At 43.1% G+C, this 72,089-nt stretch overlaps 2 protein-coding genes across 2 annotated transcripts; both read right to left on the reverse strand.

The window, feature by feature from the left end:
* Positions 1 to 4,997: 4,997 nt before the first annotated feature.
* On the reverse strand, positions 4,998 to 46,926 carry svild (supervillin d). The gene is made up of 29 exons (XM_061094496.1): positions 46,805 to 46,926; positions 32,935 to 33,411; positions 28,301 to 28,335; positions 26,057 to 26,118; positions 23,252 to 23,346; positions 22,403 to 22,514; positions 20,250 to 20,818; positions 19,323 to 19,455; positions 13,439 to 13,586; positions 13,070 to 13,141; positions 12,850 to 12,936; positions 12,502 to 12,682; positions 12,247 to 12,419; positions 11,334 to 11,495; positions 11,043 to 11,179; positions 10,655 to 10,802; positions 10,153 to 10,298; positions 9,793 to 9,968; positions 9,525 to 9,660; positions 9,080 to 9,380; positions 8,841 to 8,995; positions 8,626 to 8,728; positions 8,133 to 8,340; positions 7,910 to 8,043; positions 7,668 to 7,823; positions 6,996 to 7,139; positions 6,746 to 6,858; positions 6,501 to 6,656; positions 4,998 to 6,283 (listed from the first exon to the last, which is right to left on the reverse strand). Exons 2-29 carry the CDS (start codon positions 33,303 to 33,305, stop codon positions 6,197 to 6,199), a joined length of 4,500 nt encoding a protein of 1,499 aa, XP_060950479.1. The 5' UTR covers positions 33,306 to 33,411; positions 46,805 to 46,926; the 3' UTR covers positions 4,998 to 6,196.
* A 2,176-nt stretch (positions 46,927 to 49,102) lies between these two features.
* LOC133027487 (glycylpeptide N-tetradecanoyltransferase 1-like) lies at positions 49,103 to 53,828 on the reverse strand. The gene is made up of 12 exons (XM_061094497.1): positions 53,809 to 53,828; positions 53,581 to 53,689; positions 53,287 to 53,431; positions 52,894 to 53,012; positions 52,616 to 52,707; positions 51,986 to 52,102; positions 51,611 to 51,781; positions 50,961 to 51,069; positions 50,642 to 50,812; positions 50,392 to 50,559; positions 49,752 to 49,889; positions 49,103 to 49,292 (listed from the first exon to the last, which is right to left on the reverse strand). Exons 1-12 carry the CDS (start codon positions 53,826 to 53,828, stop codon positions 49,269 to 49,271), a joined length of 1,383 nt encoding a protein of 460 aa, XP_060950480.1. The 3' UTR covers positions 49,103 to 49,268.
* Between the last annotated feature and the right edge of the window lie 18,261 nt (positions 53,829 to 72,089).

Consider the following 72,089-nt stretch of genomic DNA (forward strand, 5'->3'; position numbering starts at 1 on the left):
ACACACACACACACACACACACACACACACACACACACACACACACACACACACACAGGAACACACAGGGTAATAAGGTTTTGTTCAGTATAATATCGACTCCTGCACTCAGAGTGAACAATGATCAGTTCAAGGTCTTAAGTTTCTCGCGTAAAAACAAGAGATTTGCTGGTTCTTTTCTTTTCAGGGCAACCGGGCTCTATTGCTTAGTGAGTTCTGAGAATATGAAGGACTCAAAATGTCTCCTCAACCTCTAAACTCATCTCTGCTGCATATTATCTCTTTGTGAGAGCTCCACTGAACATGATCATGTTTGTCGATGTTTTCTACTCAGCAATTACAACCTCATAACTAACACCTTGAGTCAGTGTTTGAATTGTGCGGTTTGAAAACAGCACAAAGAGAGAGGTCTGAATCACTGCTGCAGGTTGGCAAGGACGGTTTTGATAAAGCTGAAGAAATAGTCGGTTGAAATGCAAGAAACAGTCTAATGTTGTCAGTCAATCACATCCATCCATTAGGTTTAACAGGCTATCTACTGTAATCTGGAGCCAAACATTCCCAGAGGATTTAGTAATTTATATTTTTAAAGATTCACTATCTAACTCTTTTTGGGCAAAAGCATCTTATACAGACACATGTGGTTATTACATCTTCCTTCACCAGAAGATCGGTCGCTGTAGCAAATCCACCAAACTCTGTTTAGAATTCTTCATACGTTTCCCGGCAGAATATTGGAGAAAAATGCAGATTATTAATGAGTTCTAAGTCTGAGTCTAACTAATCTACAGTTCAGCTTTGCTCTTCAACTCCCTGGACCTGATTCTGACACTTGAAGCTGTGACTTGCCCCCCCCCCACTCACCAAATGGAGCAAGATCAGACACGTTCAGGTTGTAATGAGTCAGTTTTGCTTTGATGATCAAAGGAGAAGATTAATACAATCAATATGGTGAATGTGACGCTACAGCAAGCATGTGATTGAATAAAAAAGACAATGAAGTGCATTTAATTTGTTTAATAAAATGATTTAAAACGACAAGTTGTGGTTTTATTGTCGGGTTTGTGGATAACCGTTTCCTGCCTCGGAGCAGCGACTTTATGAGCGTCTCCAGGAAGTTACTGCCCCCGGCCTGAAGATTTTAGGTCACATAAACTCCACAAAACTGCAGCGTTTCATTTCTGCAAACTTGTGAATCTTTTTTTACCTCCAGTCAAGGCCACACATGCTTTACCTGTGTCGTAGTGAGATACTTTATTGATCCCGAGGAAACGTAGGAATCTAATATCTTAACATATACAAACAGGGTATAAGAAAAGCACATAAGAATTACAGAGAGAGAGTAAAATGTGCAAATAGTCAACAAATTATCAGTTATGTAGAAGTAAATAATAAACTTAAGTGAGGAAAACGTAACCTGAAAACAAAACCAAACATGTTGGTGCATAAGTGAAAGTGTGTTTCTGTGGAGGCTGTGCAAATAGTCATGTTGAAGCCACGGAGCTGCTGCATATTTAATGTGAATTAAATCGATCTGCTCGTCTAACAAACTGCAACTTTCCCAAAATGTCCCCCAATGATCCCTTTTCACTTTGGTACATCTTGACAAAACCTGGACAACAGCGTACTGTGTGTTTTATTTGGAAAATCCTTCATTAACTAGTATTTCAGGGATACACAAGCAGGATGCCATGAAATGTTTCTTGTGTAGGAACTCTTCAACTCGTCACCCGGCCTGTTCTTACCCGGGGTGATCTGCCGGGTGTGAGTAGCCTCACAGGTGATTAATGCTCCCAGAACGGAGCCGGTGATAAATAAACAAACCAGACGCCCGGCTACTGTTGGAGGAGGCAACAGTAACTGGGCCCCCCCCCCCCCCCTGCCCCCCCGCCATATGCTGTTGGAAAGAACTGTTACTGTTTTCTGGCAGCAGCTTGATATGTGGCTCCTGCAGAGGTGCAGAGCTGTGATAACACACACACACCTCTATGTGCGTGTGTGTGTGTGTGTGTGTGGGTGTGTGGGTGTGTGGGCAGTGTTGGGAAGGATACTTTCAAAACATATTCCGTTACAGAATACAGAATACATGCCCAAAAATGTAATCTGTAACGTATTCCATTACATTAACTAATCTGAGTAACGTATTCTGAATACTTGGAATACTTCCGGTTTGTATTGCATATTTTAAGTGTATGATTGCGGCGTTGTTATAGTCAGTGGAGCAGCAGCAGTTTAAACTCTCTCTCGGCTGATGCGGCGGGCAAGCTGGATGTCCGGCTCCCATCCTCTCCCATCTCTGTGCGGGTCCTACCGGAGGCTGAAGCCCCCCCCTGCGCCAAGGCTGCCTCGCGTCGTGCAGCGATCGTTTCGGCGTCGAGCCTATTTTTTGCGCTTGACGCGAGCGTATCGCTCCGTGAAACACACTGAAAAATGATTTTAAACGATATTGATGACATATTTTATATGATATAAATGATAAAGCATGCATCCCATAGTTTGTATTCCCCTTCTGTTGTCCTGGAGTTTTAATTTTACCAATTTGACCGATCACATTATTAAATGCCCCCCTCTGCCCATCCACTACAGACACACAAGCAGTCATAAAGATAAAAAGAGAGGGGGGGGGGGGGGCGGGGGTTCCGTTGTGAACCAGGCGTGCCTCGCTGGCCTCCTGCAGAGCCATGACAGCGGAGCTCTGGAAGCGCAGGTCGGTCTTCTCTCACCAGGCGCTGGAAGGGCAGCTTGCGGTTCAGCAGCTCCGTAGATTTCTGGTAGTGACGGAACTCTCTCAGAGCCAAGGTCCCGGGGCCTGTAACGGTCCCGAGCCGGTCGCGGTGAGGCTCCTTCACGCCGCCGGGGGCCCGGGCGCTCTTACGGCAGCCCTGGTCTCCAGCTGCTTCCTGGGGGCTTTGCCGCCGGTGGATTTACGAGAGAGTGAATAAACTCATGAAACAGAGAAGTACCGTCATGTAATCCACTGATTTCAACAATGTAACTGTATTCTGAATACCATCTATTTAATTTGTAACTGTAACGGAATACAGTTACTCATAATTTGTATTCTAAATACGTAACGCCGTTACATGTATTCCGTTACTCCCCAACACTGTGTGTGGGTGTGTTGGACATATTGTCTGAGTGACCCCTGGTGCCAGCCAAGCAGGTGTTGTTTGAAACACCTCAGCCGATGCATGAGTCAGAACATAGTTGATATTCATGTTTCTGACTCAATGTTCGAGATACTTTCAAGAGAAAAGAAGAAAAATTTAATCATTCTGCTTCGTGAGTTGTTTGTCTCAAATGTTTCATTCTCTTTTCATCACTTTCTGAGTATAAAGGAACATTTGGCAATGGTCAACGTTGGACTGACAACACCCCCTGGTGGTTAAATAGGAACATGACTGTAAATGTTGTCTTTCTCTGACTGTAATGCAGAAGTTTGCAAAGGTCCAAATATGAACAGGCTTCAGAAGGTCAGGTATATTCACTTTAGTGGGGATTTGTTGGCGGGTTGCAGCAAACTGTGCAGGAGGAGCAACTCTGATGAAAAGCAACACTCTCCTTAGCAAACAGTGCCCTTAAGTTCCAGCTGCACCACATTTAACACACTCACAGATATCACTCCTCTAAATATGGAAAAGATGCAAAAAGGTTGAAGAACATCTTGTCTCGCAATATTTGAGAAAGTGAAAAAAATCCAATGCATCTAAGAACCAAAATGAAATGGCTTCTTCCCTGAATCATATCTCATCCTTCCACCTAGTTTGAAAAACACACTTTTGAAAAGGAATAATTGTGTCTATTTACGACTTTAATAAGGAAAAAGGACTTGGTTCTACAACCTTTATTTTCAGAAATGCTGGCCTCCACCAGCCTGTGTTTAAAAAATGTACAATGAAGAATGAGATACCGAATACCTGGATGTTATCTCGCTCCTCTATTCAACACAGCAGAACCAAACAAAGCAAAGCTCGTGTCCTCATCTGACTCCTCGAGCTTTGTTTTAATGAAACTTATATTTGAGGTCTGACGGCTCCATCGATTTTAAAGCCTCTGATCAAACAAAGCCAGCGAGACCTTTCTCTCCCACTGTGGACATTCGGCTTCGTCAAACACAGGTGTTATTAGAATAAAAGCTGTGTTCAGTTTGCACGGAGCGAGTCCGGCTCTGGTGTGGCCGCCTGCTGCTTCACTGGCAGAGAGAGAGAGTGAAATTGAGTCATTGGAAATGGGATGTTTCCAAACGGCTGCCGGGAAAAAAGGCAAATGAAATGTTTTGGAAAAATGGTCTGTAATTTGTTTGCAGCTGTTATAGACGTTAAAGCAGCTTGAGTAAAGAACGAAGCCAATTTTTTGGGCACAGAGCAAAGAATTTAACTTTCTGCTAAAACCGACCGATTCATCTGTTGGCTGATAAAAATAAGCTGATGTGACCTTCTCACAGACATCGATATCCACGTTTATATTAACCTATATGAAAAATGAATGTTAAGTTTGATATACATTGGTTGTATGGTGTTTTCTTTTTATTTATCGAAACATTTCTATGTCATAAGGGTTTGATAACGACATCCTGGGAATTATTGCCAATTTTAATTTAAATATAAAATATATGTGTTTAAAAAATTATTCATTCAGGTTCGGCTCCCAAAACTCCATCATCAGTCCAGCTCTACCTTTTAAAACCACAGCAAAAACACTCAGCAGTGGAATAAATGAGTGTGATGAGCTTTTTCAAAACAAGCACAGTGTCGTGTTGTGTTTGTTCTGCAGCAACTGTGGAAATATTGATCCCAGCAGCTCTTTTCACAACAGACACTTTGTAGGTAAAAGCACAAATAACATTTACGACGCCTCTGTACTACTGAAGTGTCGCCTCAGTAAACCACCGATCTTTTTTATCACCTCTCCTCCTGTGACGCAATAAAAATGTCTAATGGGAAAATAAATAAAAGACCAGGGCAACGTCCACACTCCCAAAAAAAATCAGGACCAAACACTTTTTTAATACTTTATTTTAAAAGGGAATTTGAGCGTTCTCGTCTCTTTTTCCCCCGACCACCAATGTTTCAGAAATAAAAGCTGACCTGGTCGCTGTCTCCACATATAATGCAGATCCTATATATCACAGAAAAAAATGCACATTGTAACAAATGAATGTGAGATTGTTTAGAAAAACATGTTTTCTTCTTTGCACATCACGGGGCAGACACGTATTGACAGTATGTTGTGTATATAAACATATAGAAGGAGCACAGATAACACACTCACAGTCTCTCTTACATACACACACTTAATACTTTTAGTTATACATTTACACACACATAGATTTCATGCACACACATACACACACACACACTTTCAAAAACCCTTTATAACAAGACAAAAGATTCTATTTGGTCCCAAGCAACCGGTTTATAGGCAGTTATTTACGAGAAGCAGGAAATATCTCGTACCAAACTTGGTAAAAAAAAGTGTCAGTTTTTATGTCAAAGTCAAAATTGAAACTTTAATCATTTTAGTTTCAACCAATTTTTGCTGAAACTGATATAAAACAATCTTTGGGACTTACTTAACTTTACTGTTATGACAGACAAAGATAAAAACTAATAATTTCTTCTGTTTAGACTGGAACACAGGCTGAGTTTCACACGCCCACTTTTCTTTCAGACGACCTCAAATTACAGGGATTGTTCTGAGCTGTGATTTGTTTTGACTTATTGACGTTTCTTTGTCAACGGTTTACTCCCACCACACAGAGCCGACTTCTGTTTCCCATGAAATGCAAAAATCGATGAATAATTCCCCCAGTTTCACACCACAGGAATTTTTTTTATACAAATTGTCACCAGAAAATCAACACGTCTGGAGTTAACATAAAAACACATTCATTTATAGTATTTTACATATTTATAATATGAGGCTAACTATTTCTTTTTTTTTTAAACCAGAAAAGGAAAACATTTCATTATAAGATTAACAATTGCACATAATTGTTGGGTAAAATAGGACACAAGGAAACAATAAAAAAGGAACTGCTATTAAAAATAGATCAACATTTGAACAAAATTGTACATTCGCTTTTCTTTATCCTCGACAAAATTAGGACAATGTCTTTTTTTCTTGGAATAAAAACAAAAAATGTAAGAAAAGCTGCAGAGAACATGAAGAGGCAAGTTTGTGTAGATAAACGGTTTTAAAACAGACCCTTGCTTTTCTTCAGATTCTTTTGCTTCCAGTTCGGCAGCGCGTTGAACTCCACCCGACTCATCTCCAGAAGCGTCTGAAACACGCGTACAGGAAACAGCCACAGTTTACAAATCACAAACATTAGACTTTCTGGTCTTGAGCTGCATTATCACCATCTATGGAATACTTAGCACATTATCAGTTGTAAAATTATTCTGTTAATCTGCTCTGACACATAAGAGCTTCTTTTTCATACAAACGCTTTATCACTTTTCTAAATGTATCTGGTCGTCTAACAGTAGGTGTCCCACCTTGAAGTCCTCGTCGGACAGGTACACCTCCAGGCGCAGGGGGTCCACTCCCTCCGGCAGAGGTTTGCCGGTCAGCTCCTCGATGGAGTACTGCTCCTTGCTGAGCCGAGACAGCGCCTCCTTCACCAACACCACCTTGTTCTTAGAGTTCTCCACCTGCTTACACACGTAAAGTACAATCAGTAAACAGATATAAAAGTAGCTGGAATTTCACACATCGCAGTAGAAATAGAAAAGTCTCCCACCTCCGGAGTGAAGCTGGAATCTTTCTGCCAGTACGGGAAGATGTTAGTGAAGGTGAGGGGTTCACAGCCTGCGTAGACCAGATAAGCCAGAGGGGGGCGCCGTTGGTTCTTTTCTGTAAATGACAGAAATGTAAAAAGGTGGTGATGCTTTTGAATTCAGACATTTGCTGGATGGAAAAGTGTAAATAATGTGAACAGCTCAGCCCTAGTACACTTCTAGCAAAGCTTCCTCCCGTGTGCGACCTCTGACCTTTGCAGTACTGCAGCACCGTCTCCATGGCGCACTTCCTCTCGCTGTCCCAGCGCATCTTTGCAGAGCCGGTGCGCTGCGTGTCCTCCGGCTGCCAGCCCTGCCACAGGTACACCTCCATACGGTTGTCCAGCAGGAACAGAGCTGGAGAAGGAGTGACACCAGGATTACACACGATGTCTGACTCAGAGGTAAGAGAGTTTTCTGTTGTTGCTGTGACGGTTTGAAGGTTGCACATTAAGCCCCGACAATAAAACAAATCCATCAACAGGGAAGTGAAACGAAAGTGTCTTTTAAACAAAAGCATCGACAAGTTTTCATCAGTCCAAGGTTCCAACAGGCAACTAAGTGGAACTGAATGTTTGTGTCATTTCAATGAGAAACCTGCTTTTCAGACATGCACTGAACTACGGACATGTGGAAAGACGATGAGAGTTTTTGACGAGGGGGCAGATACTAGTGTTGATCGGCTGAAAACAAACACGTGGGATTTCCTGCGTCCTCTTTCCAGGTGCCGCCCTTCGCCTGAATGTTCCAGACATTTCCCTTCTGTTGTGTACACGTCAAACACGGAAATTAATTCCGTTTTGTATGTTTCTTTTTCAGGGGACATAGATTTGTGCTCCTGAACGAAATGGGGATGTTTAGACGAGTGAAAAGCATCAGCAGTACCTGGCTGCTCTGCGTCGTAGAGGTTCTCCTGCAGGAACGGCATCGCCATGACTCCCTCCGGCACCCGAGCAGGATACAGCCGCTCCTCCCCTTCGAACACCCCAGAGCTGGCACTCAGCTTGAACAGCCGAGCCGTGTAGTTGTACTTCCCAGGATCTGGAGGCAACGTGCACGTCTCGTTAATGAGATGGATCAGGATTTTGCAGAGTGGTTTGAAGTATCGTGTCAGTGTGAGGACGAACCTTGCAGCATACAGTCGTACGCCTTCTTGTCCTTCAAGCCCAGAGCCTTCAGGAACTCCGAGGGCTCGGCACCTTCCTCCACCTCCTCGACTGTCACAGTGCTGCTGCTGCTCAGACCCAACTCGGAGGGACATCTGAACCCAACACACAGAAAAAACTGTAAATTCAACCACAGCAGGGAAAACAAGCGCATCTATTACACACACATGTACATGTCTCTTACCTCTGGGTTAGTTTGTCCGCAGCTCTCTTTGCGACCTGCCTGGCCCGGGCTTGTGATTTACAGCCGTGCCACAGGTACAGCTGAGCTTTCTGGGAGTTCAGAAGCACCAGACTGGCACGTGAGCGCAGATTGGCGCTCTGGCAGTTCACCTCCACCAGCGAGGCCTCCACCTCCGCCTCGCCACGGACACAGAACAGCCTCCAGCCACCTGGACACACACACACAGCAAGAAATGTCAGAGTCTATCCTCAAAATCAACTAACTCAGGGTGATAGCACAAGTCATTGAGATCAAACTAAGTTGAACCCCAATGGAGAAGACATGAAACAAGAGGCCTTAACCTTCTATAGACCATCTATTGAAACTGATTGAATTAAAATCCAGTGGAGACATGGACTAAACGTCTGTTTTTACACACGTCTATGGTCCAGACTAGTATGATAGAACATTTTTCAGAGCATCACTGAAAACAACAAACATTTTCTTCCATTACCTGTGTTGTTGGCAGCATCTTCTCTGCTGCCCTGGTGGATGATCAAACCTCCCAGGAAGAGCTGGAGGAAGCAGGGCGGCTCTTTCCCCTGACTCACCAACACCTGGAGCCACACAATGAGGAACGTCACACTTTCAACATAACTTAATAAAAAGATAAGTGAAGCCTGGGATACAGACACCATTCTATCGATGGTGTGATGAGCTGAGACCCACTTGTGACCCCCGGTGGCTGCCCAGCTCCACTGTCATCAGAGCCGAGGTTCCCTTCTCGCTGATGCTGGACTGTCGGCCCTGCCAGAAGAAACACGCCGTCCTCTCTCGACCCGGAGCTCCGGCGCTCAGCTCCCCGGGTTTCTGCCGCTTCCCCACTGAGGGAACAGAAGCACAGTGATCTTCAGAAAACTTTAAACCTCCTCAGTGATACGATGCCTCTTATCTATGACCTGACTGACCCAGTGTGGTGACGGAGTATTTCCAGCGGATGATGTAGGCGTCGCCCTCGTGCAGCTGGCCCAGACTCTCTTTGGGCAGCTCCTCCTCGATGTGCTCTTTAATGTGCCAGCTGTCTACAGCGATGGTGGCCAGCTCCGCCTGCCTCCCGTCCTCTGTCCTCACCAGGCCGTGGCCCCGATGGACATTCACTCCCTCCAGGACGGTCTTCACCGGCTCCGGCTCGTTGTCCAGCAGCGCTCTGGCATCGCACGGCTGCAGCTCCAAGTCGAATGAGGAGCGGCCGGTGGAATGGACCGGACTCTGAGCAGACACAACGATTTTACTTGGTTTTGAATTTGTCATTTAACCAAGAATATATATAACTGGATGAATATATCAGTTATTCCATTGCCTGGTGTTTTTCTGTGCTTTAATTGTACTAATTTAACATCTGATCTCCTCTACCATGATTTCCTCGGCTTGAGCTGCTTCCTCTTTCTTCTTCTCAGCCCAGTCCAGGAACTTCTCTCTGAACAGTGCCGTCTCATTGTGCTCCGACAGCCGACCAAACAGAGTCCAGCTCGGACGGCCCTCCCCCTGCCTGGATATCAAACACACACACACACAGACACACACTATCGTTAAAAGTGTTCTGTATGTGTACTGGCCAAATAAAACCACTAGGGGCTACAACAACACAACCAATAACCTTAATAACTTGCGGCACACTCACTGTGGCACATCCTCATTCGTGCAGGAGGCATCCAGGGGGTTGACTCTGCAGCTGCTGTAGTCGTAGCTGCCGCTGAAGAGCTGTTTGCCCAGTTTCACGGCCACTTTCCTGTCGCCCAAGGACACGTCTTTCCCGTGCCACACGTACACTTCACCGCCAAAGTCAAACACGAGCACCTGGTGTCAGGTGTCGGCAGCAGCATGGAGACAGAACAGAGAGCCGTTATCTCACCGTGCAAGGCAACAAGAGGCATAAAGACGGGAATTGAAGTGTCCTTCGGGACTCTGTTTATCCCTTTTCAGACTTTGTTTGCAGGTCCCGAACTTTGCCGGGGCCCATTACCCTCTTTGTGGTTTTTACCTCACTGGAGTTGAGCATGGAGACACTCGGGATGGAGGCCCATGCATCATCATGAGGCACCAGCTTGTCTCCCTGGAGTCTGTACACCCCATTAGAGTCGAGAATCCCTGCCTCGTACAGTTCATCTTCCTCCGGCTCCCCTACACCTATAACACACACACACACATTTCAGAAAAAAGAAGGTAGCATATGTGCAGGACAGCATGGGAGGCAGCACGGTTAGACGGACGATCCTTCAGATGTTAAACCATGCTTCAAGCCCAAGTCAGGAAACATCAACACGGCTCAAGTGTTCTTAAGAAAAACAACAGATACCTACAAGTTATATTGGACAATATAACATTATAAATCAAACTGTATAAAAGTGCTGTTCATGTTAACTTTCACTAAAATACCCAAATAGAATGTAACAGTTATAGACAAAGATTGTAATCTGTGCTGAGACGACCTTTTTAGCTGCTGTTCCTCTTTCAGTAAACATAATAAACGTGTTTGCATGCACCTCTGTATTTGGTCTTTCCTCCCAACAGGCTCCAGAACTCTTTGGCCCATCTGGTCTCGGTGTTGATTCCTTCCTCCAGCACCGTGACCTGCGGCGCCTTACAGCCCAGGTCCCTCTTGGCCTGGATGAAGGATGCCATCTCCGACGCCTGCTCACACGGAGCATAATGTACAACGTGTTACAACTGATCAGGGGCTGAAGATTTGTCTCTTTATTTAATCAGTGCATCCCAACAGAGCTTGAAATACCTGGGGCAAGTAATTTTAAATGTGTTCCTGCTGCAGCATTTTTTAGTTTCAGCTTCATGAAGCTGTAGCAGCACCTGCCTGAACATGATGCTGCTTCTGAAACATTCTTAGTATAATTAAGTTTGTGTGAGGTTCGCTACCTTGGCTTTCTCAATGACGTTGGCGAACTCTCCGCTCCACATGTAGCAGTGCTTGGGCGTGATGAGCAGGAAGCAGTCGCCGCTGTTCAGAGAGCGGGCTGTGGGCTCCACCAGGCGAACCTGGACGTGCCTCCGACCTGCACACACATACATAATGCTTTTATCTCACAATTAAACTTCATATTCCTAAGAAACACACCTGAGAGGAGCTTTAAGTGTTATTTAGTTTCCTCTTCATAAGAACACAATCGTAGAAAAAAAACACTCAGCACATTTCTTTGCGTCTCTGACCTTTGATGCGAATAAGCATGAGCTTGTTGAAAGGCAGCGCACTGTTGTTGGTCACGACGTCTGTGGACTTGACGCTGCGCAGGTTGACCTTGCGGAAGTTCTCCTTGCTGGCGAGACCCGCCAAGGCCACGTCGGCCAGGTTGTGTTTGGAGTGTTTCGCCACTGAGGGAGGGGGGGAGAGCAGACAAGACAAGTTATCAACTCGTACAAGTTCCAGGTTGAACAGTGTTTTGAATCATTACTGTATAGTGATGTAATCTGCCATCCAACAATAAAAAAAAGTTGTTGTACAGTAAATATGAGAGAAAATAAGTACTTTCTTATTTCTTCCTGCACTAGACGTCACATTCTACATATAGCCGTCTCATTTCCTCTTTAACTGTGAAAAGGTTACTAAGTTCAGCCAAGTCTGTGCAGAGTTTAAATAGAGAGGAACTGAATATAGCGAGCACAACAGCCGCAGACAAACAGGTTAGGTGGAAACCTATTAGAGCTGCTCATAGCTTCAGATTATCCTCAACTTCTCCTTGTATGCGGTGTGTTTACAGTGCGTACGCTTAAATAACCGGGCAGCCGTTGGCTTTCTGCAGTAATCTGGTTTCTCAAAATACCAAGTAAACGAGAAAGCCCGTGACTGTAATGAGGTGGGTGGTGAGAAATCAAATTTTCCCACATAAATGTCTGCAGCAGAAAGCTGATTCGTTTGGCCACATAAACATCAGGATGAAATTACGCATCTGTTTATTCACGATAATTCAATTTGAGTCCAACAGAAACTAAAAATGACTCCGATAAAAGCAACGTCCAAATTCCTGCATGAGATGATGGAAAAGAGACTATTATGAGATTTTATCAAACTAAACTAATGGTACTATATTAAGTGTTTTCTTGTCGAGCCATCTAAGAGTCTTACTCCTCTCCACTTGGATCCTCTTGGTTTCCACTGAGGCCACATTGAGCCGCTGCTCGGTGTAAACCTGCCGGAGGTCGTTGCGAGCAGCCAGCGCTCGCAGGGGGTTCCTGGAGCCCTGGTTCCTCCGGGCGGGTCGCATCGCACGCTTGTGTTCTGTCACGGTCGAGATGAGTCTAAAAACACAGTAAATACATGTGTTTTAGGATATGATTGATGGATATGATTGATTGAAAAGCCACTGATGAATTCACTGACTTTGGTGTATCGGCCTGAATCAGGCTGAAGTCCTCCTCGGTGACGACCACCGAGTCGTGGAGCGAGGAGGGCGAGACGGATTTGTAGAAGTTGCCGAAGGTCTCGTCGTCATCCAGGGTCATCACTTCCTTCTCCGTCTCTGCCGTCACCTCAATGGTGGACGTCTTGTTTTTGCTCACGCCTGACCCGCCCGCCGCAGCACGAGGAAACAGGAAGGAAGGAAACAGGAAGCGTTGCACAGGCCATCAGATAATTGTGCTTTTTGGTGAAAGGTGTGAGGACAAGATGTGTAAAGACTGAAATACACTATGACTATGTACAATAAGTCCTTAATAACACAATTTAGACCTTTGTTGTGGAGCTTGTCGAGGAAGGACTCAAGTTTGTCGAGTCGTTTGTCTCCCTCCACCTTGACATCAGTTCTACTGGAGATTTCTATCCATTAGAAACAAACAGGTCTGTTAAATTGGGGTTTTGTTGAAGTCACGTTTATTTAGGGGCACGTGAAACATATGGTCACAAGTGCCTGGTTCATTTATCAATATAGTGATTCACTCAAAGATCGTACCTTCATGTGGCTTCACAGGTGTGCTGTTCGATTTCTTAATGGAGATAAGAGGCATCTCCTCTGAGACAACACCTGATGGAACACAGAACACAGAATTAGAGCTCCAAGTAATAATCAATATTTGTTACACATTCATCTGACATATATCTTAATGAATTACTTCAAATCAATTAAATTCAATTACTACTTTTATCAGAAGATAAGCAAAAATAAAGATCAATATTAACAGAATAAAAACGTTACATGTTATAGTTTCTTGTTTTGTCCGACCAACAGAGCAGAGTATAAATATATCAGATAAAATAAAGAATTAATGGCATTTACAGTCAAAAAATGTAATAACGGCTTCGCAAAAGTAAATCCACTCACCCCTCTTGGCCATGCGTCCGGCCACAGTGAACTGGACGGAGTCATTGGCTGCTCCTTTGCCTTTGTTCTTCCACTGCTCCTCCTTCTCCTTGAGGATCTTCATCCTGTCCATCAGCGACATCTTGGGCTCCACCTCTGGGCCGGACTTCTGTCGGGAATAAAGTCCAGTTTCAGATATCGCTTCTTCGTATGTAGTTTAATATGTATTACTCTACTGTCCTTTAGTGTTTTCTAAGAGGCAGTTGTGAGGACACACTCACAGAACCATGAGTCAGCAAGAAAGGTTGGACGAGGACAGGAGAGGGAGATTACTGATGATGGTGAAAGACGATAATGTAGTGAAGCAAACACACGGGCAAAAATGATTGTGTCTATGCCAGCTATGAAAAACCCCATTTCATTTATTAATTATTTCTGGAGGAGAAAGCAAATACTTCCACAGACGTTCTCACCGTGTTCGTCAAACTTTATTTTTACAACACAAAGGCATGAAGGATGTCGAGGCCTGATAATAAAACACAGAATCCCTGTTCGTGCGGCGAGGCCGTCCATCACCCGGTGCACAGCCGAGCTTTTATACATGATTTACTCCTGCTGTCATTTCTGCACCTGAACCACCATTAAAAATGAATTAGCAGAGGTTTACTGCCCCCTGGTCCCCGCGGACCCCCGGAGATGTGGAACAGTAATTAATGATATTCCACTCCCGAATATTTGAAGCATTTCATTGCGCTGTCTGGGCTATTTTTTTTATTTTACAAGCTGCCACCCTTTACTCTTTCGCTGATAATGAGTTTTTTAGTGGGTGTAACGTAGCATGAGCGGCAACTTCCTTTCTGCAGTGGGTTACATTCGAAGAAAATCTATTTCTGCACAGGAGAGCAGACGAGGAACATGATGTTGAGGACAACTGTTAAGCGACTGATAATTTAAACAGGCAGAAGAAGACAAAAACAAGAGAAAATCTAACAAAAACTCTACACACTTGGTTTTTTTTGCATGTTTTCACTGTAAATTACTGAAACATACAACATTTATTCACATGAGGGCAACAGGGCGGTTTGTGCTGCATGAAATTAAAGTAAATGACAAACAAATGGTTAGGATTCACCAAAACCAAATAGCTAGTTACACATGGAGGAATTTTCCTAGCGGATGAAAGATGGTCTGTGTGATCTGCTGACTGTCAAGTCTGCAACTTAAAACATCAGCTCTACTGTTGGTTCTGCAGAATCAACTTAAACAGCCGCAGATGTCAAAAGCTTTAAGAAGAAAAAGATGTTGAACCGCGGCCAGGCCGATGTCAGTGAGGCATTAGAGAAGGAAAAAGTCCATGAGCAGTATTAATAGTCTACTCCCTAAATGTAAGTCAATGTAAGACATTGATGGGATGGAGGCTGAATGATTTGAGAGATTTGCAATAGAAATTTTCCAGTTACAATTTCTCAGAGACGAAAGTGACGCTTTAAACTGTTTGTTTTATTTAGCTGAGATATTTAAGTTGGTCATGTTTTTATCATGTTTGATGAAGAAAAGCTCAGACCCCAGGTATGACAATCCGGGTATTTTAATACTTTTCTTGCTTTTCATTTTAAGGTAAAAGAGTCTTTAAACAGTCAATCTGTCTAATTCTGAGCACACTTAAGTTTCTTTCAAACAATCTTCCACTCAACCCCCACCTCTCTCTCACCGCACACAATGGCAAAGGTACAAGTGGTAACAGATTTTTTTTGACTCTCCTTTAATGTCAAACACGTTGCACCTTGTGGTCAAATATTAGCGTGACACGAGACAAAGTTCAAAGACACATTGAATCACACTGACGTGCAGGGAGACAACACACCGCGGCTGAACATCAAAGTGGACGCTCACTGATTTCATAACATCGGAGAATATGACACAAAAGCACACACAAACACAAAAGCCCACACAGATGTTTCTGCACATACAGGTCCTGAATGCATTATAAGTGGGGATGTGAGTTTTAAGTTGATTTGGACTGAACACACACTTTTTTGTATTAAAGGACTGAGAAAACCCTGCTCCTTGTACCTTTTAATTATTAAAGGCTCATTTATGCCCAAAATTTGACACGTATGAGTAAATGGACAAAGCCATGTGTACATCAATTCTGTATTTCTTCACGTCTTCAGAAAGCTTACGGATAGGAACGCAACAAATGTAAGAAAGTAGTACCACATTAAATCGTGGGGGGGCAGTGAAGCCAATAGTTTAAGCAAGACGACCATAAGGACGACCATAAGACACGAGGAAAACATTTCAACAATGGATTCATCTTCCTTATGTCGAGGCGTAGCTGTTCTTGATTCTTTCTTAAGAGGTGCGTTATCACAACCTTCTCCGTCGCTGCCAGAAACTGTCGACTCTGCACTGCCCTCTAATGGATGTGTTGCTCACCAACCATGCCAATGCAAAAGATGCATGGAGGTATGTAACCTATGTGTCACTTTTTGTGTGTAAAAGCAGCATAAAAACTCAAAAACAACACTTTAAATGCCTTGTAAACCACAGTTTCTCCGTGCAGTGAAACTTGTGCAGTCATGCTCCAGTGTGTGTCACAGCCCTGCAGCGTTCTCCCACACTGACACGGCCCCTCCAGCCGGCAGCCCATCTCTGGAGTCAATCAGAGGAGGGAAATACCTTGGACTGACAGGACCCCAGAGACAGGGGGAGGAAAGGAAAGGGCTCGGGGGCCTCAGAGCCTCACAGGAAACCATTTCTCTCAGCCCTGCCTGACTGTACGGAGCAGGCCGCACCTCGGCCAAACCACTGACACAGATATCAACCAACCGAGGGCCGGCAAACCGCATTCATGTAGCAGCAGCGAGCGTGTCGACAGCTCTGATTCCTCGGAGCGTGTGAGAGATTGTCCAGGAAACAGGGAGAGAAATGCAGGGTTGCCTCATAGTGTGCACTCACCTGGAGGGACAGGGAAAGGCGGACAGGCAGGTGTCAAAAAAAGGGTCCACAGTTGGGGGACAGAGGAAACTGGAAAAAAGGGTGGAAAGAGGGGGGAAGTTGGAGGAAGAGAAGAGGAAAGGAAATCGATCAGAGGAGAAGGGAGGAGGAAGAGAAAGGCAGGGCGACGTCCGACTGCCGCAGCCGTGGTGAGCTGGTTTCAGCGAAGAAGAGCAAAGAACAGACACAGGTCATTAGAAACCTGCTGTAACGTTTGGGAGAGTGGGAGAGAAAAGGAAAAGGGAAACAGAGTGTTTATAACAACGCATGAGAAGAGAGCAAAACACCATAAACTGAGAGCGATGCACGTGTGAATCATCCTGACTTACAACAGCAGGAATCTGGCTCCGTGATTTAGTGGGAAATCAAGACGCTCGTCATAAATTGGGATTAATAAACTCATCTTTAACCGATTACCTCGGCTCCTATTTTTTCTGGGAATCACCGCGGCCCAGAGACAATATTTCCCTCTGAGTGTTAACGGGGTGACACGACTGTGGGGGAGCTGCGGTGTCAGCGTTTGGATTTGTGGAGAGACTCGTCTGCAGTGAGTCATCGCTGGGAAACTAAAACTAGACACTTAGCAAATCCTGCAGGATTTAAAACAAAACCTTTCAGATATTATTCTAACGTCTGCATGGATTTCTGTAAAAGACAGTAAAATGTGTAACTCATTCCACAAGCTGAATTGATATTGACAGAGCAGCAGTTCATATGTTTTTGAGGACAGCATTAATCATGAACTGGTGAAAGGCTGCAAACAGTCAAAGTAACGTATTATTAACGATCATTATCCAAAACACGACAGAGCTTTAAATTTAATTTACAACGGAGGCCTCACTTTACAACACGACCGTGGGGCACCGAGCAGCGCAGCCGGCTTTACAGGAAACATCTGGAGCTGGTTGGAGATGACCACGGTGTGTACCATGCATGTTACATTCCCTGGTCTCCCACATATCAAACAAAGAGCAACAACATCTGTTCGGGCTTGGCAGGCTGCGAGACGGACTGACAAGCCTGAACATGGAAACCAGAAGGGCCCTTTTCTGCGAGGTAGAAATGCAACAAGAGCGGTCACATACGATGGATGCCACACAGATGTGGAGAAAGTCTGCATGGGCCCGTGTGGGAACACAGCGGGAGATTATCACCGCAAGCGAATTGGTGACGTTTCCAACACTTGATGGACACGAAGCTGAAAAACGCTAAGTGAATATCAATATCTCGGTGTGACGAAGAGGAGCCGTAGAAGTAGAAGGGACATTTGAGAGCTTTTGGAGATGAAGGCCGGCCACGGTGTTGATTTGCTCTAAACAAAAACACATGATCTCTGCGGCGGAGTTTTCAGTAACGTGACGTCCTGGGTTCTGCGTGTTCCGCCCTGAAGCCAGGCCTCACCTGAACGCTCCAGAGAATTTACTGTTGTTGTGAAACGCGTCAGACTAAAGAATCTCCTGCTGGGTTCTGGCAAACTCCTGATAACGTTTGCACTACTGCACAAATTGAACATTCATCTGTAAAGATATATATTTAGATGTATATATTTTATTTTCTATTTTAAATTTTTATATCCCATTTCATTGTTATTTTATTTTATTCTTTTTTATTCTATTTTATACTATTTCTATTTTTATTTTATTTTTTTTTGGGGTTGAAATTACTGAGCATTGCTTAAAGAGAGTGTGTGACCCAAGCATTTCATTGACAGTGACTACTTCATGTTATCTCTGTTCATTTGACAATAAAAATCTTGAATCTTGAATCTTAATGCACCCTTATGGTCTGGAGGTTCTGTCTGAAAGCACCTTTAGTTTCCCAGAGCTCTCCAGTAGCAGACCAAGCTCCAGAGCACTTCGTACTGATTCAAAGGAGGAAGCCTACAGACTTTTTTGGGGGTTGCGGTTGCAGCCTTTGTGCCGTTAATGGAATTACACTAAATTATATGGACTCTGATGATTTATCATAATAAAGTCAGACCACACAGACGTAACATGACATTAGTATTTAGCTGAGTGAAGATATTCGGCTGCCCACACGTTCATAAAGTGGATTTATTCTAAGTTTAGCTCCTCTTTGGATGAAGGATGAACCCGAACTATGAAAATCCCCGAGAGGTTCCCCGACCTTCACAGACATGGAACCCAGGGAAGCTTCATACGTTTAAACATGTCGTCACTTCAGTCTTTTTGTTTTTTCCTCCACTGAATCATCATCAGCTATTTACAAAGTGGCCTCGTGGTGGTTATTATAGAGTCTTTTGGATTTCTTCCACTTGTGAGGAGACGGGGTAGCTTCCAGGGACTTTCAACACTCCTTCAAAAATGTGTCCAATAAACACTGAACCATCTGCATGTTTATATACGTTTTTCAAAGTGCATGAAGAACACAAACGCTTGCTTGTGGAAGATTGTTTTTCTAACTTTGAGGAGAGGAGAAGTGAGACGCTGTAAAACCAAAGGAAGCAGGCATTAGCGCGGAAGGTTCGCAGGTGTTTGGTCGCGGTGTAGGGTTTTATTTTTACAAGGGAGGGGGGGGAAGAGGGTGTGTCTCTCTTCCTCTTTGTGAGGCTAACTAAGCCCTGGATCACTGGCTTTGGCAACACCACTTCCAAATCTGCTGCAACCCCGAGCCCTTCGAACCTCACGCCCTCTTGGCAGCGGCTCCGGGGAGAAACGAGCTGATTCAGCAGAGGAAGAAATGTGAGCACGGCCAAATTCTGTCTTTCCCTGTGAACGATGCTGAGGGGAAACCTCAACATGTGGCAGGATCTGCTCATTAAAACAAATACCACCGTAAAAGAATTGGCTTTAATTTTTAATAACTCTCGCAGACCTGTTATTCCTCCCACATGAGAAACAGCTTCAACCCACCACACTGAAGGAGAGGTTATGTAATAACTCACCTTTTTCTTCCAGGCGTTTTCGGCACCTTGGAGCTTATTGAAGCGATCGGCCAGTGACGTCTGGATCAGCTCGGCTGGTTTGGACTTCTTCAGTCTGTCCTTCTTCTCATCTTTACTGCTGAACTCTGACATTCTGAAAAAGGATAAAGACAAATAAGTTATTTTCCATTACTCTTTTACGGCAGCATTAAAATACAAATCTAGTTTACCTGAGCTACGCAAGTCTGAGAATTATAGATAAAGAAATGCTTTACTCCCTGGCGAATATTTAGTTACTGGGTGCTTCAGTAATATGGCTTAACCACAGACAGGTTTCCAGAAATAAATCCAAAACATTCCAGACACAAATGCCACCATCTTGCGCATTCAGAGCCAGATTCTGTGATGCAGGCATTATGGTATGTCGCCGTGTTAGCGAGCTCTCGCTGATACATGTGCGTCAGTCTCAGCTGTCAATCAGGACATTTTACTGCGTTTTAAAAGCATCAAATAACGAATGAACTCATTGGAAACACGTAATTTACAATTGACTTGACGTATGCTATTTAGTTTGGTCCATGTCCCAGCCATTAACATAGAGGAGGCATGGTTTATGACTTGCAAAACACTTTGATATCACTTTTGGGAGCTGTCATGTCGTCCATCTATATATTGAGTATTTAGGCTCAAATGAAAATGATTCCAACCCCATTTGAACATTATATGTAAAGTAATATTGAGAAATCCTAATGTTTACATATAGATCATAAGCTAGAATCCATACAAATGCTACTAATTGATTAATTTGTTATTAAACAAATCATTCACTGACTTTAATACTTCTGCATTATTTGTATTTTGATGTTGTTTTGGTTCTTTACAGTTAAATTTAACCAATTTGGTTTACTATACTGAAACATGATGCTGTGTTGGTGTTCATCCAATGACCTCTGTTTGAGGGAGGAGCCACCACTTCCATCCAAGCTGCTCTCCAGCTCCTCAGCGTCCTCCGACACCGTGGACATCTTCTCCAGACTCTCGTCAGCCGACGAACTTTGCATCTCCTCAAAACTTCCTCTGCTGCTGCCGCTGCTTCCCGCGCTGAGCTGTCTGTTGATGCTGAAGCCGTCTGGGACATCGTCCGTCGGTGACTCATCCTCGCCCTCGTTTTCCTCGTAGTCCTCATCCTCCATTTCTTCCTCTTCCTCCTCTACCTCTTCCTCTACCTCTTCCTCTTCATCCTCCTCTTTCTCCTTCTCCTCCTCTTCATCAGTCTTCTGCTTCTCTTCCTCACTCTCATGGTGGCTGAGGGTGACGCTGCTTTGCCGAGCTGGCTGGCCCTCCGGCGCCGAGCCCTCGCTGTGGTCCGACTCCACGCTGGTGGAGCGACATTTCTTTAGGATTCCCTTGATGCCGCGAGGCCCCGAGTCCTGGCGTTGTAGAGAGGGAGGCTGGCAGGGGGGGGAGGGAGGGGGAGAGGCGTCTCTGTGCTTGCTGTCAGAAAGGAGACTGGACGCCTGGTGTAGACAGGGAGAGAGACAGAGTTTTATTTTACTACTATATATTTAAAATTTCTGGAAAAGACTATTAAATGGCAGGAGCAGTATATTCTACTGCAGCTTGATTATAGCACATAACTGTCCCTGATGACATTTTCCAGTAGCGACTCCTCTGCAGTTTCCACATAAACGCTAAAAACCTTCTTCTATTACCCAAAAGTCTCAAAGACTGAAATACGCCTCATGTACAGAAACATGTAGTTTCAGCTTTCAGTGACCTACTGTTGTTAAGAGGAGGATGAGGACTTTTGAATCAGATGAACAGGATGAAGTTTGAGATATACGTAAAATTCCATCAGAGCCTTGTTCAATCCGTCTACTTACAAATATTTTATATTAACCACTGCAATTATTCAACTGCCAAAAAAAAGCAGCAGTTGCCTGTCTACAGTAGCAAGAGAACACATCACTGAACGATGCTGGCTCCCCATCCGCTACAGAATACAACTCAAGATTCTATTTGTAACTTTTAAATCACTACAAGTCAGACTACAGGTCTGACTCTGCTTTATATTCCCCAACTGTTAACCCCTTTCTCTGCTCCGGGACCCTCGAGATCACAGAATCAAATGTTTAAAAAAGGCTTAAAACAAAGGGCAATCATGCTTTTACTCTTTTAGCTTCAACCCTTTGAAAGACCCCCCCCCCCCCCCAAGAAACAGGAATAAGTGATTATCAAAGAGTGAAACCGTGTGGAGAGAAAGACTAAAGGATTTGCCAAACAAATCTCAAAGACTTGTTTCGGGACAAAACATGTGCTTGTTCTGCTTTCCAGGAATGAAAAAAAAAAAACGCAGAAATGAAACACGCATGTGAGGTAAAACAGCAAACTCTCTTGTAATCCAAGTTAAAGGGATAGTTTGAGTCCACAAAACACTTCTGGAGTTCAAGGGGTAAACAGTGTTGCAGCCGAATCCAATACAATTCAACACTTTACCCAACCCTCCATCGGCAAAGTGCTAAAGAGAATTTTTTAAAATTTGGTGAACCATCCCTTCAAAATACATTAACTTTGCCAATACATGTTTCAACACACAGGGAACAGCCACTACGAAACAAACAAATCAATTTGTGTTTGTTCAATCCATCACTGAGATGACACAAGAGCAAACAAACTGCTGACCGGGCAAAGGTGCTGAGGGAGTGCTGATTAAGGGGGAGTACAATGCTAACCAGGTGGTGAGCCGCTTCAATGGAAAACACAATGTGCATAACACGTGGGGGCGCCTGTGTGTGTGCACGTAATCAGTTTAAGATGTGGTGACGTGTGTCAGTGTTAAAAACGACTTAGAATCTACACGTCCACTGCAAAAACATAAAAAAAAACTAATGTAAATATGACCTGGGAAGAAACGGAGCCAAGCTGGAGGTGAGTAAGAGCTCTGGAATTGGCTCGCATGCGGTGGTGAGATTTTTCAGACGTGAGCGCGTGAGTGTTGGGTCAAAAATATTATCTTTCCAAACACAATCCACAGAGATGACTTCGTCGGAGTTATGAAAACCATGTGATAGTTTGAAGATACCTCTAGGAGAAGAACTCACCTCTCTTTCCTCGGCGGCGGCGGCGGCACCATCTTCCTGCTGCTCGTTCCATGAAGGTTCATCCGAGGCCTCCTTCTCCCCCATTGTCTGGCCTGTGTCAGATTTATGAAGCCTGATATATCAGGGAGAAAAGGACAGAGATGTTGGAGACAAAAGGTTAAATCAAAAACTGAAACTCAGTGAAAGAGAATCCACCCTGTGAAGTACGAATAAAAGTTCAAAACCGCAGATGGCTTTGCACTGAAGGGAGGGAAAACATTTTTCTTGTATTTTCACGAACACAAATAAATACATAATTTTTTTGCGATGTGGACTTTTTGATGTAAAAATATTTTCTCCTTTATTAGAAACAGTGGAGCTTTGCTGAAAAAGTTCGAATGCACTGAAGCGAAAGGAAAACTGAGCACAGTTCAAACTCCATGTGGGCAAAGAAAGGACTGAACTGTCTGGCTCTCACTGCTGCAGTCATTAACTTCAGCCTGGTTTGCATCACCATGGCTACGACACTAAGTGTTTGTGTGTGTGTGTGTGCATGCGTGTGCAAGAGAGAGAGAGAGAGAGAGAGAGAGAGAGAGAGAGAGAGTGGTATTAAAGGCGAGGTCTGCAGGTCTATCTGGTTTATCTCTGCAGCTATTAACATCGATGCACAACCTTTCATTGCTCTGTAATTACCTCTGCACTCGGCCTGTGTGCGAGCGTCACTCGTTTTAAAGTTCCTCTCTCGATCCGCTCCTGTTGTTTTACATGTATTTCATCACCGTCCATAAAACTTTTACTCGAGCGCTGACGAAGACGACTTTAATGTTTAAACGTGGTTCCTCCGATAGAAACACATGTGAACCCGCTCACCTGGTGAAGGCCTCGTCTTCCTCGCTGCTCATTAGACGTTTCACTCCGTCACCGGCCTGTCGACGGCTGCTTCCATCGTCTGTCCCCTCCGGGTCCTACGGGCGGAGAGAAGGGCTGAGGATTAGGAGCTGGGTTTTTAGAAAAATCCTGCCGGAGGACGACGTCGCCTGTAAACAAACCTTGATGAAGGAAGTGAGTGAATGAGTAAAGCTCCTCCCCTCCACTTGAGCACAGCAGTTAAACATGCAAATGCCACCAGCTGAGTTGCTTAAAGGTCAAGGCTGTGGTGTGGGTGTGTGATTTTGCATCTGAGTTTTACCGGTTGGGAAAAAAATACCTAAGCTTTGAGTGCATAGAGTGCAAACAAACAAAATGAAGACCAGAGGAATATCGCCAGTGCTGCATTTTCCACAATAAACTATCCCTAAGGGAGCCATTTCGTTTTGTATCGACTATTTTTGATGTTCTCTGGAGGTTAAATATTGCTTCAATGTGTCCACTGTGTGAATCAATGCCCATGTAGAGCCCATACGGTCTCAGATTTCCTTTTTTTGAGATCCATGAAAGTACAAGTTTGATGAAAGTCTGGTACCAGCTTAATTATTTAGTTCTATGAAGCCATTTTCACATGAACTCTGGAAAAAGTCTGAACGATTGTGTCCGGACTTTCTCAGGAGTTTGCCTTTCACGTATGAAGAACGCAGCAGGTCCAGGGGATACACGTTCACATCAGCAGGAAAATGTCCAAGTGTTCAGGTGACTTCTGCTGCAGAAATCTCAGTGTTTTTGTTTCAAGCACATCGACATTTGGTCTTTCAAGGTAGACATCTTCTGTGTCTTCTACGTGCACGTCATCTCTTGAGAATCTCAGTGATAATATCCTGCTGCATTCTCAAATGGGCTATAACTAGGGGAGAGGGGGGGGTCTGGCAGGAAAAACAACTGGAAAATGTCCGGAGCATCTAGCTCGGACATTTGCTCTCTCACAAACAGCCTCTGATATATATCCATATTTCAGCGATGGTCTGAAAGCAGCGATAGTCACAAGACTTATTAAGAACCTGCATAAAGTGTGACCCAGGCAGCTGTGAGAGCGTTGTCAGTAAACACTTCACCGGTGCCCCGGGGTGACATGGTGCAGATAAGTGGATTTCCAGCTGTGAGGAAAGCAACCAAAATCCAATACTGTTTTTTTCCCTTCTTAACAAAATTACACACCAAAGCGCGACAGAATTAGAGGCCTCTCGCATCCAAGCTGCGATACAGATTATAAAGAACGAACTCTGTGAATATGTCGCCTTCTGCAAAACAAGTTATTTTTATACACACAGGAAATTCAAAATATAAATGAGCTGTGTCTTTCTCCAGAAGACTTAACGCTTTGGTCCGTGTTGGAAGGCGGACGCACTATAACCTCACTCCTCCTGCTGCTGGAGACACTGACTCACTGGCTTTCACCAGGGACTGTGGAGGAGAAAGGAGTGATAAGGGAAAAGTGACGACAGTGAGGGAGCATCTGTCGGTGCTGATGACTTTCAGGCGAGGGAGACATTGAAAAGGAGGAACAGAGGGAGAGAAAAAAAAAAATATCTAAGTGTGATTGTGAGATGTAGCGTCTTTGTAGGAGCCGGTTTTTCCCAGCAGGGTTTTCAGCAGAGCAACTCGCTGCCATCTGGGTTCACTTGGCCAACCTTGGCACTGCTCCTGCTCTGCGAAGGCCAAGTAAGAACAACTATTTACATCCAATATCAGGAAACCTAACCACGTCCGAAACCCAAGCAGCCTGGGAAAACCCCGATACTTTTAAGCACACATGTGTATATCTCCCCATAGGATTGGGGACATTATCTAGTTTTTTGTTTTCCAAAGTCCATCCTCTAGTTCCCCAGACTTGTCTTTTCCCACCGCTGCTTCTAAGACCTGTGAACTGTTTGTGCTGAAGTCACGGCTTTGGCCAAGTGTGCATCCAGGTGCAGGACAGCTCACTTCCACAGAGGAGGGCTGAAGCAAACACCATCTGCTCTGGAAAAGTAAATCAGTAAGAAATATGAAAAGGATGGAATCTGGATTGGATATGAAATATAGATATAGCATCTGTGACATCATTCATACATTTTTATGTTTTTGGCCCTCGATTAACTGTGTGTGTTTTGGTAGAAAGGAAGTTTAAACTAAAAATAGAGAGGGTTATAAAAAAGCAGGTGGTTGAGACACGTGAATTAGGAGCTGCTTTCAGACATACACTGAACTATGGAAAATCTGCTATTATTATCCAGAGGGGCTTTATATGAGAACGCAAATGTCCAAGGCAGTTGCTGCGGACATTCTCCCGAGTTTCATCGGCTGATCCCCTGGTAACAACTCTGGATAATGTCCAAATGAGAAGGATCCAGAGGACTCACAACAAGCAAGTGGGAGCATTGATGAGGTTTGTGATCCCGGCAACACAATTTATACCTTACGTCCTGCCTCCCTCCGTCACCCCTCGCTTGAATACCCCAGAGATTTATGCGAAGTCTCAAATGCGTCTGAACGGAGAATCTCCTGCTGCATTGTTCATATGTGAAAGACAAACTCTGGAGAAAGTCTGGAGAGTGTGTTCAGAGCAGACATTATCTGGAGTTCATGTGTGAAAATGGCAAAATGACAATTTGAGGATATTCCAGAGTAAAGAAAAGTAAGTTAATGATGGTTCAACTTTATTTGAAACCATGGAAACCAGAATAAAGAGCAAACATACGAGCAATATGTGATTTGTGTAACACAGACATGAAGGAGATAGAAAGAAAAACTTTGATACTGGACCTTGAACAGATACTTTTTAGTTGTAGCAGACTTCTTGGAGGAGTTAACAGGTGTACCATCGACTAGAGGAGACAAACACAAACACAAGGTTGGTTAAATAAACAACAGTGAGACTGTTAGAACGATTTATAATGAACGAATGAGTGTGTTTTTAAATCCACAAATTGAAGTTGTGATATTAGCTTTTTGTAAACAGATCACAATACAAGGATTGAGCACAGACACAGATGTAATCGTTAATTTGATCCATGTACTCAAAAGGTGCAAGGCGCTGCACACAGACACACACACGCACAAACACACACACACACGCACATCACAGTCTTTTAAGGTCAAGCGGACGTTTCCTCACCGGGGAAAACAGCTTGAAAAGTGCAGAGAGGAAACTGACAGGATATAATCTCACCGGCTTCACTCATCAGGAGGAAAAAGTCGGAGATACGTGCACTGGCCTCAGGTCCGAGTCTTTGAGGTCATCAATGAGTGTGACAGTGAGATGATTTCTCCCTTTGTAGGAAGACATTGACGTGTGTTTGCACTTATATGTGAGTGAGAAAGCAAATAAATCCTCATGTGGGTTTATCTAATCAGAACTAGCCCCGGGAGTAGAACAAACTTCTAATCAGAACAAAAGGAAACGATTAAATTTAATGGTATTCCAACCACAACACAAAATCCTTAAATCAGCTCTCTTAATCCCAGGCTCCCATTTCTTTAGGAGTGTTTTTTATTGTCCTAACAATGTGACTTTCCAAGCCAAAGAAAACAAAAGGAAGAAGCAGATCCAAAAGAATGGCAAGTTTGTGAAAAACTCCCCGTATCCACTGAAAGAAAAAGTTCAGTTGAGGTTTATTAATACTCAGGCTATGATTTATGTTCAACGCTCCCCTGCTGTCCAGAACGGAGCATGATTTAGATCCGATGATGAAACTTTAAGTATCGTCGACTGTTGATTCCCCTCAGACTCGGTCTAGTTCTGACTGTGGGCCAAACTTTCTTACATCATCAATCCAAGACTGAGAGAGAGAGCGAGAGAGATGGAAAAACCTCCACTTAACTTTACTGATTCTTCCATAAGTGCCTTCATCCATCACACGTGGCAGCTTTTGACCTTATTGTGGCCAGCGGAGTCGGCACATGAGTGAAAACATGATGAAACAGCATTGACCCTGATCAGACCTTTGTGTCCTGTGTGATCTGATCATCACGTGGACTTGTGGTCTGAGTGATCAGATCTCATGACGTGTTGAGGTGGGTTCACATATTCTACGGTCTGGGACGCATGTGGCCACATTCCCTTTGCACTGGAAATGAAATATGTCTGGGCCACATATGAAGCTCCGCCTACTCCGCTAACGTCCTTTGTCCTACTACATTTAGACAATTTTGTCTAAATTAACGATTTGGATTAACAGGTTAAATTATACTCAAATGATTCCTAAATGTTTGTCAACACACAGGATGAAAACACTCAACTCAATGAGGTATAGAAATTGTCAGTTTGATTTAAATACTCAACTGAGAAGGGCTGAGATAAGGGAAGTAGCATAATGGCTCTCCAAGTTGTTATCTTACAACCTCTTTGTTTTGATTAAATATACACTTGAGGTTTATTGAGACAGGGTCACCCAGACTTCCTGATCTCCTAGGAGGCTTCTTGTTCAAACACACACACGCACTAACACACACACACACACACGCACGCACACACACAGTCAGACAGAGCCACTCACACTCAGGCTGTGGGTTCAGGTGGCTGACAGAAAAGAAAAGGCAGAAAAGCAGACAGCGGCTCTTGTGTAAACTTAGCTATTTTCTTCTCTCTTTATAGCGACAGGTTCCAAATTTAGTCCATAATGTTAACTGACTGAAAAAGGCTTCCAGTGTAATTTCATTGGATCAAACATTTCGGCTGTAAGAACACACACACACACACACACACACACACTTTGAATAAAGACTTTGAAGACACGTGCCAAAAATTATCTCCCTTATGTTTTAAAGAAAAGAAAACCACAGCCTGCAGCACAACATTCAATTTAAAATACAAGCTAACAAAACAGAGCCAAGCATTTCAGTGCATCTGCTTTCCTTCACTTCTTCAGCCGTAGAATATCATGATGTGACATCATTAATGAGCTTCGTACAACGCTGAGTAATACAGATAACCTGAATGAGTCGAGGGCTGAAGCAGCCTGTGGAACAATGGGCTGTGACTCAGTGAAAGTGAAGAGCTCCTCTTACCTTGTGGCTCCTCGGTGTCATCGGTTTCCAGTCGCCTACGACACAGAGGGAGAGAGAGAGAGATGGAGACGAATGAGGTCACTCTCTCAAACACGGATGTGATGACATGGCTGCTACGATCGATGTTTGCAAACTAAACAGAAATAAAGTCGTATTTATGCAGCCAATACAAATATAACCAGGTTTAAAAAGGATGCAATAGAACAGGGCCACTGTAAGATGCCTACTCTCCCTTGTATGATATTAACGTACTTATGCGGCTCTTCCCTTCCCTTGATGGTAATGACACAACAGCAATATCCGTGTGGCATCTGAAGATGGCCATTCATCTCTGACTAATGGACGTTAAATATGGATGGGGACAGCAGCTGCCTGTGGGGCTGCAGCGATGATGTAACAGGATAGGGGGTGAGTGAGGGGGGGTGCCTGCTTTACACACAATAGAGAGTCATGGTGGACATCTGGGAGGGGTCAGAGGTCACTGAAAAAGGGGAGAGTCCCAAGCTCGCCGGCACGATCAAAATCTGGAGCAGTCCAGAAGGTTTTGAAGTTACTGGCTCGATAAAGCGCCCGTCCAGGTTCCATTGTTTATGTCGAGCACATCCCAATAAAAAAAGCTGTACACAAAACACAAAGTATACAAACAGAAACCAACAATTTTAAGGGATCACATGAAAATGAGCGACGGCAGCTGGCACGGGAGCTTTGTGACGATTTGAGGGTGAATCAAATGTCATATTATACAACATATTTAAGGGCTTTAAATAAAACCTGTGATTTGGAATATGTGACTTAAAACAGTCAAAAATATCAAATAATTGCTTTGATTGAATAATATCAAAGTAGGAATATTGTAGGCTTAGTGTGGACGTGAGCCAGACTGTTATATCAGCTGCCATATTGATATCCACATTCATGTTTGCTGATATAAACAATTATGTATATCTTCTTAATTAGAGTGATATATGTTTTGTTGCATGTGCATTTTAGTTATAGTTATGTATAATGAAGTTCATGGTTGTACTGTAAAACATCAAGCCTTCATAGCATTTCAATTATCAACGGATATATTGGTATCAGAAATATTCTACTCTCTGTAATATCTGTAACGAGAACCAAATCTCCATATCGGTCGGGCTCTGGAGGGAAAAACTAAAATCGACCTAAATATTAAATCTGACTCCGGATCCTCTGAACTTTACTTGTCTCAGTGCCAAACAATCTTTTTTAGAGCAGGATATTATTATGAGTAATTTGGGGCTTAGGTTTAGCTTCTGCAGAAAGTTCACTCAGTTTTTGGCCGCCATGCCTCAGTGCAGCGTTGTGCTGGTGTCAGAAATGAGAATATGTGAGACAGATGTATTTATGCTGTGTGAATACGCTGCAGTTGGAGATGGGGAAATGTGACGGAGGACAAATTGATGTGTAGGGTCTAAGAATAATGTATTTGAATACACACCAACAATCTGTGGCTGTGGAATATTCCAACAAACTTTAAAGCGATAAGAGCGTCGCACATTTCAGCCACATGGGTAAGAAGCATCACAATATGCAGCCACTTAGAGTAACTGGAGAGTTTCAGCAAACACTCTCGGTGACCGATGCCTCAGAGTTCAAACGCTCGACTCTCCAGCTGCAGGGCTCCGTGACACATCGTCAGACCCCCCCCTCTCTGACAGCTCGCTGACGAGGAGAGGCCGCACACGACGGCCGCCGGGTGCCATAAAAACCACCCAGATAAGAAGAGGTGCAGAGAGAGAGAGAGAGAGAGAGAGAGAGAGAGAGAGAGAGAGAGAGAGAGAGAGAGAGAGAGAGAGCGAGAGCGAGAGAGAGAGAGAGAGAGAGAGAGAGAGAGAGAGAGAGGACGAGGAGGAAAACAGGAACACAGACAAACTCCCAGGGGAAGCTGAAGGGAGAAAGGTTGAGCACTTTCATTGAGAAGAAGTATGAAGCCAGGCTGTGAGCAAGGGGGGGGGGGGGGGGGGGGGCGGAGTATGAAATGAGTATAATCACGACTGTTGTCCTGATTAAAAGATTTAAATCACGTCGTCTACAATTTGTTCACTAACTGGAGTCTGCAATGGTTCAGGTCATGTAAACAGTAATCAGCCTCAATCCCAGTCGATCTGTGTATAATCTAATCCAAAGTGCCAGTCACACAGTTACTGGTGTTTACCACTTTGTAACTAACACATACACACAAACAGACACACACACACATAAACAAAATCAGACCGCCAACTTAAAACAATACACCAGTCACACATGTGGAGGAAACTTCTCGAACGATTAATGAATCACAGATGTTCTGATATTGATACTTGGTCTTCACATATCAGTCGATAGTGATTACGGATCTGATTCATGTGCATTTGAGAAAATACAAAATCATTTTAACAGCTGTGTGTGACTAACCCTGTATGGGAGTGATGATTGTTATCATAGTTGTATTTCCTGGCTCAGGTTAAACCCATAGAGGGATTTCCGGGAAAAAGAAGATGTTGTAGTTGTGTCTGGGTGAGACTGATGTAATTTTATGACCTGGTATCGGATCAGTCTATTAGATTTGCATACTCTCCGATGTCTGACCCTGAATTTTTAGCAGCTGATGTTGGAAAATCTCGACCCTGAATAATATCTACCAATCAACCACAATCTGTTTCCTGTAAGTAAAAAGAATAGATATACAAAGAGTTGCATATCATATCATACTTTCTATTTGACACTGCTTTGTGTTAGGAGGCCTGATAAGTCTGGAGGCTGCCTGCGGTGATGTCACATCATATCTTTGTACAAACTGTGCACTTGTGTTATTACTGAGCTTCCGAGGAACCTGGTTTCTGTGGGTTCTCTTTAAAATGAGACTAAGGAAACAGAGAGGTGACATCACATGGACACGCAGAGATACGTTTGTGGCACATGTCAAAAAGCAGCGTTCAGGAATGTCACTCCTCAACTCTGCCAGGGACGGATCCATGTTTGTGTCAGATAACGTGTTGATTGACGGTTTTTCATTATCACTGCGACAGCTGAGACGCAGTTTCCTTTATACTATTTCAGTAACAGACACACACACACACACACTCAGACATGTTGCCTAAGAAGGTTCGGTGAACAACAAAGCTCATGCAACTGTATTTATCTTCCATGCAGAATGATATAAGGTCACTTTGATAGAAAACAGAAATTCAACAAACTGCAATCAGTCTGAAGGAATAACAAACAAGACAATACACAAAAGACACTTCTTATAAAGAAATGTTGTGACTAATAACTATGTAATAGTCGCCTGCACACATGACTGCACAGCTGGACTTTGACACGCAGAGAATGTTGCAACAGAACTGACAAGATTAGTGGCTGACGTGATAGGCATGTTAGACAAACACATCAATGCGTCAACCTATCTCTGTAATTAAAGACATAGTCCATACGTGTGTGTGTGTGTGTGTGTGTCTTCACCCTGTATTTTGCCAAATATTCTTTCTGATGTGGTGACGCTGTAAGAAAAACAGCTTCTTTCACACTGAACCATGTGCGCAACACAATTATATGTAAAAAGCCCTCCGAGTCCACAAAACATTTTCAAACCAACAATGCTTATCCAGTTTCATTATCAACACTCGATAGCTGAGATCTGATGGAACTTGTTGTGCTCCGTGTACTTTTCAAACCCTGTTGCAACACAAGGCTCCCGATCTTGTGAGGTAATTGGTCCAAACCATCAATCACAGCTATCTCGACATCTCGCTTCATTACGCGCAGGGCATGAAAACTTGGCAGGACTCAATTCCCCCCCCACTCCTCCCCTCCCCCCGCAAGCCCCATACTATGAAACTATCTTAAAACCCCCGTCTATCGCTGTTCTTCAGTCTCTCTCTCTCTCTCTCCTCATTCCCTCAGGCGGTTTTTCAAGAGCTGACAAGTCTGGCTCTGTGCACACATCAAAATCCCCGACTTGATTACAGCCAAACATGCACAGCACCACGACGGGACAGGTTTTACTCCAAAAGAGGCATTCGTTGCCACCACTGAGAAAAGGTAAACTGACGTTGCCGGTTTGTGAATCCCAAACATGAGAGGTTTCCCCCACATGACTGTAAAGTGGAGCACAACAAGCGGCGTGCATGTCATCGCAGTGCGAGTGTGGCACGTCTCTGCTGTGCACACATGGCCAATTTTGGAAATGTGAGCAGCCCTGTGTACCTCAAACAGAAGATTGCACTAAGTGGTCCCACAATGTGCAGACTTGTTGCCTCCCCTTCACTCGTTAAGAGCCAGCGAGCTATGGACGTCTTTAATGGCTCAATTGCAGATAATAAATAAATTAAAGAATAACCGAGACGGCTGTTACTGCACTTGAGTCAGATTCAATTCATGGAGGATCCGAACATTATGCTCAGATATGCTTCTAAGTCACGTGTGCATAGAGTGTCTAGGTATTCAGTATTCTGCACTCTATTCAGCCTGTACTGTTATCTGAGTTAAAACTGAAATACAAACAGGAAAATCTAAATAATAAATGAGGATTTAATTGCAGACTATTCCCTCTGAGCTTCTGTCTCTGGTGCAGCTGAGTGTTTAATGAGGACAACAGTGTTACTGCTCCTGAATGAATGAATGAATAAACTCACCTGGAGGGAGAGGACGTCTTATTGGAGGAGACGAGCTCTGATTTAGAGGATAAAGTTGTGTCTGTTCTGATGCGAGTTGCAGCCTCTTTATCCTGGGTGGGCTCGTCCTCAGTGAGCTCCACAGGGTCAGCCACTTTACTCCTGAGGCCCCTCCTGCTGTACGTTGGCTCCGATCCATTATCCTTGGTCACTGAAGACACTGCTTCGGACGTCTCAGCAATTTTCTTGTCCCTGCGGACATATTTGGAGGTGAATTCCTCGGTGTTGCCATAGCGCTCGGCAAGCTCCCTCCTCCTCTCTGCTTTGTAGCGGGCGATCCGCTCAGCCTTGGTCTCTGGAGCCGAGCTCTGCAAGGCGTCTACTCCGTCCATTGTGCCGTTCCAACTCAGTTTAAGTGATTAGGTTCAAATTTGCTTCTCTGCCTGGTTATGATCTCCCTTGACAGCAATGTCTCACTCCATCAACAGCATCCCAGAGCTGCAGGCAAGAAAAGAAGACATCATTAGTGCGTTATAATTACAGAGTACAATTTCAGATGACTGGCTCGCTAAAGCTGTGTAAAACCAGATGTACCCAGACTTATACTTCTCCTGCTTTCATAGGAAACTGGCTTGGCTGGAGACGGAGCTACAAGCCAAGCCTTTCCCTGCCCCAACTCACACCCCCCCTGTGAGAATGATGTCAGCCAGCTCTGTTCAAAACAGCCGACCACCGCAGTGAGACTCTCATATAACCTCTGTTCCACTGGCTCGCATGGAGCAGACTGGAGAGAGGGAGGAGGAAGTGAGGAGACGATGAGAAACACACATCATATATCATCTTCATCCAGTTTTAATTGCTCACTTAGTCGAGACTTAGTCAGGGTCAGTTAAAACTGGAACAATTATCCCAGTCTGTTATGATTCTGTGGCTACATCCTGACGAGTATGTTTTCCTTTTCTCTGTCCATCAGTGATAATATCCATCAATAATAACACACTGAAAATGCATATCACATAACCATGCACTGGGTATCTGTGTGTTGGTGTTGACAGGAAGCAGATTGTCGACCCTGCAGCCAGTTGCTTACTTGCAGAAAATACTACAAATGGGAAGCAACAACAGTGAATAGTAAGACAAGGGATGTGTTTTCTTGGGCCGACAACGAGGTGGAACCGTGACATTAAGAACTTGCGAACAATGTTTTGCCTTCAGCGCTGGTAGTCGAGTCTCGCCTGATGAGAACCAATCAGGAGGCGAGCGCAAGCGACTGCGTCACCGTTTCCAAACGTCTCGTATGTGCTCGTTTGTATACGACAACACAGGGCCAAGCAGCATTTCAAAATGTCTCTGTCTAAAGCAAAAACCCTATATTTGTGGATTTTTTTCCAATGCATGTGCAGACGCCTCCTGTGTCACTGAACATCTCCTTTTCACATCTAGCACAATAACAATGTCTTGGTTGGAAGAATAGCTTTTCACATTTCGATACGTTAAATTTAGGAGGTCAAAATTAGCGGCTGAGTTGAGCTCATTTTGTTCCATCGAGCGTTCACAGAGAAGAAAACCACATGTGGCTCGGATGCAGAGATCCGAAAACTGCACTCATGTAAATGCAAAATTGTGCGTGTGTGCAGGTTCTGTTTGCTCCACAACAAGCACTTTTCCATATTAAGTTTTTCACGGCACAAGTGTGCTTTCGGTGCTTTGGGGCTTCTGTATGTAAAAAAGCTAAAAAGTAGTGAAGATGGTCAATAAAAAGGAGGTATATTAATGTTAAAGAGAGGCAGGGGTTAAACATATCCCCCGTCATCCATTAAACTACAGGACAGGAGTTAATTTAGCACCGTGGTTCTCACATTTATAGTCAGGAGTGGAGGAAAAATTGAAAAAACAAGGGTGCTGTGTCTGGACAGTGTTAGTAATGAGGGAGTCGAGAACAAAGAGGGAAAGTGAAGAGTGGGTCAAGGCAGGAGGGAGAAGAGGTGAGCATGAGAGTCTTTTCTGTAATGATGACAAGCTTGAACAAATCTCAACTTCACCCCTCTGACCCCTGACCACCTGCTGGGCCGTTAAAAAAAACAGCCCTGAATCAAGACTCTCCGTCTACTTGGAAAATACGGCTTTGAAATATTACACAGGAAATCAGTGTGTATGTCAGGGGAAGTGTGAATGTTTAAATGAGTGTGTGCGTGTGTGTTTGTGTGTGTGAGTCTTCACCCTGTCCTCCTCCACCTAACATAACAGCGCTTGGCCAAACAATAAAGGACCACAGTGCCTCCCTTGTGTACATTTAAGTGCAGTTTCACAGTAAACTGTAACTCTGCCAGACCATTACATGTTGTCTGGTCCTTGTTATGAGCACGGAGATGTCCATCACACCTACACAGTGGGGAATGTATGTTCTCGATCAGGTCGGGGGAAAACACACTCTATCCACTGTCTATTAAACCCGGGCCAGGACATTTGTTTTTTAGGAAAGAGAACAGAATCATTTGAGTGTAAAGTTTAGCTTGACTTATACTGATATAGTCAACAATGATTTATTAAGTCAATATATGGTGGTACCATAAACTTTGGCAATAAAATGTTATCAAACCCTAATGACAAAGAAATGCAACTGAGGTTTAATATTTTACAGTTTAACCATAAACTTTACTATCAATAACTATAAATCCAATTATATTCCCAAAAGATTAGGGATGGACTGTATGGCCAAAACTTTAAAATTTTCATATTGGTCCACTTAGATCAATATCATGATAGCTAACACTTTAGTATTTCTTTCTAAAAATCTTCAATATTTGTAAAACTTTGTAGACCCCTCTTTGTTACTGACTGAAAGTTGTGGTTTTAAACCCTTTCTTATGGCCAGTAAATGATTAACAAAGACATTATGCAAATCTAACATAGATCAATCATTTGGTTTATGTTATGCAAAGAGGAAAAACTTTGCTTAACAAATTAAGCTTTTTAAAAAGAAGTTACCTGCCATTGTAAAGCAGCCTAACTGCTTCAGGAGCTCCACGGCCTAATAAGAAGTCACAGAGTTTCGAACTGTTTGTTTTGCTTGTAGATTCAATTTAATATCATGGTAAAAAAAAAGTACAAATCCAAAATTGAGTCAGTAGTTTATTGTGATGCTCCTTGACCCGACTTTGGCAAACAGCCGATTTCCTCAATACAAACAGATACAGTTTCTACTTGGTGTCGCGCCGATGCCTGTGAATTACCTTATGAAGGCAAAATGATCCAGATTCTGGATGTTGATTTCAGGACCAAAGCACAAGCTTACATAATTCACCCATGTCATTACCTATATAAGGAGTGCTAAACAACAGTATGCCAAAGATGGTCCTTGGAGACCCAGAACATCGAGGCTGCTTTGTTTGGAAGCTGCCTCTGTTATTTTAAGAAACCAGGGGGGGGGGGGACTGAAAACACAGATGTGAGTCATACTTTAAAAATCATCACGCCTATCAGCGAACGTGAACTCACCCGAATAAAATGGTTTTAGTGGGACGATTTACACAGCCACGATGGATCAGGTGTCATTTCCTATTTATGGTGATTTCTTCAGAAAGTGGAATAAGCAGGAACAAAAACCACCTGAGCGGGATTCAGAATGAGAACTTATGTAAAGTGCTGATGTCATTCACCACGTCGGAAGTGTTCGCCAATGCACACATGAGAAAAAATATATATCTGAGCTCACAGATGTCTTTTGTTGCACTGTCAACAGGGCTCGTGTCTTGCCCAGTATGCAGTCAGACCAGTCCTACTCGCCAATTCATGCAGGCGATAGTATTTCTGCTCCTCTAGGGCATGTAAACAAACCAAATCCTCCATTTCCAGTCACTGTGGTGTTCTCTGACCTTCTGTTGCCTGCTGGGAGTTGATTCTGGCTACGAGAGGAAGATCTGTCTCAACACGGGGCACATGTGTCACTTCCTGACCGTGCTCCATATCCTCGTTCATATAACTTGATTATTCAGGAAACGTTGATCATCAACTTTTGGAAAAAAACTCCTCTCGAGGGACGGGATGGGCACTGGCAGTGAGAGAGTATTGGACGATTCCCAGTGAGAAGTCTGTGATGGTCTCAGTTTATCAATCTACTTCTCTGCAAAAGGATTATGGGAGTTACTTGAGATCACATAATACAACTGCAATATACCACAAATGCAGAAGTGTCAACACTCGAGGGAGTTACAGGACTGATGGTGTGTGAAATTCTGTGCAGCTTCTTTGAATTGAACTGTCGGGCCTTGGTGTCTGCTCTCTGCTGGGTGCCTTTCTAGTTTCATATGATTTTATAATGGATGTTGACCCCCTTGCAACTGCAAATGCCCTGCTATAGTTTTGATTTAACCCAGAAGTGAGACCAGCCTTTAGACTTTCTTATGCACATTAGAAAGTTTCAAAATTCACTATTTGAAAAGTCCTGTTGTGCATCAGACAATTAGTTCTCTCAATATCCCTCAGTGCACAAAGCAGGCCTGCGTAACTCTGGATAAAGGGACAATCACAAACGTCTTCTCTCTCTTGTTTTAGTGTATATATGCAATATAAATGTTTGTTGCATAATTTGTTATAGGACCTCTACATCATCAGGAATGAAACGCTCCTGTTCAACCTTACAGGCAGCAGCTTCACGATTTGGACACTGAATTCAAACAATGAATTTTCAGTCTTGTCGTCTGTGTCTCTCACTCAATCTCACTGGGTTTATTTTCCCATTTCCTGCCAATTTCTGTGAGAAGGCTCCAGCCGGCTGCAGCCAGGCAGACTCAACACCACGCCCCCTTCGAAAAACGCCCATCATCATTGCAGCAGTCATTTGTTAACAGCATTTGCAGCGTCTAAACCACACCCTCACCACAAACCCTATTTGGAAGTTCAACTTCCTTCATGTTCGCCCGTCGTGGGTGCGGCTGTTTGTTTGTTTTGTAGGGTTTCGAATTCTCATTGTATTCATTCAAATGTATTACTACATTACACAGACTTTATTGGGAATATTTGTGCACCAGGCATAAAGCAATGCAAATTAAAGTTTTCGATTTTTTTCTTGCCCATATATCCTATTTGTCATTCACTACACAGGTGAATCAACGGGAAGCCGGCTGCTTATTGGAAGCGAATATCTGTCCCACAGATCAATTGGGAGCAATTACACATTAACCCACTGACTCATTCCAAGACAAGGACGAGACAGAAAGCTGCCTCAGAGGAAATAGCTGACCTGACGACCAGCAGTGTTGTCCTGAATTCACATTTCCACACAAGAGGACAGAGGAGGAATGCAGGATACGCCCCAACTCATAAACAGTGCATTTGCATGGGAAAGGTAAGGCATCCTGATCGAGGGATTTCTCAAGAAGTGAGAAACACACACAAACTAAGGCTTGTGGAGGCAAAGCAAAACCCTGCTCGCTTCATTGGTGCACGACCATAAGCAATGTGCATGTAAGCTCTGTTTAGCAAACATTTCCGACAGGGCAGACTGTCTGACTTTGAGTTTTACCCACAAAACCAACAGCTCTCTACACGTCTTTAATGTAATGACAGGGTTCACAGCACTAATGGAACATATAGAGCTGGCAACCAGAAACCCTGAGTACAACAAGTCTGATTATTCAGCATTATCTCAGTTCCACTCTCCTGAGAGTCTCCCATCAGTCGTCATCTTTATCCTTAAGTATGTGTGATAAAAGCCCATGGACAGACATTGAGCAAAATTTGGAGGCGACTGGTCAAAGGTGAAAGACGACATTGTGCACTGGAAAACAAATTTCCCCAGAGACAAGCTAAAGCTTATATTAATCAGAAAGTTATTCTCCATCGTAAAAGGTCATGTAGTTAAAAAAATGAGGCACCTCTGCATCCTATGGGACAATTCACACAACCAATCCTCCATCAATCATCCATCCATCCATCATCCATCCATCCATTGATTTCTTCCACTTATCTAAGATCAGGTCACAGAGGCTGCTGGCCAGGAAGGGATGTTTCAGAGGATGTCACAATGACAGAATGAAATTATTACATCATTTTGTTTAAGTTGGCATTGCCCGATTAGGGTATGCAGGGTATGCATCACCCCTCCGATATGTTTCATTTGGTTTAGAATATCCACCTCAGTAAAGTTGTACCCACACTTGAAAGGACACTACACACTGTGTCTCTTCAGCTGCAACAATTATGACAAAGTTTTGCCACAGGAAACCATCAAGAATCCACATAAAGTAACCACAAGCATCAGAGAGGCTTCAACATCGACTTTCCCTTGCTGCCCAAAAAGAGGAGGAGGCAGTTAAAGATACAGCCAAACTCCTGACACAACTTTTTCCTGAGGGAAGAAGGTGGAGAATGGAAACTTTGCTCCAGCGGAGAAAACCAGGTGCCAGGGTTAAAACAGACTGACGATTCTCTTCACTGGTAAAGTTCTGAGAAACTTTCAGCTGTGTTCAGGAACCATAAAGGAGCGAAACAAAAGATGGAAGTATCAAGTGCAGTCTTCGGTAAAGAGGCAAGCGAGAGTTTCCCTGCACAGGATATCTGAGTGACTTCCTTGCTTTGAGGTTTGGTCACGTAATGTGGATCCCCATCTAACCCACATCTCTGTAGGAAGGGAGTCACAATAAGAATCGTATTTATAGTTATTCTGTTCTAAATGCATCCAGAGGAAGTGGCATTCCAGGCGAATGTTGACTAAAAGAAAGCCATTAGCCACTAAAATAGCCATGTCTCCTACAGTATACAGTATGTTGCGTGTTTTTAATGCATGGGGGTGTGTGTGACTACAACTAGGTCATGTGACCAACCATTGAAAACAGATAGCCCTGGGTATGGGTCACTGGTCCCTAATCCAATAACTCCCTCTTCCACGTACTCTGAAGCATCAGCTTCATTCTGATCTATTCAACCAAACAGATGCACCAGAAAACAGCTGGGTCCAGGGTGTGTCTCACTTCTTTTTTTCAAGCCCCCCCCCATTGCACAACAATCAACCACATACTGAGTGACCGATGTGTTTCTCATTAAAAAGCAATCCTTTACCGTTTAAGGCGTTTAAAGTACAGTGCCTGCAGCCACTGGGGCAACACAACCTTTTAATTGCAGTTGTCGAAGCTGACAACACTTGAGCCTGTTAAACGGGCCTCCGCTAATAGAGAGCTTCAAATGGACGATCCTGACAGGGGGCGTGTGTTTGTCCAGCATTGCAAAAGCCCCTCATCTCTCACATGACTCAACCCTTCCCTGGCTTTGAGCTGCGAGGGGTGGAAATGCCAGAGGAAGGAAAAGCAGAGGCAAAAGGAAGGAGAGTATGGAAGGGTGGAGGAAGAGGATACAAAAGGTGAGGGGAGGATGAATAGAAGCAAAGAAAAGGTGGGCACCAGAGAGAGCTGCAGAGGTCGGAGCACCGGGAAAGAGTAAAAGGAGATGGAGAGGAGGCAGGAGAGAATGGGCTCTGTGGGGGCGATGGGCGGGTGGATGTGATGCCTTTGTGTCTCCACTGTGCCAAGGGGCCCCAGTCTGGTGGTACAGGGGTCGGAGGGGCAGGGGGACAAGATCTGCTGCCGCTGCAGAGGCCGAGGAGGATGGAGCCAAAACAGGGCCGGAGACTAATCCATCTTCATCTCTCCCTCTCCCTCTCTCCGTCTCCCCCCTCTTTTTTCTCACACAGACACAAAGTCCCTCAAATCCCTTTTACCAGAAGTCCCGCTGACTGTAGCCAGTCACCCGAAAGGCAGTTGACACAACACCCCCCCCGGGCCCTCATGCCTGCACTCTGCTTCTCCTCAGTAACTGACACTGTAAAAACTGCTCGGACCTGCTGGAGGCCCACCACCTCTGTCCCCGGGCCAAAGAAAGAATGCTGCTTCCCCTCCATGAAACCTTTGACGAGAAGAAGACGGCGTTCAAGTCAGGACAAAGCTCTGAGGTTAAAGACAGAAGAGCACGGGTATATTTTCCTTCTTTCCTTTTACAGGCCAGCTCTTTGTCCGCACACTTCCGGCGCTCTGTTTGCTATATTCAAAGGAGTCATTAAATGTGACGTATGGGAAAGCAAACAAGCAAACTCTCGCAGAAACACACAGAAAAGAAAAAAACTCCGGCTGAAGAATGGTGAAAACAGGCCGACACACACAGGCTCTCCAACAAGGAGGGGAGTGGTGAACCGGAGGGGTGGGTTATAGCTCGGGGGGGTAATACACACACATGCATGCACACACACAATGTGCTAAATTGGATGCGTTTCAAAGAGCTAACACGGGCCAGAAACTAACAACACCCACGTAGGGTTTTTAATGGGACAGATATACTGTAGCAGTTAAAGCAAATCTCTGCTCTTTGTTGTACAGCAACATTATGGAAAGCACCGCCTCCCTGCCAGCAACACTTCATGTGCATATCATTTGCAGACTTTTGACAAAAACACAGCAAAGAAATGTGCAAACTGACGAAAGCAGTTAGCAGGACCCTCAATCAGAGCCTTCCCACTAATTTTTTAAGCTGAACAAGGCCAGTCACTTCGAAGAGAACCGATGTTTTGCTGAATTTGTTCGTAAATCCAGCTTTTATTTGACTTTTTCCTGCAGCCACTTTATATCAACTCTGCAACAACATACAGTCTTATACGATAATGCTAAATTCAAAAGCTACCAGAGGAGCATATGTAACAGAGAGGACTTATGGTATGTTTAATTACACAGATATATGTGAATTTATAAGTATGTACATGTGCACATCTCATAAACTCCCAAGTCTTTCTACAAGAAATTGTGCGCTAAATACAAATGTGGGTTTTTTTCTAACTACAGAGCCGTCTTGCCCTAGAAACACCCTAATGCGATCTTTCCCCCTTGTCAACAACTTATGTCATGGTCTTCATCCTCAGAACGACCATCAGTAGGACACAGACAAGCCCGAACAGAGAGGGGGCGACGTGAGGAGGGGTCGGGATCAGTGGAGTGGAATGTCTCATCCAGAGAATCCTGCTCGCGGGGCTTGGCCCTCTCCGCTCTCTGGTGTCCACCGTGCGGAGCAGACACCATCTGGCCAGCTGGAATGCTCCCGAGCAGGGGGTGGAGGGGGCGGAGGGGTGTTCAGGGGGTCTCCGAGCGTGAGGGGGATGGGTCACGGCTGAAAGATGGAGTATTAACAGTAAGGGCACTCAACACTGAGCCAGACGGATGGAAAAGAAGAATGTTCTGCTGCTTCGTATGTCATTAAAGAACAGCAAAACAAATAAGCACGGTCATAATGTTTGTATAAATGAGCTTTAAGCAAATTCTGTGGCCTCTGGACGGAGGTAGGATAACTATTACCTTCTGTTCCCAGTCTTTATGCGAAGCTAAGCTGCAGGATGTAGCTTCATATTGAATAAAACAAATGATTATATTAGCTAAAATTATCTTTGTGAGAAGAGTACAGTGAATGACCTGTAAAGATCAACTAATCTGAATTCAACCTTACAGTGCAACTGGTTCCTCAAACCCCTTAGTGACACTAGAGCAGAATCATGTATGACGCAGGAACTATTGTTCACGATATCGACCGGACATACAATTAAAATACACATGTGAAAAGGAAAAGGGGAAGCATCATTTAGATTTGCTCTTTAAACTTGTCCAATTAGGATCAGTTCAACACAATACCTTCCCTACATATGGTTTACCACCTTTGATATGGTTGTTTGTAGGCATTTTAATTAATGGAAGTTTCATGGCAACATCTGTGACTCACATGGGCACAAAATCAATAAAACCCTGGTTAACTTCCAAAGAAAGTACTTTGCATAAAACCACTTGTTTTATATTCAAAAACACCCTCGGATATTTTATTTAGATTTGACGATGGTATCAGATGAAATTCAGCTCTGGCAAAGAAGAGAGGCCTTGTGCTGCTGCCCCTGTGCATGGAAACTATTACGCGTGCACAAACCAAGTATAACCATGTGTTTATATGCCACGCAAATATAACGCTGGTTAAAGATGACACTGAAGTGAGCCTTGGCTGTGCAGTCGCTGTCCAAATACAGTTAGCATCCCGGTGTCAACGCTGGAAGCGGTCCACCCTAACTGCTAACAGAGTTTATAAATATGTCTTGGTGGAGATTAGCCTGAGGGTAACACCGAGGACTCCTCCCTGTGGATTTCCTATTGCTCACAATGTCACATGCCTTCTGCTTTTTGTAAATATTTGCACTGCAGAGATTCTTGGCCGAGTAGCCAACAGTGAAGACTCCGGAGAGGGGTTGGCTCCGACCTGGAGGGAGCAGAGAGATGAGATGGGGCTGAGTGGGAGGGTCCAAGTGCCTCCACTTGTTTGCAGCCAGGTTTTTGCAGTTCAGCTGCTGCGTGTTACTCAACTGTTAAGTAATGCAGGCAGGTACTGTGCAAGACGGAGAACTGCACAGAAGACTGATGTCTCACCGACCACATGCAACGCCAATAAATATCTGTGGTCTTCCGTTTTAATGTGCCAAGCGTCTTCAGAGCTTCACTATGGAATTCGATTACAAATGAGACAGAAGGAAACACTTTCAAGTGGTTACTAAGTCTTCTGAATACACAGTGTGGCCTGTAAGCATTGAATAAGAAGACAAGAGGAAGAGGAGTCTTAGAGGAACTCTAGATTTCATTTCACTGAGGCTGTTTTCAGATATGCACGGATTTCTGGAAATTTTCTGAAACTTTTGCTGCCAGTCCTCAAGTAAAACGTCTGGAAAATCAGTCCATGTAAGAATACAACAAGAAAATGTTAAATATCTGAGAGTACAAAGTTAGATACTTGTAGAAGACTCTTACAAAGATGTCAACTTGTAAAGAAAGCTGAATTCCACAGTCATTTTGATAAGGGCCGTCGCTAGTGTTTGTTGTTTACACAAAAAAACAGGATTTGAGTATCAGATTTTTACCCCATGTCCTGCCTCCTGCATTCTCTACCCACACACGCCACTATCTTGCTGATGTGCACATGTCTGACCTGGATAATCACCTGCAACGTTCTTCATATGTAAAAAGGCAAACTCCAGAGAATGTCCGGACCCAATTTTCCGGGACATTCTCCGGAGTTCATGTCTGACGACTGGTTTAAATGTCACCAGGTGTATAAATGCATTATATAAGGGGCTTTAGTAAAGACAATTCACTACTGAAGGTATGTTTAGGCATCATTACAGCCATCCACAATAGATATTAAAGTAGTTAGCTGATAATTTCAGGCTTAACTGAGTCAATACAGGTGCATAAGTTCACTTCTTTTTGGCCTCCCGCCTTCAGCGCCTTGTTAAAAGCCCAAATTACCCATATAAATCCAAGTTAAAATCCCAATTTAAAATAGATTGTTTTTTAACATCCCTTTAACTGCTTCTGAGCCAAGCAACACCCTGTGGGATGTGCATTTACTGCAGAAACACTGTTTTTTGAGAGCATGCTGGCAAAACAGCAGCACAATGTGCAAAACAAAAAGGCCTAATGAGAGACGTTCAATCCCTCTGATGCTGTAATAGGAGGGGAAGTCCCCTGACGGCCTCTGCAAATTAGTCAGGAAACAGACAGAGTGGGCCACTGAATCAGTACAGATACTCAATTCAGATTAACCTATTTAATTAAGATAAAAGTGGACGAGCTACAACTTCAATGAAATGCCTGACCATTGAAGAGAAAAGAACCCAGGAGGCATTTTAAAGTTGAGATTCAGACCTTTGCATTCCCCTGCTATTGTTTTCTTGATGTTAGTGATCAAGCAAATGAAACCTGATCCATAATCGTATTCATGAAAACGCGAGTAACAAGTTGATGATTCCAGTGCAGACAAAGACAAGTCCCTGCAGCCGGAGCTCCTCCGCCCTCTCGTCGGTGTTGAGTTACCAGATCCCTGCAGGCGCAACACACAGCGCCCACCCGACCCCCCCCCCCCCGTCTGACACGAGCCTGCGTTCAGGTGAATGCTAACACTCAAGACAACCGCATGACACCCTGCTCAACCCTAATGGAGCGTGTGTGTGTCTTTGTTTGGGGTCTTTACATGGTCCGACAGCAGAGGCAGGTAAAGAGCAGCAGGATCCTGCAGGTGGGAGAGAGAAGGAAGCGTGAAGGAAGCCACTTCCTGAGCCTGTTCCGTCAACTCATGCTTATTTCCCCCAAATCGCACAACAGCAGCGCGTCCTGTTCTGCAACGAGCCACAGCGCAACACAAACGTGTACTGTCCTGACAGCCACACACACAATTAGTATGTCTTATCAAGATTTGTTTCTTGTTTTTCTTCTTCTCGTCTCTTGCTCAACACCGGCCAACTGAGGACGGTCTGTGGAAGCCTGTTGTGACAAAGGCCACTGCAAGGGGGGAAATTACAGCCTGGAAAGCCTCAAATAACATAGCCCTCGGATATAAAGCTTTACTAAAGTTGATTCTATTCCGCACTTGAGAAAAGAGCTACTCTTAAAATGATTGATGGCTCTGAGATGGAAGGAAGGAGGAAGGGGAATGTGGGATAAATCTCGAAGATATTGTGTAAAATGAGAGTATTTGGCAGGTGGTGAGAGTCGTGTCCAGGAGAAAACATAAGGACAATGACTGCTTGGAGAAATGACATTGTATAAAACACACAACCTGCACCTGAGTACAGACAAAGCATTTCAAAAAGAAATCAAACATCCATCTCGGTGTACACAGCATCCAGTGTGTGTGTGTGTGTGTGTGTGTGTGTGTTTGCACAGCCACAGTATTACTCTGACACAGATAAACATGACTTTGATTCTTATCAATTCTCTGCCAACTTACATAATCTGTAAAGTGTAAAGTGACCCTGCTGCAGCCTTTATGGTGCAGAAAGGACGTGTTCTCATGCTTTGTTTTCACAGGTGGTTTTGGAACAACACAGTCACCACACACCCACTGGTGACTGTTTACAGAGGGACCGCTCTGGGGTTTGAGTGACTCAGCTATACTCAGCTATACTCCGCTATACCCAGTGGAGGAGAGTAAGTCTGGGCAACTAGTCAATACCAGTAATCATTGCAATATAAAAAAAAAAAATTGTGCATATGCATTGTGCAAGAGGAGAGAGGACGTGTGACACATAACTGATCTACAAGAGATTTATAAGAGGTTTTGATATTTCTTATTCTCCTCTCGTAAAGAATTAAAACCACAACCTTCACTAAGGAGACATTTTGTGATAATTATCGAAATCGACAATATGAAACTTTAATCTTACTGCCCATCCCTAAGTAAGACAATGCATCTTTGAGTTTCAAGTGTATTGGATTTGGCTGCAACACTGTTTAACCCTGAAACTCCAAAAGTGTTTTATGAACTCAAACACTCCCCCCACCCCACCCCCCCATCTGCATAGTGGCGAGAGGATGATGAGTGGATTTTCCCTTTTGGGGGGTGAACTGTCCCTTTAAGAGAAATCGTAATGTGACATTTATCGCTATAATCATCTATACCGGACAAAACGTCAAAAATAAAATGTAAATATACAAGTAACGTTGCCTAAGTTAAGTGAGTGAGTTAAGTTAAGTTAAGTGAAGTTAGAATTCCCTCCAGTGTGTTGACTGTACACTGACCACAGCGATGACAGCAGACATGACCGAGTGTCTGAGTTACGACACAAATCTACATCCTCTCACGCAGCATTTCCTCAAACGACCCGTCACGTACCTGCACAGGAAGTTTACAGATTCAAAAAACAAATCCACCAGCACCAAGCACCGAGGAGCGAGGAGGAACCCGCAGGAACCATCCAACCTGCAGGAGGACTTCACCCACACATGATGCACAGCTGCTCAAACAAGAACCACCATCTCTGGGGGGAGAAGTTCTAACCCCAGAGCAAACCGTGGAGGAATGGAAGCAGAGGAAGAGGAAGACAAACCTCGTTTTATTCACAGGAATCCCTTCTGTGGACGCATGAGGAGACAGAGAGGACAGGAGAGGAGCGGACAGAGGGGGAGACACGGTCCGTCCAGGCCGGGTCAGGGTGCAGCAGCGGCGGACAGAGTGACGCGAGGAGCTGCCCCTGCTCCGGAGCAGCTTCAAACTTAAAACCAGCCCTCGATTCTCATTGGTCCGCAGGCGCCGTGCTGCGTTCACGTGCCCTCCGGTAAACGCCCCCTTTGGCTGACTGGGCGTTTGTGTTTATGTTTTTTAAAAAGTCGAGACGTGGTGACATCCACACAAGGAAGAGGAGCTCACTGTGAAGTAAAGTCCAACATTTTCACTGTGGAATAGATAATTTCAGGATTTTCACTGTAGAAAATAGATCATTTCAGGATATTTCAAAGTACTGTGAAAACACTTTGCTCAATAAGTTCAGAGAGAGACTGATATGCCTGTGTTCAGGACCTCTCTGAGTGACTACCTACATATTGAATAGCAAACATTTTTACTGGATAGATAAGGACATTTTTCAAAGTAAAGTCCAACATTTTCACTGTGAAATAGATCAATTCAGGATTTTCACTGTAGAAAATAGATCATTTCAGGATACTTCAAAGTGCTGTAAAAACACTTTGCTCAATAAGTTCAGAGAGAGACTGATATGCCTGTGTTCAGGACCTCTCTGACTACCACATACTGAATAGCAAACATTTTTACTGAATCAATTTGGTGATTTTTCAAAGTAAAGTCCAACATTTTCACTGTGGAATAGATCATTTCAGGATTTTCACTGTAGAAAATAGATCATTTCAGGATACTTCAAAGTACTGTGAAAACACTTTGCTCAATAAGTTCAGAGAGAGACTGATATGCCTGTGTTCAGGACCTCTCTGACTACATACATACTGAAGAGCAAACATTTTTACTGGATAGATTTGGAGATTTTTCAAAGTCGAGTCCAACATTTTCACTGTGGAATAGATCATTTCTGGTTTTTCACTGTAGAAAATAGAAAATTTCAGGATACTTCAAACTAGATAGATAGATAGATAGATAGATAGATAGATAGATAGATAGATAGATAGATAGATAGATAGATAGATAGATAGATAGATAGATAGATAGATAGATAGATAGATAGATAGATAGATAGATAGATAGATAGATAGATAGATAGATAGATAGATAGATAGATAGATAGATAGATAGATAGATAGATAGATAGATAGATAGATAGATAGATAGATAGATAGATAGATAGATAGATAGATAGATAGATAGATAGATAGACAGATACTTGATTGATCCAGAGGGAATTTTAATAAGAAATGTATTTATTGGCATATGATCTACCCCTTTTTGTTCCCTTGTCTTTATTTGTTGTCATTGAACAACACAAGGAAACAAACAATAAATTAATGTTAGTAATTTTTTTACACATTCAAATATGAATGCAAATTGTGATTCAGTGATCCTCTGATCAACGCTAATAGTGAAACTCTCATGTTGGTTTCGCAGGGCCTCCTGGTGGACGTATTTAGTCACTGCAGGCAACGCATGACCCTCATGGCTTCACAGTATTAAGCTGTGTTCAGATGAAGTTGTACACGTATGACAGATAGTAGTACTCAGTGGCTGTTGTAAGATATAAACTAAAGAAAAAAGTAATTCAGATGTTGTAACTTGACTTTTCACTAAAACACGAGAAGATGAATTTAGTCAATAATCAAAAAAATTTTATTTACATGGTTTATCTCACTCATGAAAAAGGTGAGAAAGGGACATTATTATGTTTTGGGGGCTTTATTTGCAGATTGAAATATAGATTTAATTTGGATTTGTGGAATTTAACAACGTCGTAAACATACATTTTATATCAATTGCATGTCTAGGTGAGATTGTATTGAAAATGATGTATCTGCAGCATGAAAATGGAAATTGTATTGTATTGACATTTATTAGATTGTGTGTGTGTGTGTGTGTGTGTGTGTGTGTTTGTATGTGTGTGTTTGTGTGTGTGTGTGTTTGTGTGTGTGTGTGTGTGTGAGATAGAAGGATTAATGACTTTGTCCTCTAATCACATTTGTGTATTGCTCCCACTAATATTAAGTGTCATGTCACTACCAGTTGCACAAATTGTCTGGTGAAATACACAGTAACAAACTGACGTGAGCGTTTTCTGAACCATAGGAATTCGTTTTTTCTCCATTTTCCGTCTCGTCTGAAATGAAATGATTTTTTTCCCGTTGCAGAGGTGCAGAGCCCCGTGAGTAACTGACAGCCACATGATGAATGTATTTACCAATGGAATTTTATCTTTATTGCGTTTGCATGGATTTCCCAGTGTGTGTTTTTGCAGCTCAGCAGTTTATATTTGAGAGGTTTATTCACTGCCGTTGATGCAGTTTGATTTCCACTCTCCTGCCGGTCGCTGTGGTCCGTTCATCTCTTCACCTCTCTTAGTTGGGCAGCACCAAACCAACCTGCAACACAGAACCCCCCCGTCAGCATGAATCCCTGACGACTGACACACACAATGAAAATGTGTTTTCCTCAAAGGGTCATGCATCAGTGCTGCACATTGTATTTCAGCTCTTTACCTTTGCTCTTTGTGTTTGGAGGCTTGATGTGTTTCTGAGTGATCTTACAGCTGCAGTGAGTTAATTTCCTTCAGCCTCAGTAAATATAAATCAAGATCAGACATTTAGGCATTTCAGCAGCTCGTCTCATCTAAAACCATTTTCAGGCTTTTTTTCCCGGTTTCATGTGTTTTAGCAATGCTATTTCCACATATGAATTTCATAAAAGCTGCTTAAATGACCAATGGTTCAATATGCAGGAGCACAGGATGATAAACTTCAAACTTTTTTTTACTTTTACGATTTTACGATTTGGGCCAAATCTTTTGAAGTGATGGGTGCTGACGTTGCAGTAATCGTTACCTTGTCAGGACTGATATTAGGACACATCCAGTTGTACAGGTAGTAGTGAAGGCTGCTGTCACTGATGCTGAACTTCAGCTTCTCCAGGAAATCCTTGTTCTCCATCACATCCAGAGCGGAGAAGATGTCAAAACCTCTCTTTGGAAGGACACGCATGTTGTTGCATACAGAGAAAAACACGTCAATAACCGGAACTGTGTTTTTGTGTGTTTGTTTGTTTCAAAAATGTTTTTCACTTTCTTTAACATTATTAGAAATGTCCTTTTTAATATTTTTGTTGATTTCTCAGAGTATATTCGTGGATCTAGATGAAAAAAAGTCAAGGATGTTTAGGAGGCTGATATTTCTGAGTGTGGTGCAGAACCCCTCTCATTAACACAGGGGTCAATAAGGTTTAGAGTTATCAATGTCATTTTGAACTCATTGCTAATTAACTGCGTAATATATGTTAATTCGGGGGGAAAGAAATCCAAAATCAATCGCAGGTCTTCGGGTGTGGATACGTGAATAGTATGAGTTCTACATATCACAGGGTTGAGGAAGTTAATTAGTAATATATAATCCATTAGTAGCCTTTCAGCGTCTGAACACCCGCTGCTACATCAACCCTCAAATTGATGTGGTGTTTAATCACACTCACAGATTTAGCAAGGACCAGTGCGTCCTCCATGAGGTCCGTCAGGTCTGTGGCAGAGGAGGCCACGTGCAGGAGGTGAGCTGCTCTCAGGTCAGTGTGCACCGGGTGATTCAGCACCCTGAAGGAGCTGCAGTAGAAACTCATCACATCTGTCAGGGTACCATCATCAGCCTGAGTGTGAGGAGGAGAATGGATTTTAATGCTGCTCCCCTCAACAAGGACATTTAAAGTGAAGATGCTGTAATTGTCAGACCTCCACCACGTAGGTGTCAATCACATTCTCCCGTGGCAGCAGCCAGTGCTCCACTTCCTGCAGAGACAGGATGGAGCTGAGCTGGAACCTGCTGCTGTTTGTCTTGAGAAGTGAATGTGTCCCTGCTACGTCTTTTAGGGTCATAGGGCGCAGACCTTTTGTCTTTGTCACCTTGGAGAAGAAGACAACAAAAAAACAAAATCCTTCTCAGTAAGTGCAACAATCTTTGTCCAATATTTTGTTCATTGTCTTTTGGGGCCAGAGTCAGTCTGATGTGGCACTGACATGTTTCCGTCTCTTGGTGGCAGCACTCACTCACCTCAGGTAGCCGGTGGAACTTGAGCGCTCTCTGCAGGTTCATGTTCAGCCTCAGACCCGGATAGTTGACCTCCATCAGCTTCCGGTGATTCAGAGGACGATGCCAGTATCTGAAATAATGAGCTTGTTTATTTGACAGGGACGGAGAAGGTTGCTTCATAAGACAAAATATCAAAGTTAGACATACATTTGTAGCCCCCATAATATCATATTTGTTTATGCCAAACAATGACTGTGTGTATGTTAATTAAGGGAAGCAGAGAGTGACACAGATAACATAAGAGGTAATGGCCTAGTTTCTCTTCCTCACATTACAGCCCCTGAAAACCTGGTTTAAAGAACCTTTACATAATCAAATAATGATTCATCAATAAGTAATGAATTAAATGTTAAATCCGACCTGCCTACTTTCAATCCACCTCTTCAGATTTAACCTTTGATTAATTAATGTGTATTTTATTCTAGTTTATTAGCTTTTATTTGCTCTGCTATATAATGTTTCTTTGATTATTATTGCCTGCTGCTAGAAATGAGCATCCATGAAAAATATGTTATATTGAAAGTTACTTGAAGTTAAAAGTTGTAATAAGAAAAGTGAGTTGTTTTTTTTAAGTGATGATTGCGGCTTCACTTCCCTGAACCCGGTGGTACCTGCAGGAGCTCAGCGGAGTGGGCAGCACCACGGCGGCGGTGTAGACGGCCTGGCGGAGGCCCTGCTGGTTGACCCGTCTGTTGAGCTCTCTGATCAGAACCGGAGTCATCCGCTTGAGGCGCAGCTTCTTATGAACGCACAGGAATTTGACCTGCACCATCCGCCTCCGCCTGCAGAACACATTTGGACTGATTGCTTTCAGACATTTGCTAGAAAATTGCTACAGTTGTGTCTGCAAATGCTCTGAATACTAATGTTATCCATCAGGTTTCACATAGACACATATCTTTGCATATATTCATGAACATATATATATTATGCTCATAAATATATGCATATGAGTATTTGCATATATTTATTTACAAGCCACTCACGTCTCGTACACGCAGACGTCTGCAGGAACAGCAGCGATGAAGCCAACTAACTTCTTATTGGCGTCCACTCGCAGACCACAGTGCCACTGGGGAAGCCAGTCAGGAGGCTGCAAAGCCCTGAAGAGGAAAAGCATCAGAGTTTCTAGATGAATACATGTAAATGTAGATCGATAAACTGTGATTTATCATTTCCAATTAAAGAATTGAGCATGAGTCGACTGAGCTGAAAGGATGGAGCAGCCTCAGGGTCAAGGACTTTCAATTCTTGGATTCTTGAGCATTAGTTTCAAAGGAGATGTCATTATGTTTTTGATGTAAGTGTTCCCTAAAGGTGGAGATTCCACTCATGCAGATGATCACAGAGAGGAAAAATGTCAGTGGTAGAGAGATAAGAGTTGTACTGCTTGGATATGTTGGAGAGTCGGAGAAGAAAGTTAAATGGGGACATTATCTCCTTCTGTTCAGACACTCAAAGCTTTTAATTTCCTCAGAGGCTAAAAAGGAAAACCCGGACTGTCTGCATGAAGAGCGAGTGCACTCAGTCACTCAGACGTATGGAACGATTAATAAAAGTTACACAAAAAAAGATGCAAATGGCAAAAATCAATAGATGAAGAGTGGACAGCTCACCACTGCAGATACTCCGGCGAGAAGTTCAATCTGACGATGTTGTCATCTTCCTCCGTGTAGTTCTCATTCAGCAGAGTGCAAAGCTCCGTCAGCTGGAATGATGGATGCAAAAGGTTTGAATTTGCAGTAAATGTGAATCAGTTCCACCTGAATTTCACCAACAGGAAAATGTGCGACTCTCACTCCAGAGCACGGAACAGTTCCTCTCCTCTGAGTGATGAGGATTTGACAGCGTTGTGTGAACGTTCTGATGATGTCTATCAGAATAAGTAACTTACCACTGTAGAGTTGCTGAGGTCTAGAGTGTCCCAGGAAAAACCTTGAGGAAGAGAGAAGGGCTCCTCACGCACACTGACTTCAGCCTCTGCTATCGGGCCGTGAGTTGTAATATCGTCGCCTGAGGAGGGAAATATAAAGAAAAATTATTTTTATATCAAAATACAACAAAGATCGGCCATTACAAACATTTTATTCATTTCAAATGATGAATGTATTCTGAGTAATGACTGAATAATAGATTACAATGCTAAAAAGATCGTTATGTAGTGTGCCTCTCCTGCTGAGAAGAGAAGTTGTATTATATTTAAATTCACAAAATTACACACAAGATGGATTTGCTCCTCTATCGCTCACAGTTTGATTCATTTTGAAACAGGTCATTATTTTCTCACCCAGTCTGGGGACAGGCTGGGTGTCCCAGAAGCGGTAGCTATGTCCTCTGGCCTGCTGCAGGGTCCTGGGCAGAGTCGGGCCAGCGGAGAAGAGGTGGAGGGCTCTCTGGATCTCCTGCTGCTTCTTCTCCGACAGAGAGTCCAGCTGGGACGGGAAAGTGTCATTTAAGTGTCGTTAAAATAACTTTTAATCATCAGAATCATGAATCTGTGTCGTGTGTGACTGGCAGAAAGAAGTACTAGAGTCTGAGTCACCACATCACTGAATATATGGCCTCACACAAAGACACGAACCATGACAAATGGGTCTCTGGGCCCCTCTGGTCTCCAGGCATCTTCCTTCCTCTGCTTCTTTTTGCTCCTTTTTAAACTGCCACTGTCGCCCTCCGTCAGCGTCTTATCACTAAAAGACATATTCATGCACTGAGACTCCTGCATGTGCTTGGACATACAAACAGCCCTATGTACATTCACAGATATTCAGGCAGTTTCAGTAAAAACAGACAAGAGCAGCGTACTTACGACGAGTTTGAATCAGTCATTGTAAACGAGTGCGAGTCCTTGAGGCAGAGGGTGAACTCGGGGTGTTTTCTGACACATTTGTGTGTTTTTTTATTCTTGCAGCTCTTATCTCTGCTAGCAGCAAAGGGAGGAGAGTCCCCGCCTTGGCTACCCACCCCAGCTCCCACCCAGCACACAGATAACTGAGAACAATACCAACAATTAAATGTAACTTCTCACGGCCTTCATACAGTCGGTCAGGACGAAGCCCGGCTGCAGATTAAAGCTGCTCGATCCAGGGAGAACATTTAATTGGTCGAGGTTGTTTAATTCTAGAGTTCCCATATATTCTTCTGTTTGAGACCCAGCATTTCTTCCACAGTACTTTAACTTAGTGTTATTTACTGTAAGTTAACACAGGCTCAGCTTCTTAACTTTTAACTCATCGCAAAACAAATGACACCTTACATTTCATGTAACAATTATGACAGAGAACCACTAAACAAAAAATGTAAAAGAAAATATGCAGAGTCACATTTCTTTCACAGAAGAGTTTGAAACAAGCGTAAAAGGTCAAATGAGACTGGATAGTAGATTAATGAAAAATATTGAAACGTGTCCTGACTGTTTGGTTCAAGATCATCATCTGCCACCTCCCAACTTCCTTTTCTGAATGGAAGTTTGGAGGTGGCAGATGATGAAGCTGGCTGTGGTAGACCAAATTAAGCTTCTCCCTGCTCCTTCACATCACTGCTGCTGATAATAACTCTGATGTCTCTTGCTTTGAGCTCCCGTGTGAACCCCAGGGGAGGTTTACCAGTGTCCCTGTGGAATCTTCTGTCTTCTGCCTCATCAGGGTAGCGTCCTCCAGAGCCCTGGGCCTTTTGTCCCCACCACATCCGTATAATTATTTGTGCTATAAACGGCCCAGTGTCCTTTGATTTGTGTGTGTTGGGCTGAAATATAAAAGTAGATGCAGCATGTTTTTTAGTTTTTTCTTTTAAAGTTCAGCCTTGCAGCTATTTTTGTCTCTACTCCTCATGCCTCCGCTGTGTTATTATCCTGCCTCTCAGAGATAAATACCAGCTGCAAAAAGGATGCGTCCAACACCTGTCGCCATTCGGGATGTAAACCTGTAAACCTGGCAAAGCCCAAAAACTGTTTATTTGTCCAGAAAAAGAAGCAGAGAGCAGAGCAGCACGTTCCTCTGGAGGCTCAGGTGATTCCACGTGATTCACCACACGACATGTTCCACCAATTAGTCGTGGTCAGTGCACTTTGCTCTCCGGTACCAGGTCGTGGGATGCAGGAGGAGGAGGGCAGGAAGACCACCCCGGTCAAACAGCTGCCTCGGCTGCAGACCCTGAAGGCATCAGTGAGGGTGAAGACTGAATGAAATTAGCAACTGATGGACAGACAGCTTCCATCTCTGTGTATCACTCAGTTTGGCTTCGGTTGAGATGAGTCACTTTATTCTTGTTGCTGATCCAAAAAGAGAAATGATCCAATCGAAGGTTATTTAAACTCTTTGTTGTGGTGGAGATGTTCTGAGTCACTCTGGTTCGTTGCCAAATGGAAAATATTTAAAAAATTGATTGAATATAGTTTTGTGTTTTTGGGACTGAAATGTTGATCGCACAACAAATTTCCACTTTATTACATGAATTCAATGTTATGGGTAAAGACATGTTTTCTATCATGTTCATGTGAATACATCATAACTTTAGAGTGATTTAGAGCATTTCTCCTCACACTTCAGTCCCAGACACATGTTCAGCATTTGGATTTGAGAAGGTTCGAAACATTGATTCCACTTCCCCAAGAAGAGGGGACGTTCTCAAACATCATAGCATGATCATGATACAGTGACTTGTGTCCTCCTGCACAGAGCTTGAATTCTTTAATGAAATCATGTCAGTAAAACCCACAACCTGTGTATCCTGTGAGAGACAGCTGAGCTTTCTGGGCACAGATTATTATAAATATCTCTTCTGCCTCCGTCTCCTCTCCAACAAGTGCTCCGAATTAAACCACAAGAAAAACACATTCTTTACTGCGGCTTATCTGTAACTGTGTGCTTCAGGCCTTCTCAGTCCAAAATACTTGCAGTTAGGGGCATATTCGTGCATGTAATTTTGATGAGGCACAAATTTTGGATTAGTGTATAAATAATCGGTATTACATATTCATACAGATATCACTTAATCCCTGAAATGGCCTGTGGAGGGTGCACAAACACCTACAATAATAAAATACACTGCTATAACAGCCAATCAACAACAAACTGCAGTGGGGCTATTTGTTGCTCCCTGCTGAGGAGTGGATGTGTGTGTGTGTCTATGTGTGTGTGTGTGTGTGTGTGTGTGTGTGTGTGTACTGTTTGCACACACACACAAACACCGACACAGTGTCAGTCAGAACCATTACTAATCTGTAAATAGATCAGTATTGCTGTGATCTCTCTGCCGAACAAGATGCTCCTCGCTGTCTCTGCTCCTTCCTCGTCTCCCTCGTCTTCCTCTCTGTCTGTAACTCTGTTGTTTGGCCAGATTGGATGAATGAGCGACAATCTCTTCCTCCCTCTGCTGACTCTTGTCTTTCAGTTGCTCTGACTCACCGACTCTCAGATTTCTCTCTCAGCTTATTGTTCTGTCCTCGTCCCATTCTCTCTCACTTACACATTTCTTTATCTCGGCACAGCTGAATTCCTCCTGACAGGCGTGACTGCCGGATAAATCATCACGGTCTGTACATATCTCTAAAACAAGTGCAGAGGGATGATTAGGCCATTAAATATTGATTGTCTCCAGCCTCACTAATCAGTGGATTAGTCATTGGCAGGGAGTAAATTGTTTTCTTTGCTTTTTTATGTGACTGCTTCTGCATTTCTTTTGTTTTCGAGCTTTTCGATGTAGAAATTGTTTTTTTTTATCCTTTCCCCAAAATAAACTGAAGTTTCAGATCATCGACGTCATGGACCTTGGGGGTCAGATTCCTTGTTGGAGGAGAATACAACCACAGAGGTGTTCGACAACTACTTTATATCCCAAATTAAATGTGTATTTTCATGCTCCAAAAGTCCAAAAACAAGATATAGAAACAAGAACATGAATTCAGCAATAGGATGTGTAAGTTTTGTATTTTTGCATCGAATCCAAAGTGATAAAACATTCAATACCATTAAGTAATAGAACCATCTGGTGAAAATGTATAATTTCCTCTAATATTAATAAATAGATTACAACTTTTAAGTTATGGTTAATGTTTAACAAACATAATTTACTGTGTTCTAATGGCATTGACACTAACTTTAGGAACAAACAAACAACAGGACTAAAATATCATCATACATTTCTGTGAAACATGATGACCTGTCCAGGTTCCACCCAGTGGCACCTGGGATTGGCTCCAGCTTCCTCTGCGGACCTCAAAGAATCAGCGCTATAGATAACGGATGGATGGATCCTGTGGGCTGTGGAGCAGGCTGCCGAAACAGTGAAACAAAAGGAGCTAAACCACATTTCCCACTCACTTGTCACTCATGTTGACGGACTGTCTGCCCGAGGCTGAGCTAACCGGTTCCCCACAAGGGTGTTGATGAAACACACAAACAAACAAGGCGATTTCCAAAGGAACACTCAGACAAAAATGGATGTATAACATATCCTGTGTTCTGCTTATGGCTTTGACATCAGAACAAAAATCATGCTGTTACATTGCAGGTAAACTGTGGGTTCTTTCCCCTGATGTAGGAAATTAGTCTCGGAGCCAAATCGTGTGGTTGAATTAGAGGACGAGTCTGTGGACTGGCTGCAGGCCCAGCTTCCTTGCTCCTAATCACCGTCTTTTCATCAAAGACGCCAGGACGCCACCGTAATAACGACAACAGCTCGGAAAAGGAAAATGTTGGTTTTGTTCTGATTGGAGAGTCGTCCCTCATCATGCAATCGCAAGGCCTTGTTCTGCTAAATATTATCTGGCCGTGTTTTCAGCCTTGATGAGCAGACCCAATAATTGGATTTGCATTCACTTTGCACTCTGAGTTAAATACTGTTATCTCTGCCGCTCGGCCAGATTTTGCCATGGATGTCTAATATCCAGTTCTGAAGCTGGCTGTGGTAGATTTCTGTCATTTCTTTCGTTTCTACCCATCTTACATTTCAAATATCGGGAAACAGCATCAGGTTCAAGGACATTGAGGACAACTCTTGAAAACATTGACATAACAGTGATGACCACTACATCTACAACCAACCTCCATCTCACTTTTCCTTTCTGTCTGCGTTTCTGTCTCTATCTCTCTGTCTTTGTCTCCCTCTCTCTCTCCGTCTCCCTCAGCTGCTTTCCCTCATTTCCTCCTCCTGCCAAAGAAAGAGGAGGTGACACCCTCCACCAGGCTGAGCGTGCAGCTTCCCGAAATTTCACTGAGGCTTGACCGGCAAGAAAAAAGACATCCAGACAACGCACGTCAAATACTTTATCAACCTTAAAGACTATTAAAAAGTTGGCAAGACATTGGAAACACAGTCACGGGGCGGTTATTTATTTGACTCCCGTTTTTTATGGATTTTAAGAAATGTTTGTCTCCAGCATCTCGTCCGGAGCTGTGTGTGTGTGTTCCTGAACTAACAACACAGAGACTCGCCTCCCATTTGATTCCTCAAAAGGTAAACCATCAATTTCACGTTTGGTTTTAAGTCAAAGTTCAGGCTTCAGGTGGGTTAGTATTAGTTAGTATTGATCAAGTATTAGTTGTATGGTTTAAGTAAAGTTCCCTCTCCAGGACATGAATCTAAGTCAGTTCAATGTCTTCCTAATAAGGCAGCAGTTTTATAATTTTCGGCCTGACATCATATTCAATATAAGCAAACCTCTTCCAGATTAGAGCACTCGACATGAAACTGAATTAAATAGAAATAAAGATTATCCCGTTAGAGACCAAATGAACATACCCTGTGTGAAATAAGCCGATTAAGAAAGTTTAAAACCGGAAACACAGCAGAGCTTTAATGTCAGTTTAATCTGAGCCACTTTTCACCTGAAGAGTGATCAACTTCTCCAGATGAAAGAAAACTGCTGTGAGGACAAATCCACAGAATCCAAGATCACAGGGAGAAAATAAATATATATATACAATAAAAAAATTAGTGTTGCTGTGTTGTAAATTCAAGTAGGTAGTTGTGTTTCTGTTTGAATGGAGTAAATTAACTCTTTAAATTAAACCATTAACTTTGTCTATTTGTAATATCGTCGTCATATTACAACCAGCGTCACCGACTTCAACGTCCTCATAGTTCAAATTATTTAACTTCTTCTTCTATGGTTTAATGCTGTCTCAACTTTGATCCGAAAGTCTGAACTGCCCAAAAACAGGCACACTTGATATTTTGAGGATGTACTTTTGATTAGTTTTATACATGTATGAAATGGTTTCAGTTTAAATGTGGACATGTAGAGTTGTGTATCATCAGGTGATTTTATTATGCCCTGTGTAATTTCTGTGGTACAACTCTGAATCATAGCTTTGTTGTCAGTGTTGAGAAGGATACTTTCAAAACGTATTCCGTTACAGAGTACAGAATACATGCCCAAAAATGTAATCTGTAAAGTATTCCATTACATTAACTAATCTGAGTAACGTATTCTGAATACTTGGAATACTTCCGGTTTGTATTGCATTTTTTAAGTGTATGATTGCGGCATTGTTATAGTCAGTGGAGCAGCAGCAGTTTAAACTCTCTCTCCGCCGATGCGGCGGGCCGCTGGATGTCCGGCTCCCAGCCACTGCCACCTCTGTGCCGGCCCCACCGGAGGCTGAAGCCCCGCGCTGCACCAAGGCTGCTGAGCGCCGTGCAGCGATCGATTCGGCGTTGAGTCTATTTTTGTTCGCGCTTGACGCGAGTGTATGCTCCAGGAAACACACTGAAAATGATTTTAAACGATATTGATGACATATTTTATATGATATAAATGATAAAGTATGCATCCCATAGTTTGTATTCCCCTTCTGTTGTCCTGGAGTTTTAATTTTACCAATTTTACCGATCACATTATTAAATGCCCCCCTCTGCCCATCCATACAGACACACAAGCAGTCATAAAGATAAAAAGAGAGAGGGGGGGGGCTCCCCATTGGCTTGAGTGGAGAATACGTAATTTACCCTCGACACCCGACATTGAATGGAGCAAACAGCGGAGAAGTTCTTGAAGATGGGTGACATTAAATTGGGGAGGTGTTGCAGTTAATTTTGGAGCAACAAGTGACTTTATGCTTTTATACTACTGGGTCAACGGGTTATATTATTAGCGCTGCCCGACGCTTCAGCGTCACTTCAGCGTCCGGTGTGAACCCGGCGTGCCTCGCTGGCCTCCTGCAGAGACATGACAGCGGAGCTCTGGAAGCGCAGGTCGGTCTTCTCTCACCAGGTGCTGGAAGGGCAGCTTGCGGATCAGCAGTTCCTTAGATTTCTGGTAGTGACGGAACTCTCTTAGAGCCTCGGTCCCGGGCCTGTAACGGTCCCGAGACGGTAGCGGTGAGGCTCCTTCACGCCGCCGGGGCGCTCTTACGCCAGCCCTGGTCTCCAGCTGCTTCCTGGGGGCTTTGCCGCCGGTGGATTTACGAGAGTGAATAAACTCGTGAAACAGAGAAGTACCGTCATGTAATCCACTGATTTCAACAATGTAATTGTATTCTGAATACCATCTATTTAATTTGTAACTGTAACGGAATACAGTTACTCATAATTTGTATTCTAAATACGTAACGCCGTTACATGTTTTCCGTTACTCCCCAACACTGTTTGTTGTTTAGTTAATAATCTCCTCAGTGGATGATACTCATATGTCTCTTTTACCCTCTAAAGTCTAAACAACCACAACCACAAATTGCTTTATGCTACAGGTCACATTCATCCATGCACCCAGGCATTCACAGGCCAATCATCCATTCACACAGTCGTGGCATCCGGAGCAATTTGAGCATCAGTGTCTCTCGCCCAAGGACATTTCGACATGTGCCATGGAGGAGCCGGGGATCAACCCGGTGACCTTCCGATCAGTGAAACACCCGCTGAGCCACGGACGCCCACAGGATCACAGGATACGTGACCCATCACTTCTAAGCACGGCCTCTGTGACGGCTCCAAAACAACCAGTATTGACAATACACCACTGTTCACACACATACACACACTTTAACGTGTAGTCAGATACACATAGCGTAAACACACAAACATAACACATAGTTTTTCTCCTGCTTCTCAACCTCAGAATGGTTCATACTCCTTAAAAAGGGAGTCTGCCTTAGCAGACAGATAACAGGTTTTCAAACCTCTGGCTTCATGAATCACTTCATTATATTAGTTCTGAAACACTCTCTCCTGTGCATGGTACGTCACACACATAAGTACACACACATTTAATAAGCGCACACACCGAGGCAATATGCTCATGAACTTTAGTAACCGCGACATGGCTTGCACGTCATCACGCAACGCCAGGAGAAGCCCCACGTTGGACGCCAGGAGGATGACCCAGCAACGAACTTCTGTCACGCCCAGTATCGATATATAAGCTATCTGCGCAGTTTGTCTCGCCGCCATTATTTTTCCTCTGCAGCTTAACTGCATAGGACTGATGGCCCATGCATGATTCAATTGCTGGACACCGCATTTTCCTGACCTGTGACCTCTGAATAAACCTGCTTAATTTTAACTTGAGAACGACGCCTCCTGCCTTTGATTTCCACCCGCAACACCAGCATGTATCTTTTTGGGATAAAAACCTGAGGCCACAAGCAGTTAAACTAGAAAACAAGTGTCTAACTGTGTATGATACATTCATTTTTTTTTTCCAGGTTCAGACTTTTCCAGCAGAAAATAATAAGGCTACATCTCCACTAATGTGTTTTCATTCTAAAATATCATTTTAAGCAGTGTTTCCACAGAAATACATTCAGCTGTAGGTTTAATTTAAAGAACACTTTTCTCTTGGAACCTCTCCACAGTTTAAAATGTGTTCTCAGCTGTTACATCCTGATAATCCTCGTATCAGCCCAGCCAGTCAGTGTCAGGCCTAGAGAGTAATTTCAGTTCAGTAAATATAAAGCAAGCCGTGCACAATTCAAATCACTCACTCTGGACTGGGCCTGAAAATTAAGCAGCTGAATGAGCTTTTCTTTTATAATACATATATTTCCAAAAACTTTCCAAAGTATTCTTGTGACATCGCTCTCAAAAGTACACAGAATGAAAAAACAGATAACAGAATATAAGTTACTTTTGCATTAGTTTGTGTGACTTATCACTTTACTTTTCTTTATTTTCAGGTTAACAAACTCCATTTCAAGTTTTTCCTCAGGGGAACAACTTTCTTTCTCCATGACATTTTTTCAGTGTGAACACATTTTTCGCCTGTAACTGTGGCGACTCATCTACCGGCACGTACAGTGTGTGCCGTGTCTATTCATGCAGCGATACTCCCTCTCCTATACCCAATTATATTCCGAGCAGAGAACACATCCTCTTTTGGGTTGTGGCCCCGGTGGTTTGTGCATTTCAAAATGAATCAGTCACGGCCGTTATTAGAGCTGCCAAACACATTTCGGGGCTTTAAGTGAACCTGTGCTGGTTTGGAAACCTGCCAAAGTGGTAGGTAGCATTTACTACAATCTACCAGCTTCTGGCTCGTATCAGCGCATATGTGCGATTTATCTTGTGTGGGATGCAACTGGAAAGAAAACCAAAACCAGGCGCTCACTTCATAAAGCCATCTGTGCTTGTGTGTATTTTGATCTATTTATTGTCATATCTATCTCCTCCTCTTTCCTGCATTGATAAGCCTTTGTTCTCCGCAAAGAACTTTGTGATGAGCCTGTTTATGCAAAGGACTTTATAAATACATTTCTCTGACATCAGTAGATCTCCGTGCAGAAGAATTTCGGGGCTCATTTAAATCAGCCAGTGACCTAACTTTAGATGCGGCATCAGTTTTGGAGCAGCGCCAAAGCAGAGAATTTCAAGCTCAGAGGATAAATAATTCTCGCTCTGACGGCAGCAGCAGCAGCCGCAGGGTCAGAGAGATACGTCTGCGTGAGTTCATGAAACATATTTGCTCCATTTGGGTTTTTATTTCCTCCCAATTACATCACAAACCATTAGGACAGAACATGCAACACTTAGACACACCTCTTATTCCTTGTTATTTCTAAGTATACTTTAATTTGAAAACTTCCAACAGAACAACTAATTGTAACAACTTTTTCTTCACTTTTATTCTTTGATTTTGTATTCATCTTCTTTCATTACATTAAATGTGCTCAAAAAATAAACTTGATTTGATTTGATTATTTTAAAGGTTGTAACGATATCGATCTATTACCTGACAGAGCCCTTTATATGATATGATACGACTTCAATTCATCCGACTGCAGAAAAATTAAGCTTTAATATCTTATTTTGCATTTTGGAGTCAAACTCTTTGCAGTAGTGATCGTGGTGTACAAGATCCAAACGATACACTCCACTAAGTGTGTGTCAGTCTCGCGTGTCAATCATGAAGTTTCAAACCATTTTCAGAATTAAATAAATAAATAAATCAAAATCGACAACTGAACAAACATCTAAACTACCGAAACCGTCTGCTAACATGGAGGAAGCAGGGATTAAGCTGCCTATACTGCAGCCAACCACCAGGGGGCGATCAAGATGATTTGGCTTCCCTTTGGCGGAGCTTCTATGTCGTCTAACTTCATGTAATGTCTACGTTACATTGTTTAATCTCAGTTAAAAAACTAAGAATGATCACACTTTGTTGCACCGATCAACACTGTACTGAGTTTTTTCAGTCCACACTCTTCACTGCTGTTGTGACCTAAAGTCAACTGTGCTAAAGTCAACTGTGCTATTGTGTGTGTGTGTCCAAGTGTGAATGTGTGTATGTGCACGCTCAAATGCTTTTGCTTCGATATTAAAGTCACAATTCCTCATGAAAGCCTTCCACAGTTTCCAATGTGAGTTTTTGTGGGAGCAGGTAGTTACTGTAATCGGAGGGAAGACATTTGTCACTGAATGCAAGCATGTGGTCTCTGTACTATGTGTGTGTGTGAGTGTGTGTGTGTGTGTGTGTGTGTGTGTGTGTGTGTGTGTGTGTTTGCCATACAGATTAGCCTCTGATCTCTTTGTAAAGCAGAAATCAATAGGTCTGCATTCAGACGGTTAGACAGACAGTTCTGCTTCAAAACAGCCAAACATCACCTCCACTCCACATTCAGAGCACACAAGCATCTGAGATCCATGAGAGACAGATAGAGAGGAAGAGAGAGGAGAGGGGGTAAAAAAAAGAGAAGGAGTGAACAGGTCTATTTTTGACGTTGGAAAAATAGCAGCACGGAGACAGACACACGGACAGAGAGGGACGGCGCCACAGAGAACCAGCTTTCTTTTTCCTTATTGGATCATACAGAACTAAAGGAGAGAAAGAGAAGAGGGTCCACAGTGAGTGTAGAGCGGCTTTTGAACGAGAGACCTATCAAGCTGTAAAGACAACTGAGCAATAACTCAATTTGTATGCACATCATGTTACAATAATGAGTATTAGTCTTGCCTTGACCACAGTTGAACTTCAATTCTGTCATGTAACTTATGAAAAGTATTTCTGTCCAGCTCTGAGTTTGAGCTTTTAAGCAGTTTTTGCACAACGGAGAAACAAAGCCCATCAATCACTCGACCGGACTTCCGACTTGTTCCCTGACTTCCTGAACTGAAACACAGCCAAACTGTTCATATCCCTCATGATGACATTGTGATGACAATGACTCCAATGTTTTTAACTGATCTACGTTCAGCAAGTCCTCTTGTCGGTACAGATTCTGGCATTCAAGTCAAAGACACATAGAGCAGGAACATGTAATCAACGAGCAAAGTGGGAATGAAAGACGCATCACTCTCCCAATTATAAGTTGACAGCTCAAGAAAGTTTTCAATGATTAAAATCCTCTACATTGATCTCAATCTTGACACTTTTTGAAAAGGTGAATTTAAACAGTTTTGCAGCAAAAGTCTCCAGCTTTTAAAGCCGGAGACTTGTCAAACTGCTGCTTGAAAAGTACAGTTAAGATCGATCCGTCATCTCTAAACCATACAATTTCAAACCTGCCATATCCCAGTAATAGTTTAGAAAGAAATGTTTTTAAACAGCTGAACATTTCCTGGGATATTTCTGTGTTTCAGGGCCCAGCACAGCAAAGAAATGTCTGTTGACCTCGGGATGAACACTGATGAGAAAAATGTCTTTGTGTCTGTCCTGTCAGATCTCAGTGCAGCATTTTACTTTGTAGATCATATGATTTTGTCAAACTGACTTTAACACATGGGTCAGTATGGTGCAGAATTCTTCAGTGGGTCAGCTCTTTTGAAAGGATCGACAAATGTGGCCAATAATGACCATTTCCTCTAAAAGACACCTGACATATAGTGATCCACAGGGTTCCATATTCGTTTATGTTATCACTCTGCAACATTATTAGAACTTGCATTATCAATTTAACCATATATCTTACAGTTTTTCACAATTGTTAACACACGTTTTTCAAAACAATAACGGCTTTCTCAAAACTGCACACAGAAAACTGAAAACCTCACACACAAAATGTTAAACCTGACACTGCCTTTGCAAGATGACTCATTGCCATCAAAATGGAACTCGTGTTTTCATTTGGTACACACAACTAAGCATTTGCTTACACACTTCCAAGCATTTACAGCACACTGAAGTGCAAAATTGAAAACACAATCATCAAAATGGAACACACCATATGAATGACTGACTCTGGAGAATTAGCCATTTCTCCTTTTGTAAACTGTCTCAGTGTAGGCCTACTTTTTTCATAGTCAAACATAAAACAGCACACAAAAAGGTTTATTTCAGTACACACAGATAACAGTACAGTACTGACACAGACAGCATGATAATGCAAGTTACAGTATGGACACACAGAGGTCAACACAGTGGGCTACAGTGAGACACTGTAGAAAAGGAACAATATTGGATTACAGGTAAAATACATGCATGTGTCAGTGCTGAATGTTTGGTACTAACAAGCACAAACTCTCTCCGTAACTCCTCGATGCGTCTGGGTTCTGTTTGAATGGGACCCTGTACACTTGTTTCCTCCGCATGGCATTCCTGTGAAGAATACCGTCCAATGTAGAGAGGCTGACGGTCTGGACGTTTCTAAATGTAGCATGGTCAGCCAGGATCCTAGTTTTTATTTGTCTGAGTGTGATAGCGTTGTTCTCATGAACCATATCTACAATTTCAGTCTCCTGTTGGGCTGTGAACATGCGTGTTCTTCCTCCACGGTGTGGTTCTCTTTCAGTCCTGCAAAATATAAATACTGTGAGCACACTGTATTCTATTCTATTCTATTGTTCATCAAACAAAACAGAGGCTGAAGGCACTTTTATGCTGCAATCCTGATTGCAAATTGCTCAACAGACCTGAATGTTTAGAGATTTGAGTATTTGTGTGTTGTAGGTTGATGCTTTGATATTTTAGGGTGAGAAGTGTGTGCAACAACTGAACATTGTGTGTAGTGTTTTGACAACAAGGTGATGTGTAATTGAAATCAGAGTGTAAAGAAGGAAAGTCAGAGTCGAATGAGATAAGGGAGTGTGAAGTAGTGCCAAATTGGGTCAAGCTATTGGTACATTAAGTGAATGTTTTGCAAATTGTGCCGAATTTTTGCTTTTTGTGTGTTAACAACTGTGAAAAACTGTAAAGCTCTACCAACAACTTCTTGCAGCTAAATCAACGAAAAGACAGAGATTCTACTTACCGGAGGAAAAACTGAGCGAAACAAACTGCCTGAGCAAATATAGCTATTGTCACTAAACACCAAGGAAAAGGTCAGAAACCTTGGTCTCTTATCACTGACCTAGGTTATGATATAAATTTAGAAACATGACCAAAAGGCCCTCCTGTCAATTAAGGAATATTGCCATAGTCAGACCATTTCTCTCCCAGGTGCTTACTGAAAAAGATAAAACATGATTTTATCTCTGGCAGGCTCTTCTGTCTGGTGTGACGAATAAAGCTATTAGTCACTCAAAGCTGTTTTGTAGTAAAATCTGACAAAGAGCCCACAATACCTCAGTATCCTAAAATCTACTTTTAATTTTAACAATTGTTGAATTGTTTTCAAAATCCCTGAAGGGCTTTGCCTCATTTTACATGCTCCCTTGGATGATCTGACCACAACTTCTTCATTCTTCCTGGGTTAAGAAAGAAAAAGCTGGGAGAAGAAGCTTGTGTTGATTGTACCTCAAACCTCAGGAAGAGTTTGCCTGAAGGTCTTTGTGGCTCTAAATCTGTTGAATCTTTAAAACTTTGCATCTTAACGAACATATTTGTATTATTTCTCTCTCTCTCTCTGAAGTGTCTTTTCTTTTACTTGATTGTTATACCTTATTCAATTCAAGTTTATTTTACTCTATTTCGCCCATATTTTTTACTGCTTTATCATAATTGATATAATACTTATATGAAGCACTTGCATGAATTGAGCTAATTAGGTTTATTTATCATTATTATCTATTCATTAATATTAAGATATCCATGGTTATCAGAGGATACCACTCTCCCTCTTTTTAGATAAAATCAATATTGGTGACAACGTGTGACTAATCAGATACCTGAGAAAGTGTCACAGGTACGAATGTAGTCATCTATCAATAAAGAGAATATCACAACATATTGCTGTTTTGATTTTGTATCTCAGTCACCCAGCATCTTGCATACAGGTTGTGTAAATGATGACATAGGTGCTGGTGGAAAGGTCAGGAGGGTTGTCAACATATTAAAATGCTCTTTTCTGTGGAAGACATACATTTGCCCAGCAAATGACCATGTGCCCTTTAGACATTTAGATGTAGTGTGTAACAAGCCCACCGTTTGCCCAGCAGTTTGTGCTATAGAGGAAAGGTCAGTGGGTCCTTATGGGTTTTTCCATTTTAAGAAGCAAAGGAAGCAAATGAAGAGGTCAGTGTTAACTCAGCGTCTTCATGGGAGGATTAGTCGGCCAACCGTATGTAGTTTTTAGTGTGTTCAGCGACTTGTTGTGAACTTGAGTTTTGGTCAATAGGAAATCTTGACTTTCTAGACAAAGTGAAATGTCACTTGGATCATCGGGATTCAAACTTTGTGGCACTGACTTTTGGTGCCACATTTTATGACAATCCAGTTTAATAGAATGAAGTGTTAGACCTGTAGACTCTATACAAAAAATGATGACACTAAACCACACAGCACCACACAAGCTGCATGTACAAACATTCACACACATCTGTAGGCATGTTCATGCAAACAACCCAGGCTGTTTCCATGCAGGGATCTGCTGAGCCAGCAGGGACTCACTGGGACTGGCAGGGCTTGGCTAACTGGTTGGCACAGACAGACGGATTGGCATGAGCTGATTGGATGAATCCATTGGAGTAACAATGTGAATGTGGTGTTCAGGAATTTTAGAGAATCACATTATATCGGAATCCGGGTTTAACTCTTTCAACTCCAGCTGAACTAAACTCACCACCAGAGAGTCTGCAGCACAATGAACAGACCGCCTGTTGTGTCCACATAGACTGAGACATGACAGCTCCCTAAAAGTGAAGCCAAAGCATATCAATTGCCCCCTGGTGGCTTGCTGAGTAAGCACATGTTTGTATTGTACTCATCAGTTCCCTAATCGTGCCTGATTTGTTTCCATCAAGGATCATGAATTATTACTTAAATTATTCCGTGGAAAATTCATAAATACTTTTTTTTTGGTCTCTTAAAGATAATAATAGGAATAAACTAGAGATATTCTCAAAAATGCAAAAGTCTCAAGATGTTGAAGAAATTGAATCCTGAATCCGCCACCTTAATCGGATCTTCTCTACAAGCTAATGGGTTGTCCTTGGCCTGTAAGCCAATGTACGTGTAATCCTGCTAAAAAAAACAGACAAACAAACGAGACAAAACCTCCTTGTTTGAGGGAGTAAGGCCCAAAAACACTTTAACTTTACAAGCACTAATGAATGAACAGTTTTCTTATTCCCTAAGGACGGGGACTACTTGGACCTCGAACTCAAGTGGCACCAACACAAACACTGGAGCCTCAGATGGTTTTGTGGCGACAGGTTGGATTTTCTGATCGTCCAGTTTCCAGAAGATTTGCTCTTTCACTGGCTCCCAGCTGATTTATTCAGCACAGGCATCATAGGATTGGAAAAAGACAACAGGATGAGACAGCATGCACTTGGGTAAGCTGCATGCACACACACACACCCTAACATAGAAACACTAACCAGCGTAGAGGATACACAAAAAATACAATAACCACCATAAACATACATGACAATAGGCGCACATAAACAGACACAAGGGGGCAAAAATTTGAGAAAGTAAGGGAGAAAACTTTGAGACTATATTTTCTTGAGTCCACAGATTTCCGACCGAGAATTTTCTCTTCACACGTCGAATATCCTCCTCCCCGTGAAATAGTCTCACCATTGTGAATCCAGGTCAGAGCTCTGATCCCTCTTGACTTTTTCTATTAAATCCACTCATGATGTGGAGATGCAGAAAAGACTCTGAAGAACTGTCAAGAAGAGGATTGAAGGTCTTAAGGTATTATATCGAATGCAAGGTACATTCTAGCGAAATAGCATAAAGTCAAAGGAAGTCAAACGTATACTGAGGTCACAGCGAGCCTTTTCTTTTTTTTGTAAAAGTGCCAACAGTTCAAGAGCCCATGATCCTTTTCTGTCACTCAGCAGCCGTGGGCGCCCTGAGGAATAATCGCTGCCGGAGCTGAACACATTGCTCGAGTGAAAAATTCATGCTATTCCCTCGAACTGTGAGGCTGCCACACTCCAGTGTACTGTGCACCAAGTTGCAGGTGCTGTTGTGTCCAGAGCAAACTTCTGTACCCCCACTGCTGCAATGGCCGATATAGTACTCATTGAAAAGTTGAGAAAGTTGCAACCTCTCACAGTGAGCACACGTACAGTGAGGAAGGAGCACATGAGAACTTGAAGCATATCAAGCGAACATGCACAGAGAAGTGACAGGTCAGAGAAGCCTGGGCTCACAATGGGTAAATCTGCCCACTGGCAAAGATAATGGTGTGTGGATTTCTGGTACTTTTTCAAGTAGAAACATTCCGAAACCATTCAAACTAAATAAAATATTAGAAACCACTTTCCAGAGAAGTGAAGCATTGTAGTGAGAGCATGACTGCCTCTCCACACATCTAGAGAGGTGATGAAATCTCACTAACAGTCATAACAAAACACTTAAGAGCCCCAAAGGACTAAAGTGCTCCATCAGCTGTGTTGCCTCTTGTGTCTCTGGTCTCATTATATCAAAGATGTCAGATTAGGGAGGAGTTCAGGTGGCTATTTCATCCATACATCCATTAATTATCTTTTAAGGGTCATTCTGAATTTCCCTCGGGATTAATAAAGTATCCATCTATCTATCTGAAGGTTTGGGGACAATAACCCCAGTCTTGCCCAATGGCAGCTGGGGTTAGCCCCATTCCCCCAGAGCCCTTAATTAAGGAAAGATGATAGATGGGTTGATGGGGCCAATCCCAGTTGACAATGGTAGAAAGGTGTGACACACCCTGCACAGGAAGAACATGCTAACTTTACCCAGGACTCAAACCATAACTGCTTTATGTGAGACAACGGAACCAAACATCAGATGTCACCACGGATCCCAATGACCAGCAAATACTCGTTTCTTTAACTAGCCCACAATCATTCCTATATACCCACGGCCATTATTGTAACCACGGTAACAACACTTCCCTGACCTATAATTTTAATGCAGATCTTGAACTTCCCATAACAAGTTGTTTTTATAACAATAATACCTTTATTTGTTTATTACCAAACATTTACCATAGAGTTGTGTTGGTCCAAACTCTGCGTAGAAACAATGTGTTGGCATTTGATTTGAAGGACTTGTTTCTCTCAAGCAGGACACGACACCTTCAATACTTAACTCCAGAGCTCTCAGTTTACCCACTTAACGTCTCTCTGGCACAATGCGTGTTGTATCCAAGGACGTCAAGAATCCGGACACTTCAGACAACTGCTGCAGTCGCTGTGCCAGAGAGGGCTTTAAAAATTACGATAAAGGAAGACTTTTGTTTGGCAGCACTATAATGTCAGCCATTGATGATGGATTGAGTGCATGCTGAAAAAGCCCCGGTGGAGTCTACTTGATTTGCAGGGAGGAGAATAGGTGATGCCGGTGTGGTGAGGTGACTCCGGGACCTGCAGCAGATGGCTGAACACAAGCGATGAGCAGGGCAGCGGTTGTAGCGCTGGCAAAGGGCAAGTTTGACAATTGAATAGTTGTTGGATATGATTGGTTTTCCCACCACTGGGGAAAATGTTTGGTGAGCTGTGTGTTAAAGCTTGTCCCTGCTGTGGGGGAAGTATCAATAGAATATGTGATTCACTCTTCCCAAACTTTTGGTCATGAATTTCAAATTGTGTGTGTGTGTTTGTGTGTATGTGTGTGTGTGTGTGTGCAGCTGTTGATGCAGGAAAGGGGGTCAGGCTGAGCTCATTCTTTCTCTCTTTTCCCTTTAGAGCTTCATTCTCTTCCCTCCCCTCCTCCTCCTCTGTCCTCCTCCTCCTGAGATCTCACTCACAGATCCACTCGAACTCGACCACGAAACAAACAAAAGATTAGTTGATTTTCAATTTTCTGTCCCTCTTAATGCTATTGTGTTCACAGCATTCACACATTACATCCACTTTCCCACCTCATCCCTCTGAGATGATCCAAAAGGGACCAGGACTTCATTTATGCCAAACGCTGCTGGCAGACGACCAGAACTCATCACCGTTGCTCCACCTGTGCACCTGAGCCGTTTTGCATGGATCTGGCAGTTTTGACAGTGTCTAGACATCGCAGTCGAGGGATTGCTATTTGCAGGACAGTGATGCAATTGTAGCTTGGCAGATGATGGCTCCATATCACCATGTTTCATATTTACATGTAGTTTCTGGATCCTGAAAGGTTAAATTAATGCTAGGAAATAAGCCAGAAATTAGATAAACCCGAGTTACCAGCTTTTAGCTGCAGTGGAAAAGTCAAGGACACAGAGCGCAGGGGAAGATGTTGTTGTCTCTGCGTCGATTGAAGATCTGATGAAAGAGAAATGACAAGAGTACAAAGAAAACATTGATTGAGTGTTGTAGAAATAAGGGCTCGTAAAACACATACAAAATACCTTTGTTCTC

Source organism: Limanda limanda, chromosome 21 (genome assembly GCF_963576545.1).
Source record: "Limanda limanda chromosome 21, fLimLim1.1, whole genome shotgun sequence".
Lineage (NCBI taxonomy): Eukaryota > Metazoa > Chordata > Actinopteri > Pleuronectiformes > Pleuronectidae > Limanda > Limanda limanda.

Bases quoted from the DNA above. Each gene is read 5' to 3' on its own strand.
- svild (XM_061094496.1), bottom strand. From the start codon at position 33,305: ATGGACGGAGTAGACGCCTTGCAGAGCTCGGCTCCAGAGACCAAGGCT. The intron at 19,456-20,249 runs GTCATTGGATGA...ATCCTTTTTCAG, and splicing joins GGCTCCTCCCTCAAACAGAG to AATGTCAGAGTTCAGCAGTA. The intron at 11,496-12,246 runs GTAAGACTCTTA...CCCCTCCCTCAG, and splicing joins GAGGATCCAAGTGGAGAGGA to TGGCGAAACACTCCAAACAC.
- LOC133027487 (XM_061094497.1), bottom strand. From the start codon at position 53,828: ATGACTGATTCAAACTCGTC. The intron at 53,432-53,580 runs GTTCGTGTCTTT...TTCCCGTCCCAG, and splicing joins CCAGAGACCCATTTGTCATG to CTGGACTCTCTGTCGGAGAA. The intron at 50,813-50,960 runs GTGAGTGAGTGC...TTCTTCTCCAAG, and splicing joins AGTTCCACCGGCTACCTGAG to GTGACAAAGACAAAAGGTCT.